Source organism: Vitis riparia, chromosome 5 (genome assembly GCF_004353265.1).
Source record: "Vitis riparia cultivar Riparia Gloire de Montpellier isolate 1030 chromosome 5, EGFV_Vit.rip_1.0, whole genome shotgun sequence".
Taxonomy (NCBI): Eukaryota; Viridiplantae; Streptophyta; class Magnoliopsida; order Vitales; family Vitaceae; genus Vitis; species Vitis riparia.
In genome coordinates this window covers 872,363-944,451 of record NC_048435.1, presented here as the reverse complement: position 1 = coordinate 944,451, position 72,089 = coordinate 872,363, and the positions used below count along the sequence as shown (strand labels likewise).

Here is a 72,089-nt window from a genome sequence, read left to right as displayed (position 1 = left end):
AATGGAAAACAGATATTCCGAGTGAGATGCGTCGTACCAGCCACTAAGTCTCTGTGGTTTTCTCATTCGTTAAAAATACCATTTTATATTTAATTTAAAACCTACTTTTTATTTATTTATAAATTTTCCCAATCCCTTTCAAGTTTGAAAAAAAAAAAAAAAAAGAGACAGTAACCTTTACCTTCTACAAAAGTTTGAACTTTCTTTATCATTTTTCTTTTATTATTATTATTTATTTTTTGGGTGATGAGGTTTGGATTTGGACAGTTCAACTACTAATCATCTTATGAACATGATGGAAAAAATTACCCTAGAGAGTCGATCGGATTCTATTTTGAAGGGCACTATCGGAATGTTACATTAGGAGATAAACAGTGATGATATATAATCGTGTCATTGGTACAAACTACAAACATCCCAAACACTTCAGGTTTGATAGGGTCATTAAAGCTAATAAAAAATTGCTTTGACAATCCAATCAATTAATTTACTTAATAATTTATAATAGCGATACATCTGGTCGGGTTTATAGTCAATTCCATCATATTGGATGTATTTGGTTCTAAACTTGCCTATATTTTCAATCAAATTTTTAACACGGTTTTAAAAAGAAGCTTAGGATTTTAAATAAAAAATGAATTTTATATTTTGAAATACGAGGAATATAATAAGTAGGGGTGGTAATTCAAGTTGACGAGTCATGTTCATACCATGTCAAAGTCTAGATATTTTACTACAAAGCTTAACTCAAACTTAATATGAATAATAATTATGTTAAAAATATAATTCAAATACCACTTATTTATTAAAAGGTAACATGTCAAGTAATCAATTTAGAAATATTTTATTCAAAGTATATTTTAATTGAAGTGTAATTATTAAATATTAACAGTGTGTGACATTTAGAGTGTATTTGTGAATGATTTTAAAAAGTGTTTGTAATATTATTAATATTTGAATGATAAAAAATTTCAAGTATTAAAAATATTAAAAACACTTTTTAAAATCACTATTAAACGAGCTCTTAAAGTACATTTGATAATGATTGTAAAAAGTGTTTTTACCATTTTTAATACTTGAGAATTTTTATTTTTTAAGCATTAGAAATATTATAAAAAAAATTATAAAATCACTATCAAATGCACTTTTAAAGTCTATTTGATAGTAATTATAAGGAGCGTTTTTACTCTTCTAACACTTAAAAGATAAAATGTTAAAAATGTAAGAAAACTTTTATTTAAAGCATTTTTAATTAAAGTGTAATTATTAATCAGTAATAATGTGTGACATTTAGAGTATGTTTTACGGTCATTTTAAAAAGTGTTTTTATTATTTTTAATATTTTAAAATTTTTATTTTTCAAGCATTATAAATATTATAAAACACTTTTTAAAATTACTGTCAAACGTACTTTTAAAGTTTATTTGATAGTGATTATAAAAAACGTTTTTACCTTTCTAACACTTAAAATATATTTTTTCAAGTGTTAAAAATATTAGAAATGCTTTTTTATAATTACTATCAAACGCAATTTTAAAAAGTTTTTATTAAAAGTATTTTTAATTGAAGTGCTTTCTTTATAAATGTTTTTATATAAAAACTATAAAAACATTTATAAATGTTTTTAGAAAGTGCTTTTAACATTTTTAATACTTCAAAATTTGTATAATTCAAGTGTTAAAAATGTTATAAATGTTTTCTAAAATAAGAACCAAACACACTTTAAGAGTATGTTTGATGGTGATTTTAGAAAACATTTATAACACTTGAATGATAAAAAATTTAAAATATTAAAAATGTTAGAAAAGTTTCTTAAAATAATTGTCAAACGAATTTTAAGTAATTTTTCAATACTATAAATAATTTTTTAGCTTTTTAAAAATATTTCATAAATTTTACTAAATACCTCACTTTTTAGACTAAAATGTGTTTTTTAGATTCACTATTAGTCAACACAAATTTGATCCAAACTCATTTATACTTAATTTAAACATATTCGAATAGTGTCGTTTCGTTGGATCATATCAAATTTGGTCGCCCGGATATAAAAGTGGTTATTGTTGCTGTATAGTTGAATTTAATGTTAAAATTTTATATTTTTAAAATTATTTTGTTAAATATAAACATAATGCCTATTTTTTAAAATAGTTTGATTAAATAAAATTACGATTTATACATTATTTTCAAACAAGCTTAAAAAAATATGTTTTACTTTTCAGGTATATTTTCTAACTTTCTAGGCCTGAAATCAACACTTAAAATTTTCAAAATATTTTCAAATCGAGGACTGTAATTTTATGCCGCTTTCCTTATAGTGTAGCCACTAATGACTAGCCACCAAACATGAGGCCATAAAGAAAAAGAGAGTAACAGGAGAAAAGTCTACAATCGAAGAAGGGACTCTCAGCAGAAGTTGAGAGATGACCTTAATTGATGGCTGCTTTTCATACATTATATGTTTTTCCGAAAAGTGACTTGACCCACCACCACCCACCGCCAAAGAATTCGACGGAGGATTGAACATCCGGCCCTCGCAAAAGGCAAAACATTAATTGGTGTTTATTTTTTTAGTTAAATAAAAAAAATTAAAATATATATATATTTTTTTTGTGTGCTAAAAAATAATTTATTAATATCAATTAATATAACTAAATTAAATTTATTAATAACAAGTTATAACTTTTTCTATTTAAATAGTTGTTGAGAAATAATTAGTGTGAGTAAATTTTAAATTTTTTTTTTAATTATTTTTAAAAATAAGATTATATTTAAAATTCCCAACATGAAAAATAATTTTTCTATTTTATTACTCACTAAGTACAATATATTTTCTTTCGATTTTTCAATTGTTATTTAGAACATCCAATAAAAAATAAAGAAAAATGTTTTGTATTTATTCCTAAAATCAATTTATTTTTAGAATAAAATTTGAAAAGTCACGACATTCTATTGTATCAATAGTTTGTCAAACTTATTTTCAAGTTAAAAAAATTGTTTTTGAAAATAAAAAAGTACAACAAATGTTGGGTTATCAAATCTTCTCGAAACATGTTTTTAAATTTCTCCTATGACATATTTTAATTATTTTGAGTTATTTCCACTTATTTTTTTAATAATGAATTTTAAAAATAATAATAAAAAATAAACATTAATTATAAAATTTATTTTTAAAAAATATTTGAAAACATGAAAAATAAGTTGAGAACATTCTAAATTCTTATAGACATTTTTGTGAAAAAGATCATAGCACTATTTTAGAAAATTATTTATAAAAACTGTTATTTGAGAACCACTTTGGATAATATTTTCAAACGAATCCTAAATATTTAATAATATTTTAAAATAGATTTTAAAAATTAACTTCTAAAAATTGATTTTAAAATAGTTGTTATGAAACTATTTGATAACTTTTTTTTTTAAAATAATTATGAAAAAATAGTTTTTATAACAGTTTTTGAAAACCGTTTTATGATTTTTATAAAATAAAAGTTTATTTGGAAACCTAAAACTTTGTTTTTAATATTTTTAAAAATAATTTTTGTATATAATTTTTTATTTTAATTATTCTATATTTTGTATAATTATTTTTTTAAACCGACATAAAAAACAAATAAAAATATATTATTTAAAAACACTTTATTTTTTATTTTTAAAAACATAAAACAAAAAAACAGTTATAAAAGTTGATCAACTCCTAAATAGATCCGATTATTTTTTAGAATAAAAATTATACTTGAAAATCTAAATAAAAGGAATAATTTTCCATTTTCCCTCATGGAAGGTACCCTATATTTATATGATATAACACATTTTCAAAATATTTTTTATTTATTTATAGTTATTACTCAAAACACCATGAAAAAACAACGGGAAAATGCTTCAAATTTATCCTTAACAACCAACTTTCAAAACAAATTATGAAAACTTGTTTTCTATCAAAAGTTTGTCTAACCTATTTTTGAAATTAAAAATTTATTTTCAAGAGTGGTCATGATCAAAATTCCTAATCTCGAACCAGGACGTTGAAAAAGTAGAGAAACATAAGGAGGGAATCTCGTATCTAATTAGGTCCTTATTCAAAGAACAAAAAAAAATCAAATATTAATTATAGACATTTTTAAAAAACAATCTCCTATCCCTATCCAATTCCATCACAATAGCTCTAACCCTCTAACCCATTGTATGAAATAATTTTTTTTCTCCAGGAGAGGGCAATTTCAAATGGCTTTCTGCCAATATTTTTGTTTCGTAGTCGGAACAAAGGCAGTACCAATCCACATGTTTCTTGTTATTTTTTGACTTTGTAGATATGAAAGAAGCCGCCGTGCAGTGTATGTAACCTATATATACATTAACTGAGTAAAAGATAAACCGACCACCTCGGAATCTTCATACCTTTTGATTTAAAATAATTAATTTTTAATTTTTAATTTATTTTTCAATAGAAAAATTACGAGCCAACACAGTTACACAAATTCGGCAAGATATACGAGAAGAAGTGGAGTGGAAAAAGTAATAGCTTTTAGGATTAAATTTACTTCAATCGTGACATATTTAATATTTTACACTTTACTCATTTAAGTTCAAAATTCGACATTTTGCTTCTTACACTGATTAAATATCAAGACTTTACTATTAATTATAATCCTTTCATAAAATTATAAACGAAATTGGTTTTTTCATGCTTTGGTTCGAATACTAATATAAAATCGTTTCAAATGCTTTCAAAATATTATAGTCAATAATTTTGATTTTTTACTTTTAGAGAATTGCTTGTATAACAATTCATGATCTTCAATATAACTATGATTTTTTATTTAATAAACTATTTATTAACGTTTTAATAAGTTAGGGGTAGAATGTATTTTAATAAATTTTTGGGAACAAGGTGTTGAGTTTTGAAAGGTTGAAGGGGTAAAATATATTTTTATGTATTTTTTATGAATATATTATTTTTAATAATCAATATAAAAAAATAAGTTTTATAAGCACTTTTGAAATTGTATAGCTAATTTTAATAAAAAAGCTTCCTCAAGAATAATAAGGTGAGTTTTTTTTGTACCCACTTCTTATCTAATAAAACGAGTTTAAATTTTAAATAAATAAATTTAAGATTTTTTTTAAAGTTATGAATGGATTCGAGTATTATTTTGTTCTATCTTGTACAACCTCCGTTATATATAAGATTAAATTAATTTTTATTTTCTTAATTTTATATATAGATAATAATAATAATAATAAAATACTTATCAATAACATAAATTATAAAAATTATAATATTCTAATTATTTATAAAATATATTTATTTTAATATAATTTAAAAATTAAACCATTATCATTATTTAAATTAAATGGACAAGACGGGGTAGGTGTAACGAATTATCACATCCAACCTACCTTGTTTTGGTTCATTTGATTTATTTTTAATAAAATAAAAATAATATTTATTTCGAATAAAAGGGACGGGTTGAGAGGGACAACGTGCCGCACGGGACGTTGCCATCCCTGCTTTTGGTTCATCGGTTTTTTGGAACATCAGATCACTCCCTTTTTATATTTCATCCCATATCAATCTTTTTAAGTCAAAGAGACGGATAATTGTATAAAAGATTTGGGCGTAAAACAAAGTTGGAAACAAGGGCGGGGGAATCCGAGAGGCGCCATTATTAGTGGGGCAGTTGCATTAAATTGCCAGAGACCACTGTGGGAGAAGTGGGTCCGTCGACGTGTGATCCCATATCGATGGAAACTGCAGATTGAACCTGACCCAGACGTTTGTTGACAACATGTGAACGTAGTACAGCGTGATTCGCAAGGCACCAGCCACCAACAAATGTCGATCAACTGAAGGACATAGCTCGGAGCCTTGGACCATGAAATCCAGGGGTCCATCGACGTGCCCATCTCCCGACCATAGACCCACCGGCATTCAAGGTTCTCCTTTTTCACACGCCTCCTCTATTTAATAACGATAGTATCCACAAAAATTTTCGATAATTTTGGATATCCATAAACTTTATTTTTTATTATGATTTCTATCAAATTTGAATGTAGTTTACTTTGGACGATTTTTTTATTAATGACGTGAAAGAAATCAAAGATTCCGTTTTGTAGATTAATATCAACCAACTTACATTGTTTTGTGTTACACTTGGTCGAAGAAATGTAAGAAAAATAAAATACATACCAAAATAAAATTAAATAAAAATTTAAAATTGATAAAATACTTTTGTATACTTCTTTAAATATGTTATTAATATTATGTTTATTAGATGATGATAAAGTTTGATATAAGATAAAGTCGTTGAAGATAAACTTGAAAACGCAGCTCACTCATTTGACAGAAACGCAACTCATTAACTTGAATTATTTGAACGATCATTATCATGATCGTTATCACTAACATTATTAATATGACTCAAAATCAATATATTTTTTGTAAGTTTGAATTAATATAATTGGGAAAACATATTTAGGTTTGTATAATTAGCTTTGGGTTAAATTCGTGTTAAATAAATAAATAATTTTTTTGGTCAAACTGCATGAATTTGATCCCATTTGATCTATTTAATAATATTAATGATTAATCTAATTATAATTATAAATTATTTAATTTTTATAATTATTTAACTTATTTTTAAATAAATAGGTTAATTGAGTTATAACATATTTTGTTGAATTGGTTGAAATAAACCTGAGGCTCAATTGATTTAATTTAATTTATTATTAAATAAAATGACATAATCATTAAATGAGTTATACGAGGTGTTATGTATTTAATAATTATGTACTATCTAAGTTTATATTTTGTATATGATTATCATTTGTATCGGGTCTAGGTTAATCTACACAGTAAAATATCTAAACTTTGGATAAGGCAACAACATAACTCACCAACTGTCATTCCCAAGGATTGTTTCCAAAATTTTCTAATACAGATATAAAAAACAAAAAAATAGAAAAAGAAATATGATTGGGAAGATAAAAAATAAATTTAAAATTTATAAATTTATTTTACATACTTTTAAAAAACCAACTTTGTTTACTTTTCATATTCTGCATGAAAATCAGTAATTTAAAAATATACAAAAATTATTTTCGGTCTTCATATTTTCATAAGAATGAAGGACCTATTTGATAATTATTTTTAAAAATAATTTTGTTTTTATAACAATTTTTAAAAGCTGTCATCTGATTTGTGTAAAATAAAAATATGTTTGAAATCTAAAATGTTTTAAATTTATTTTTAATATTTTAAAAATAAATTTTATATGTAATGTTTTATTTTTATTATTTTTTATGTTTGTATAATTATTTTTTAAAACGATAAATATAAATATATATATATATATATATAATTAAAAGATTATATTTCTAATTTAAAAAATAAAAATAGTTTTTAATTATTTATTATTATTATTATTATTATTATTTTGACCTGTTGTAAAAAACAGTTCCAAATTGACCCTCACACTTTCATAATTTTATTAGGGAGAATTGTCGAATAGAGTAGGCTGGGTTGAAATAATTACTGAAAAGGGTGGTATCTTCTAATAATTGTTGGGATGACTTTAATAGACTTAAATACCAAAATTGTCCTTTAACTAAAACTTATAAAATTCAAAGCATTTAAAGCATTTTGTCAAGACATATATGGTGCATGGGTCCACATTTATTGTAATTATTGACATTTAAATTTTATACCAAAATTTTAGTTTAAACCTTATTTATATATAATTTGTTATTTAAATTTACTATTTAAAACAAAAACACTTCTAAAAAATATTTTCAAAATATCATTGTAGACCCCATTTTTTTTTTACAAACCAAACGTTTTTAGTTTTTTTTTATTTATTATTTTGTTGGCTTTCATTAAGAAGTTGGGGAGCATTTTTAGTGAGGGTGGGGGGACCTCCCATAGAGCTCCATGCATGGACGTGTGGTGATCCTTTAGCAGTCGGTCCATGACGGTGGTTGAGGATGGAGATTGATGAGGGGTGCACAAGAAAGCAGGTAGAGGGCTGGCAGGAGAAAGATATTTTTTCAAAGGGTAAGAACGAAAGGAAAAGAAGGAGCAAGGGAGTTTTTTACAGAGAGGAACAAAGGAGGAAGGCAACAGGTTGCTAGAGGCCAAGCAAATTTTTGTTTGAAGGGAGTCACTCAGGTTTAACTATTTCACATTTTGGGATCTCCATTTTCGTTGTTACATTACGCTTCTTGCTGGTATTTAGACACTTACTTTGACTATCTAACGAGTTAAGCCTAATTCTGATTTTTTTTTTTTGTTTACTTGGTCCCTGTTTTCCCCTGTATGAGTTGCATGTTCCTTATACTTTGTGTTTGTGTGATTATTATGCTATTCGTTTATGTGACAAGACCATTCGGGCCCTCTCACGCATGCCCATCGAACCCGTTATTCACTTCTCATTCACATGCATGAAGCCCCATGCACAAGGCCGCCTCCATCCCGCTCCATTTTAAACCTTCATACCCATCTTATCCTCTTTCATGCTCATTGTACCCACTGTTGGCTGCCCATTCCACTCATCACGCCCGTTTTCTCCAATAATCATACCCATTGCAAATACCTTCATCTCACCACCTTCTCCTTACCACCGACACCCTGAACAGAGTTGGACGCTTAAAGGATGCGCACTCTTTTCCACATATACTGCTGGTGATGTAACGACAACTAAACAGGTTGGAAAGAAAAATCAAATAAAAGTTGTTTCGGGTGAACATGCCGCTGATATGAAAATCCTCCGCGCTCTTGCTGAGTATTTATGTTCGAAAGACAACCCGGAACTTCGTTTCAGGGTGATTATGGCCTTGGGTTTCTTGGTTGGGGCTAAGGCTCTAAATGTCCAGTTATTGTACTAGTTGGATATGAGATAGCTCGTTCGGAGGCTTCTGTTTTAATGAATTGCGGACCGTTGTGTTCTCTAAGGTGGGCACTGCAACTTGGAGATAAAAGTCTTGGTCTGCACAATAGATCTAATACCAAGTGATGCAGTCTACTAAATGGTGCTATAGAATTAAACTATGGCGACCCAAATGCCCAACCTGCTGGAAGCCCAGTTGCCCAAAAAGTTGGTTGGACCCATGTCCAACCTTGGGCCCATGTCCAAATGTCCCCCATCTTGCATGGCCACCCTTGGCCCACATCCCCAACGACCCATACCCTTTTATTCTTATATTTATTTATTTATTCAAATTATTCATCTTTGATATCAATGTGTAATTTTCCATTTGTTTTAACTTCCAAATTTAACTTTCAAAATCCTCATTTCCAAAGTTTAATTTCTCAATTTTTATTTTTTTTAAAATATGATTTTCAAGGTTTCCATTTTCGAATAATTTTCAAATTCTCAATTTCCAGAGCTAGTTTTCAAAATTCAAAATTTTAATTTAATCTCGAAAGCTCCAATTTTTAGGCTTAATTTCCAAAACTTCATTTATTTATTTATTATTTTTTAAAAAAAATTAATTAATTTTCAAATAATCTCCAAAACTCTAATTTCTGAAATTCCGATTTATTTCAAATTTAATTTCCAAAATTCTAATTCATTTCAAATACAATTTTCAATTCCAATTTTCACATTCATTTATTTAATTATTATTTTCATTATTATTATTATTATTATTATTATTCCATTTATTTATTTTAAAAATTCTAATCTTTGAACAATTTCTCAAAACTCCGTCTTCCAAGTTTAATTTTCAAATCTCAAAAATTCCAATTTTCACATTCATTTGTTTAAACATTATTTTTGTTATTATTATTATTCTTCCATATTTACTTATTTATCTATTTTAAAAACTCCAATCATTAAAGTTCAATTCTTCAAAAATCTGACTTCCAAATTTAATTTTCAATATAAAAATTTATGCTGTTCACTTTCACTCGTTTAAGTATTATTTTTGTTATTATTATTATTATTCCATATTTATTTATTTATCTCTTATAAAAGTTCCAATTATTAAATTTCAATTCTTAAAAAATCCGACTTCCAAATTTAATTTTCAATCTAAAAAATTCCACTATTCACTTTCATTTGTTTAAATATCATTTTGGTCATTATTATTATAATTCCATTTATTTATTTATTCATTTTTTAAAAAAATTTCAATCATTAAAGTTCAACTCTTCAAAAATCTGAATTCCAAATTTAATTTTCAATCTCAAAAATTCATGTCACGCCCCAAGACCCACTCCAAAAGCATGACGATCATTTTACACTTCAAACCTGAAGGCTTACAATGTAACCTGACCCAAAAAATTATCTTATAATCGGAAGTTACCAATTATCAAATACCTGTTCAAAGTAGCGGAACAAAATCTAAAATCCTCAAAATTCAATTCCAAAACTAAAACATCCACTATCCAAAATCCATTGTCCAAATATTTGCAAACTTAAACAATTCAAGTACTAAAACAAATTTCAAAATCTCGAAAACTCAATTTTGAACTAACATAAAATTTAAATGATCGATATCCAAATGGCTTCCAAATACCAAAAGATCCAAATGAATATAACTAACAGTTAAACAAAAACCAACATAAAATCCTAAGTCAAATCCTAATGATGACCATTCCTTAGCCTAGCTATCACTCCTCACCTGAACTAAGGGTACCTGAAAAGTAGTCAACAAATAAGGAATGGGCTCACAACCCAATAAGGAACATTAATGCAGTCCATTAATCATATATTTCAAATTCACTTGCAAAATATGAGACATTGCAATCAATCATTTTCATAAACCTGTGAGTTAATTTTTTTTTTGCCAATACATTCAAAATTTATAACTATATGCCTTTATTTCTAATTCAAACATTTTTATATCAAATTCAGTCAAAACATTCCAATAATTTATTTACTCTGGTCATCAAACATCAAAGGGTACCCAGTTAGGTGAGACTTTTCAAATGGGTGGCTAGCTTCAAATTGTTCCTTTAAGGTAGACAGAACCAAACACTACTAATACTAATAACCTCTAACCAAACCCCTAGAGGCTGGGGTTCAAATCAATTACATTCCCCACCAAGAAATGTAAAGATTAATTATTATATCCCGTTGATAAAGGTCAAAAAGTCAGAAGTTAACTATTATATCCCATTGACAAGGGCCAAACAAACCAGAGTTAAACACTTATTTCAATTATTCGAATTTGCAAAACATAATATCTCCACATTTCCCTGTTGTAAACAAAACATAAAGTTCTAACATACTTTTCATACAAAACATATTTGATCCATGCATAAAACGAATATTAATTCAAAATATTTCCAAAAAATATATATAAAAATTTGTTTATAAAAAAATAATAACTGCATTGATTTCCCTTACCTCAAAAGAAGTCCTCAAAAACTTTGGAGAGAAAATAATCCTAAAAATCTACTCTTCACCTAACAAAATATAAGATGAAATAACTATTACTATTTATCTATAATTTAACTAATCTATTCCTTATTTAAATAAATTAATAAATTCCCAATTTGTTTCTAATGACACAAAGCCCTGCCATTATTAAATAATAATGTACTCAGTACTCAAGTACCCATCAAAGTCTAACAATACGTGAAAATCCACCAACTAGATTTTAACCATGAAATCCTTACAAAACAAAAAAAAAAAAAGTGGATGCACAGTTCCCACACGCATGCAACCAGTGCACACGTGTTTTTCTTTTTAAAAAAAACTTAAGATCTCTCAAATTCCAATAATAAATCAAAATATTAAAATTTCACTATTTGATATTAAAACGAATTAAAAAATAATAATAAACTAACCCTAATCTAGATTTAGGTTTTCCAAAAAAAATATCTAATGTGCTTAAAAATTAACTAATGACTCTAAAATATTAATCTAGGGGTTAGAATCTTACCTATAGAGATTTGTTCTTTAAACCCTGAAATCCGACTCTGCGAACAGGAACGTGATTCAGAAAAGAATAGGAAGAATATAATTCTAATTTATACCTAGGGTATTTATTCGTAAAATTACATTTTTACCCATATTCCTTTTATTAAATTAATTAATTAATTAAATTATTAAATTAATAATTGCCTAAATTACCCCTAAAAATAAAAACTTGGGCGTTATAATTCCACTATTCACATTCATTTGTTTAATGGTTATTTTCGTTATTATTATTATTCCATTCATTTACTTATTCACTTATTCATATATTTAAAATCCCATCTCTAAATAATCATTCGAATTTCCAATCTCTAAATTCAACTTCCAATTTCTAAAAATTATAATTTTCGCAATTATTTATCTAGTCGTTATTATCTTCGTTATTCTATTCATTTATTCATTCACTTGTTCATTTATTTAAAATTCTATTTCTAAATAATTCTTTAAATTTCCAATCCCTAAGTTCAATTTTCAATTTATGAGATCCTAACTTCCGCAATTATTTATCCAATAATTATTATTTCATCATTATTATTATTCCATTCACTTATTCATTTACTTAAAATTGCGTCTTTAAATAATTCTTCAAAATTTTGATTTCCAAATTTAATTATCTGAAATTCCAATTTTCCAATTTCCGAACTTAATTTTCAATTCCTAATATTCTAATTCTCGCATTTATTCTTTTACTTATTATTATCATTATTATTATCATTTTATTCATTTATTTCTAAAAATTCTGTCTCCGAATGATTTCCAAGATTTCCAATTTTTATACTTCAGTTTTCTTAGTTTATACTTCTCAAATAATTTTCAATTATGATTTCTTTCAAAATTTAATTTTCAAAGTCCCAATTTTCGTAATTTAATTTTTTTTTTAAATCCCAAACTCTCAAATAATTTTCAAAATTCTAATTTCCTTCAAATTCAATTTCTAAAATTCACATTTTTACATTTAATTTCTAAAAATCCAAATCTCAAATAATCTCTAAAACTCAAAATTTCAAAATAAATTTCAAAAATTAAGTTTTCCCTCGAACAATTTTAATTTCTGGTTAGTGATGTAAGTGATGTGTTTTGTGCTCCTTATTGTACACTTTATTTTTATAATAGCGCATTGCTCGTTCGTGGCCCAAGTATGCATCCATTCCCATTCTGGTTATTCTCTATGCATGTTTTGATTCTCATATGTGCATGATCGATTTGAGTATCCATTGATTTTCCTATTGATTGCCATGTCAGCTTCATTTTATTAGTAGAGACCCGACTTTAGGGACTTAGAGGGGTGTTACGGTCTTTACCGTACCTTCCTGATAAGTAATCTGACCTCTGAGTCCGACCCGATTTTTCGTAAACCACCTTTTCCGAAATAAGGAGTCACACTTAGGGTTTTCTTTCTTATTTTATTTACCCTTTAAAAATAAAATATAAAAAAGTGGCGACTCCAAGTCATTTTCTAATAAATAAAATCATTTTTCAAACTAAATTCGAGCTCGCCATCGAGTGGGAAACGCATGAGCCGAAATGTGGGATCCACAATCATTTATTGTTTATTTATTTATTTATTTATTTTTACATTTTTTATTTTTATTCTAATTTTTAAGTTTATTAAGAACAAAATAAGTTTTATAATTTTATAATAAAAATGATGATTTTTTCATATATATATATATATATATATATATTAATTTTAAATTGATAAATTATGTTTTTGTATTAAATTTAAGGAAGATAAAATGTTTAATTTTTCATTCAAATTATCTAAAAATAATAAGAAAATAATGGAGAATGTTTAATCATTTTTTTAATTTTTAGAATAAAATAATTTTTACAAATTTTTATGATTTTTTTTTTCTTTGCATAGTATTGTTTTTTTTTTCTCAAAGTGGGTGATGTTAATATATTTGATACGTTGAATATTAATAAGGTATAAAAAGTGATTTTTAAGATTATTACTTTTATTATAAAATATAAGTATAACAAAAATATGTTATAATTATAATATAAATACACTTACATTACAATGAAACTTAATTAGGAAAATTTTGAATTTTTTTTTTATAAAAAATGATAATTTTATATTATCAGACCATATTTCACAACATACCTATATTATAAATAATTTATGAAACCAAATGAAATACTAATTTGAATTAATGAGACTCGTAGTTTTTATTTTATTTTATATATATATAAATTATTAAATAATTTCAATGCACTATATGAATATTATTAATATATTAATATGATGTGTTAATACCAATAGGGTATAAATAAACATTTTTGGAATTATTACTTTTGTAATAAAATATAGGTATGATATAAATACATTATACTTACAATATAAATACACTATCATTACAATATATTACAACATAATTTAATTTATTTTTGTTTAATTTTTTTATGTGCTATATTACTCAAGAATAATTGTAAGTTATTCCATTTAATAGGTGTGTGTTAGTCAATTGAATATTTATATATTATTTGATGAGTGCTTGTAAAAAATAATTATTCATACTATTATGGTAACAAAAATTTTAATTGTATATTTCATATATAAAATGATATAATAACATTAGGATATTGTTTTTATTTATGAGATATTGAAATTTATTTTTTTTACAAGGTTTTTAAAAAATTCTCAATTTTTTTGAAAGAAAAAAAGAAAAGTTAGCAAATTTTTAAACAGTAAATTGATCACTCAAAAGTAAACAAAATTTTTTTCGATTTTGAGAAATATACTGTTGATGACATGTACTTATCATCATATATGGACTCCACATTATCGACAATCTCAAATTTATTTACAAATAATATAAAAAATATATTTAATGATAAAATTATCTTCTAATAATTATTAAGATGAGTGAGCGTTACTAATAATTATTCCTTTTGGTAATTCTCCTTTTTTTTTATATATATATATATATATTTATTATTGCTCCTATTTGGCTTGCTTCTTTGTCAGAAGGGTGGGTGCCGAATTCAAGTCACAAATGTTTTTATTACGTGGCTTGAGGTCGAAGGCCCCTTCAAGTCATTAATGGAACATTTCCAAAACGTACAACTGGCTGCTGGTAGGTCATGGAGAAGAGAAGTCTCTTTTTATTAATCAATAATTTAAGATAAAAACAAAAAAAACAAAAAGAGAAATTTTCTATTGACAAATCACACCTCTAAATAATTGCATATATGAAAATATAGAAAAATAAAATAAAAATCTCAGTTACATTATTCCTTTTTACCGTACACAAAAATATTGACCAATTAAATCAAAGAATAAAAATATTTTAAAGCAGTTAAAATTTTTTATTTCTATTATTTAATTTGAAAGTTTTTTTTAAGTCAAACATGGAGACTAAAAAGGAAATAATTATTGTAAAGTTAAATGTCCAAATCCTAATAAGTCTTATTAACTATATTTAAAAACAATTTAGTAAAATTTGAATTAAAAATAAAATTTTAAGATATTTATTTTATAAATTATTATGAGACATGATTAAAAATATAAATAATATTTTAAGAATTTTAATAATTTATCTCATTCAAATTATAAAAAGGCTATATATTAATGATGGGTCCTTTTATTGGTTTGGCGTTAACACCTCACCCACCAAGCTTTTATTAAGGGAGGCTTGTCTCCTTTAACACGTAAGTAATTCAACTTGTACATGGTCTTTTTCTATTTTTAAATGAAAAAGGTATGTAAAATGATTTATTAATTTTAAATTTATTTTTTTATTTTTCTTCATTTTTTTAATTTTATATTTTTCTTCAAATTTTCCAAAAACCAAACATGACAGCTATGTTTGGTTCTCGGAAAGTACAAAGGAAAGAAAAAAAATGCTAAGGAAAATGATTTTCTCATGTTTGGTTGTCCTATGAAAAATATCAAAGAAAATCAAATATAATTAAAACTAATTAAAAACTTATGTATTTTTAAATTATTTAATTTTTATATTGATGAGTTAAAATAAATAAAACGAGTTTGAAGTAACAAAAAAAATAATTTATCAACTTTTAATCTATTTTTTTATTTTCCTTCACTTTTTCTTTCCTTCTACTTTTCCTTTGTATTTTCTTTCCCTTACATTTTCCCTCAAATTTTTCGGGAACCAAACATAGCCGACATGAAAGTTATAAGAAAAAAAGATAACAAGTAGAAAGAAATGCAAAAAAGAAAAGTATAATGGGAATAAAAGGTTTTGACATTTTTCTTCCTCATGGTAATATTTTTGCTTTCCTTTTTATTAAAATAATATCCAAACACAACCTTTAAGGGGAAAAAAGGGGAGAGAACTAGAATGCTCATTCTGAGCCCAAATATGGAAACTTTATGGGCTGACTGGCAGTATAGTGGGCCCCAGACCAGCCCAATTCACAGCCCAACTTCCAACTCTTTCTTCGCTTGTAATCAAAGAAAGATGAAAAAACAAGCGAAAGCATCACCTCACCTTCCCCACCATCTCTGAAAATGCAATCTCCAAAACTGAAAACTCCTCTTTAAATCACATCCCATCTCCCTCTCCCTCTCCAACACACATTCAAGCTGTGATCTCCTCTTCACTTCCCCAAAAATGGAGGCAGAACGGAGCTTTCTGTTGATAATGGCAGTTGCAGCAATGGTGGTGACAGTGGGCGGACAAGGGTCAGGGACGAAGCCATTGGTGAAGGTGTTGAAGGGTGGACTCAAGGTGTGTGACAAAGGGTGGGAGTGCAAAGGGTGGTCCAAGTATTGCTGTAACCAGACCGTTTCCGATTTCTTCCAGACCTACCAGTTTGAGAACCTCTTCGCAAAGCGTAATACGCCTGTGGCACACGCGGTTGGCTTCTGGGACTACCGCTCTTTCATCACCGCCGCCGCCGTTTACCAGCCTCACGGATTTGGCACCGCCGGCGGGAAGCTCATGCAGATGAAGGAGGTGGCAGCTTTTCTAGGCCACGTCGGCAGCAAGACCACTTGTAAGCCCATTCCTTCCTTTTATTTTTTATTTTCCTTATTTTGATGTTTGGTTGCAGTGAAAATGCGGGAAAGAAGAAAAGATTGAATGGGTTTAGAATGGAATTGAGGATTTTATTCGTATGGGGTTGGGCTGAACTGGATTAGGAGGTGTTTGAGGAGTTAACTAAAGGGTTTGATTCATGAATCGGTTGAAAATCAACCCTGAGAACTTATCCTCATCATCCTATAGGCTTGATTTGTGTTACGGGAATTGATTTAGTGGGTGTTGTTATTTTAATAATTTAACTTAGAATTCAAATTAAATTGGTTTTAAGTTGTATCATTTTTTTTTATTGATTGTTTAGTAAAATTAATTAAAAATTTATTTGAAGTTATTAAATTGATATATTTACTCTCCTTAATTATAATTATAATTATTTTTAAACTAATATTTAATTTCATTAATTTTAAACAATAAATATTTTTATTAAATATCCAAATCTAAAGTATTATAAATATATAAGATAATTTAAAAATATTTATTATAAAAAATAAATCATATATATTATATGAAAAAATAAGACAATAAAATTTAAATTAAGAATAAATAAATTATTTTAATTTAATATTTAAAATTATTTTAAATTTTAAATTATGAGATTAAATTATTTTACCAAACATATTTGATTTACTTAAGTGAAGTAATTAAGTCAAATTAATTTATCAAACAACCGTTTAATCTATTTAGAATGAATTTGTTGATTTTATTTTCATTACAACATCTGCTTGGTTGCTGAGAAAAGGCAGGAAAAGTATATGAGAAAAAAAAAATCTCTGAATCAAATAACCCCAGTCAATAAGGCTAATTCTTCATTTCTATTCAGCATCCGATAAATATATACAACATAAAACATATGAATTAATCTGCTTCTTGGTTATCTTAATCATTGGTTTCTGTCATTCTTTGATTTGTTTGCTCTTTAAGGTAGAAGAGGTAACAATGGCAATGGTGATGATATTTTCAGGTGGCTATGGAGTGGCGACAGGGGGGCCATTGGCCTGGGGACTATGCTACAACAAGGAAATGAGCCCCAGCAAATCTTACTGTGATGACGACTACAAATACACCTATCCCTGTACCCCTGGAGTCGAATACTTTGGCCGAGGCGCCTTGCCGATCTACTGGTATGCTTCTCATCAAATCTTCCTCCCATTTCGTCTTCGGGTTTTCCTCTGGTATCTCTGGTTTTATCTAGGAAAGTGTTTTTGAAAACAGTTTCTACAAACAGCTTTTAAAAATTGTTCTTTGTTTGTGAGAGAACATAAAACTGTTTTAAAAGGAACTACAACTACAAACAGCCTATATGCCCTGAAGTCATCTTCCTTTTCCTTTGATTGTTTTGCTGTTCTTGGTCTTCAAAGGAACTACAACTACGGAGAAGCTGGGGAAGCCCTGAAGGTGGATCTGCTGAACCATCCAGAATACATAGAACAGAACGCCACCCTAGCCTTCCAGGCTGCGATTTGGAGGTGGATGACCCCAGTGAAGAAGCAGCAGCCCTCGGCCCACGACGTCTTTGTAGGGACCTGGAAGCCCACCAAGAACGACACTCTGGCCAAGCGGATTCCTGGGTTCGGCGCCACAATGAACGTTCTGTATGGCGATTCTGTCTGCGGCCAGGGTGACGTCGATTCCATGAACAACATCGTCTCCCACTACCAGTACTACCTTGACCTGATGGGTGTCGGCCGTGAGGAAGCAGGGCCTCATGAGGTTCTCACCTGCGCCGAGCAGGAGGCTTTCAACCCGTCATCTTCTTCATCTTCTTCTTCATCTTCTTGAGCTCGATCTTTGCGATGGTATTATGATAGTAAAAATGCCCGTGTTCTTTGGTATTCTATTTTGTTTGTTATGTACGTGAGAAAGCACATATTCGAGTCCATATGTATGTATAATCTTCTTCTCCGATTTCTCTTCAATGATCAGGATTGCTTTGAGCACTTCACAATTCTAATTCGTTATTTCTTGATGCCATTTTCACGATCATAAATTTATATAAATGTCTCTTAATCCAAAAATTTGAAAGCTTAGATGGGCTTGAGCCCATTTTGGGAGCCCAATTAGTTGTCCAATCTCAAATCACATAGGGGAAGCCTAAAAGTCAACATTTGATTCCTCTGGCATTTGGACTAATGCTCTTCATCTAACAGATGAAGTTAAAAACGTCCATCATATCTGATTTACTTAAAAAATATATTAAAAATGTAACTTCAATTTTGATGGCCTCCATTCTTCCATTTTTAAATCAACTAGAATCTTCTTCTCAAAATGACCATAACACCCTTTCAATTACTTGATTGAGAGTAACCTTAGGCGAAAGTTTTAAGGAAGGGATTTTGTTTTTTTCCCTTAAGAAAACCTTATCATTAAATATAATACACAAATATTCTTCTTTTTTTTATTTTTTATTTTTTTTAGAAAGGTTATATTAAATCACATGCCATTTATTATTATAAAGTAATGTGTAGGTTTGTCCTTTGCTGAATTAGTTATGCATGTCCCGTTGGCAAAAATTTGAATTATTTTTTTTTTCATTTATTTCTTATATTTTCCCTTTTATTTAATTTTTTTATTTCCCATTTTCCCCCAAATTTCTAAAGGAATGCTTGAGACTCGCGGCTTCCAATATATTCTACTTTTTATATATAAATTCATTTATTAAGAATCAAATGCTTCCCAAAGTACTCCGTTTTTTTATCTATATTTTTATCCATATTTTAATTCATTTCTAAATTCTTCTTAAAGCAATATCAATCAAATAGGTTTTTTTTGCTAATTTTTTTTCATAAAAAAATGAAAAAATTTATATAATAAACACATGGATATATCATACTCATCCACTACATAAAATATCATGTAAATGTATATGTGATTGTCATTCTTTTTTAATCAAATTTCAATGTAAATTAGAGTAATTTTTATAATTTATTGTTATTTAATTAGTCTTTTAAAAAATTAAATTAGAAAATTATTCAAAACATATTTAGAATTACTTTAGGCTACATTTGGTCGATTCTTCTTTTGTCCTATATCATGTTATATCGATAATTTAAATATGACCATTTAGGCTATAATTGATTGATGGAATAAGATAAGATAGAAAATGATATATATATATATATATATATATATATATATATATATATATATATATATTAAAATATCATATTTTATTTGATAAAAAATATATATCTAATAATATGATTTTCAATGAGATATGATATATTTTGTATATATATTTTATGGATGTAATATTTTAAGATAACATATTTAATAAAATATATTATGTTATATTATGTTTATATTTAATTTATAAAATAAATAAAAAATAGTATGAAATATATTTCATTTTTAATATTTAAAATAAAATTTATATCATATTCAAATATTTTGTATTTAAAAAAATAAAACATTTCTTATATTTAACAATATTCATGACCAAAATATTTAAACTTTATAAATAAATCTTTTAATGTTATCTTATAATATATAAAAGTAAATTATATATCAAATATAAATATTATTTTATTTTAATTTTTTTTTATTTTTAACCATAAATTTAATCTATAATAATACAAAAATTTATTTTGTAAAATGAATATATAAAAAAATAATAAAAAATAAATTTATGATATGTTAATATGAGATTTTAAAAAAAGAGAGTGAATAATATATTCTAGCACTTCTACATTATATATGATGAGCAATTAAATAATATAATTACAATATAATATCTCTTTTTTATCATATATCATGTAGGTAATCAAATATGGCATAATTAGTAGTTTAATAATATTATTTCCTTTTATATGAAAATAGAAACCTAATCATTTTATAGTCTTTATTGTGTATAAGTATTCTGTATCAGGCTGAAGTCTGGCGATTTCTGGAAAGTTTGTTGTGGAATGTATTTTTATTCTGCCTTCTACGGTAATAATCCAAGCGTCCAAACAGCCGAAATGCACCGCAAAAGCTGTAACCAGAGCTCGTGTGGGTAAGTCCTTTGGTTACAGCCAATCCCCACCGTCGATTCTTGCGGCAGTGGGTCCCATGTGATGTAAAAATTAATCGTGGATTTATTTTATCACAGATTGAGAACATTTTGGTCATTTCTATTTTCAACATGCTCAACACATATATAAAACCAGTGGCGGGTGACCACGTGGCAACCCTCTCCACGTTGATTATAAATACTCGCAATTCACGAGAGTTGCCATAATCACAACTGAGGAGAGGTAGATACTGAGGGTTTAGAGAAGATGGTGGTGGAGCGCGACATAGATGATCTACCGAAGAACGCAGCGAACTACACGGCCTTGACTCCGCTGTGGTTTCTGGAGAGAGCAGCTGTGGTGCATCCCAACAGGAAATCAGTGATCCATGGATCTTTGCAGTACACGTGGCTCCAGACTTATCAGCGGTGCCGCCGATTGGCTTCCGCTCTTTCTAAGTATTCCATCGGCGCCGGCAGTACGGTACTTCGGTTTCTCACATCTCTAAAATTTTCATTCTTCTGCTTGGTAGGATGAGAAAATGAAAGAAAAGATAAGAAAATTTGAAAATCTTTTGTTGGTTGCAGTCTTGAAAGCAGCGTGTTTCTGTCCCTTTCTTAGAAAGGAAGGGTTAGATTCAGAGTTTGGGATTATCTCATCCTTTTAACCAAATATATATAGTTTTTCTTTCCCTCTGAAAATAGGCGGTGAATTTAATTTGATTCGTTTATTTAATTACCACGTCAATTAAATCTTGTGCTGATTGAATATGAATCCAGTTCGTTGGCTTGAATTTAGACCTTTTTTTTGGTTGTAGATCTGATTTTTTATTCTGTTTTTTGAAATATAGAAGTAAAAGTAATTTTTAATCACTTGTGTATTCGTCGAAAATCAACATGATTGTTGTGGTTTTGAATCATTTAGTCTCAGGTGTTATTTATTCAAAAGTTGTGGAAAGTCTTAAAAAAGTTTATTGATATTTTGATTTTGAATTTTCATTATTACTTTTTCCTTTTAAGAGTTGTTTATTCTAGTTTCAGACATGAGGTTATGTTATCATGCTCAATATCATTATTCCTACTATTGTCGCTCTATTTTGGGTTATTTGATTAAAAGGGTTTTTAAAAACCCAAAATTTGAAATTTGACCTGGTAATTTTTTATGCCTCATTTGAACAAAATTGCTCTCATTATTTCTTGTAAAAATATTTTTTTTTTAAAAAAACATCTTTATAAATACTTGAAATGATAAAGAATATTTACTTAAAAAAATGGGTTACTTAAAAAAAATGAAAACAGTTAGATTCACAATTTAGGGATTAATTGATTCCTTTTAACCAAATATTTCTTGTATTTTTAGAAATTGTTTCAATAATCAGGATATACGAAATTTTGGAGCATGAGTTTTGAGTATGTTTATATATTTTCCTTTTTGATTTAAATAATATTTAATTTTTTTAAGGGCATGTTTGCTTAAGGAAATCATTAGGACCATCGTAACTTGATTTTAGGCATCAAAACACAGGATGGGTCCCACAACCCAGTTGATATTTATACTAAAATCTAAATGGCAAATGGAAATCATGGAACAAAATTGAAAAACCTTAAATCGGGTATGTTGGAGTATAAAAAAATTACCCAATCTCGTCCAAATGTTGGAGTTGAGTTTAGATTAGTTCACACTAACCTACCTAAGTTGTAAGGTTAGGAGTTGTTTCTTTTTTCTAATTTTTTGCTAAAAGTGACTTGGTTTTGTTGAACTACCAATTTTCCTAAAAACTGAAGGATTTGGGTATAATCATGGTATAATATATTATTTTGTTATTCCCATTATAAGAAGTTGGATTATTCTTTAATAAGTTTTTCCTCAACTATGAAGAGATTATAATCATTTTTGCTCTCTGCCTGTAAAAATGTTAGTACTTTTACTATTTGCTTATTAAAATAGCCAAAGGGCAATAAGTTGTCTTCATCTCCCTCTATGTCCAAATTCACTGGCAATATTATTACAAGTATAAGAGCAGGAGTAATATGGCTGCATTTTAGAAAAAAATTGCTGAAGATTCTTACCTGGATTGTTTGGATAATTTAGCGGACAGATGGTTCTGCTTGTTTCCCTCCCAAATCCCATATTCTTTTTGGATTTGGCATCATTTAGGGCTTATAATCTATTTCAGTTTCTTGAGTTACTTCCTGAATTAGTTTCCTTTTGGGAAATTATTCTCATTGCTTGGTTGTCTGGACTGCCTGAAACTTCTTGTTCACCTGACTCATGAAATCAAAGAGTAATGCAATTGCCTTTGTCATTGTGTGTGTACTTTGATTTTGGGATTCTCATCCCTGCTCCTTTCATCGTATTCATCATTGTAAAAAGCAAGGAATTTTCTAACATTGTTCCACTGGACCTCATGAGGTTTTATAATGATGGCCAGAATTATGAATCATTGATCATTCTGTTTTCCCTCCATCCTAACTTTGTATCTGATAAATTGCCTCTATGTTGGATTGGAGCTAGTTAGTGGCTGAATCTTAGTGTTCTGATTATACTGCCAGGTAGCAATAATTGCACCAAACATCCCTGCCATGTATGAAGCTCATTTTGGGGTTCCCATGTCTGGAGCGGTGGTGAACTGTGTTAACATTCGTCTAAATGCACCGACAATTGCTTTCCTTCTTGAGCATTCATCAGCAGCAGTTGTAATGGTGGATCAAGAGTTTTTCCCATTAGCAGAGGAAGCTTTGAAAATCTGGTCAGGCAAAAGCAAAAATGATTTTAAGCCTCCACTTCTGATCGTCATAGCTGATGAAAGCTGTGATCCTAAAGGACTAGAATATGCTTTGAGGAAAGGGGTCATTGAATATGAGCAGTTCCTGGAAACAGGAGACCCTGAATTTGCATGGAAACCACCGCAGGATGAGTGGCAGAGTATTGCTTTAGGGTATACTTCTGGAACTACAGCCAGCCCTAAGGGGGTAGTGTTGCATCATAGGGGAGCATATGTCATGGCCCTCAGTGGTGCTCTTGTATGGGGGATGAATGAAGGAGCTGTGTACCTATGGACACTTCCAATGTTTCATTGTAATGGCTGGTGTTTCACTTGGACACTTGCTGCTCTTTGTGGGACTAACATATGCCTTCGTCAGGTACTTCTGAATCCTTTGTTTTTACCTCAATATGTTGGAGAATTCATGCTTATCTTAATAATGTCTTCAATATGTTGAAATACTTTGCCAAACACTACAAGGCAGTTTGAAAACAGTTGCAGGCCGCCAAAAGGGGTTTGCTAATGTGTTCATGCTCCTCTGCTTTGTACATTTTTGTAGGTTGCAACCAAGGCAATTTATCAAGCCATAGCCAACGATGGTGTAACCCACCTCTGTGCTGCACCAGTGGTCCTCAACAGCATAGTCAATGCCCCCAAAAGTGAAACCATCCTTCCCCTTCCACGCGTGGTCCATGTAATGACAGCTGGGGCTGCTCCGCCCCCTTCTGTTCTCTTTGCCATGTCCCAACAAGGCTTTCGTGTCACCCATACCTACGGACTCTCAGAAACCTACGGCCCCTCCACAGTATGTGCATGGAAGCCTGAATGGGATGAACTACCACCTGAAACTCAAGCCCGTCTCAATGCACGCCAAGGCGTCCGATACATCGGCTTGGAGGGCCTAGATGTGGTCAGCACCACAGACATGAAGCCTGTCCCTGCCGATGGAACCACCATTGGTGAGATTGTGATGCGGGGTAATACTGTGATGAAGGGCTACTTAAAGAACCTGAAAGCCAACGAGGAAACTTTTGCAAATGGATGGTTCCATTCAGGTGATCTTGGCGTGAAGCATCCAGATGGGTACATACAACTTAAGGACCGATCAAAAGACATCATCATCTCTGGAGGCGAAAACATAAGCAGTGTGGAGATTGAAAATGCTGTATACCTGCACCCTGCAGTGCTAGAGGCATCAGTGGTGGCAAGGCCAGATGACCGCTGGGGGGAATCGCCTTGTGCTTTCGTGACGTTGAAGCCAGGGGTTGATAGCTCCGATGAAAGACGCCTGGCAGAAGATATTATGAAGTTCTGCCGGTCCAAGTTGCCGGCTTACTGGATTCCAAAATCTGTGGTGTTTGGACCATTGCCCAAGACAGCCACTGGGAAGATACAGAAGCATCTGCTGAGGGCCAGGGCGAAGGAGATGGGAACCCTAAAGAAGAGCAAGCTGTAGTAATCTCTCAGGGTAGTCCATGAATGAATAAAAAGAGGGATCTTCTTGTTGCCGGTTAGTCTCCCTCGTACTCTGTTAATTCATTCAGTTCGGGCTATAGGATTTGTGGTTGGGCTACTAATATGGTTATGTATTTGAAGAAAAATACTTCTCTCATATTCACCTTCCCCAATTGGGACTATCATGTACTGTTACTTATTTAGGAACTCCTTTGGACGACTGAGCCAAAGACCGGGTCAAAAAGCCCACCATTAATGATCAACATTTCAATATTCTATTTAGAAAGTCAATTTCAAAATACATATCGATGTGATATTTACATGTGAATATTCAATTAACGGAAAATTCTGATGAATGTTATCCCTATCACATACAGATCAGGTTGGTCGGGAATCTTGGACCGATTTGATGTGTTGATGGTATGGGCCATGTCGTAGCCCATTGACATCTCTGTCCAAGCCCAGTAGCCAGGCCTTGAGATTTCAAAGGTCAGAATAGAAATGGGCCTTGTGGTGGACCCATCTATGGTAGTTCCTAATGTTATGCTAACCAAAATTTGGTGGAGTGGGATAAGACTTAAGAGCAATGGAGCTCCTTCAATCCATGTCTTCTAGATTCTCTGTTTCATTTGTTCTTCCTTTAAGGCCTGTTTGGTATACAAGAAATAAGAATAAAAATAGGATGAAAACAAGGATGAATCATAATCTAATGTATAATAAAGTAATCAAAATCTTAGTATGAGTGTATTTGGTTTTCATGACAATGATTTTTTATTTTTATTTCTATTTTCATTCCAAAAAAGAAAGAAAGAAAGAAAAAAGAATACATTAATGAATGAGAAATGAAATTAAGAATTTGTTTGAGCATTGTTTTTAAAAAACAAATTTTTTATTTATTTCTATAAATAAAAAATTGTTTTTCAAATTCAAAAACACATTTTAATTATTTTCATTTGTTTTATAAAATAATTCTATAAATATGGAAAATAATTTAAAATAAATTATTACAAGTAAAAACTATTTTTAAAAAGTATAAAATATAGGTTTAAAATATTTTAAGTTTTCAAACAGACTTTTATACTAATAAACATTCAAAAACTGTTTTTTAAAAACTATTTTCAGAAACTGTTTTAAAAATGAAAATTTTTTCCAACAACTTCATTACATGATTTCAAACATCATTTTTATAGCAATAGAAGAATTCATTTGAAGAAGATTCAAATGATGCAATAGGATTACAAACCAAAAAAAAAAATAAAAAATTAGGGACCCGGAAGCCCACCAAGAACGACACTCGAGCCAAGCGGATTCCTGGGTTCGGCGCCACAATGAACGTTCTGTATGGCGATTCTGTCTGCGGCCAGGGCGACGTCGATTCCATGAACAACATCGTCTCCCACTACCAGTACTACCTTGACCTGATGGGTGTCGGCCGTGAGGAAGCAGGGCCTCATGAGGTTCTCACCTGCGCCGAGCAGGAGGCTTTCAACCCGTCATCTTCATCATCTTCTTCTTCATCTTCTTGAGCTCGATCTTTGCGATGGTATTATGATAGTAAAAATGCCCGTGTTCTTTGGTATCCTATTTTGTTTGTTATGTACGTGAGAAAGCACATATTCGAGTCCATATGTATGTATAATCTTCTTCTCTGATTTCTCTTCAATGATCAGGATTGCTTTTGAGGACTTCACAATTCTAATTCGTCATTTCTAGATGCCATTTTCACGACCAGAAATTTATATAAATGTCTCTTAATCCAAAAATTTGCCTTGCACATTGTTTAATATGAAAGCTTAGATGGGCTTGAGCCCATTTTGGGAGCCCAATTAGTTGTCCAATCTCAAATCACATGGGGGAAGCCCGTGAAGACCCCTTCCGCAGCCTCAACTTTCCGTATTCTTTCTAAAAGTCAACATTTGATTCCTCAGCATTGGGATTTGGACTAATCCTCTTGATCTAATAGATAAAGCCAAACCGTCCATCTCTGATTTACTTAAAAAATAAATTAAAAATGTAACTTCAATTTTGATGACCTCCATTCTTCCATTTTTAAATCAACTAGAATCTTCTTCTCAAAATGACCATAACACCCTTTCAATTTTTTGATTGAGACTAACCTTAGGCGAAAGTTTTAAGGAAGGGATTTTGTTTTTTTTCCCTTAAGAAAACTTTATCATTAAATATAATACACAAATATTCTTTTTTTTTGTTTCATTTTTTTAGAAAGGTTATATTAAATCACATGGCATTTATTATTATAAAGTAATGTGTAGGTTTGTCCTTTGCTGAATTAGTTAGGCATGTCCCGTCGGCAAAAATTTTAATTATTTTTTTTCATTTATTTCTTCTATTTTCCTTTTTTTTTTTTTTTTAATTTCCCATTTCCCCCAAAATTTCTAAAGGAATATACCATAAAGGAGTGCTTGAGACTCACGGCTTCCAATATATTCTACTTTTTATAGATAAATTCATTTATTAAAAATCAAATGCTTCCCAATGTACTCCGTTTTTTTATTTCTATTTTTATCCATATTTTAATTCATTCTTAAACAATATCAATCTTGCCTTGATATCAAATAGGTTTTTTTTTTGCTATTTTTTTATATAAAAAAAAATAAAAAAATTTATATAATAAATACATGGATAAATCATACTCATCCAAACATATAACATAAAATATCATGTAAATGTATATGTGATTGTCATTCGATATATTTTTTTTTGTGAATCAAATTCCAATGTAAATTAGAGTAATTTTTATAACTTATTCTTATTTAATTAACCTTTTAAAAAATTAAATTAGAAAAATTATCCAAAACATATTTAAAATTACTTTAGGCTACATTTGGTCGGTTCTCCTTTTGTCCTATATCATGTTATATCGATCATTTAAATATAATAATTTAGGCTATATTTGATTGACGGAATAAGATAAAATAGAATAAGATATATATATCTTAAGATATTGTATCAAATATATATCCAATAACATGATTTTCAATGAGATATGATCTCATTTGTATACATATTTTATGGATATGATATTTTAAGGTAACATATCTAATAAAATATGTTATGTTATGGTAGGTTGCTAACTTGGGAAGAAATGTTAATATTGTTTTCGCAATCTTATTCATATCGATGCTATGTGCTTTATTGGTTATAATTGCATGCATCGTGTTTAATAATAATATCTTGCCAATTGCTAAATTTCTCTTTATGCTATTTATGTTTGATTATATCATTTTGAGCATCCTTAATATACTCATTGAAGTTTCTAAACTTGAATATTTTCTAAATTTAAAGGAGCATATATTGAGGGGGAGCTTGTGAAACCAAAGTTTGGTTAATCTTAGTTTTGATGATAACAAAACAAGGTTTGGAACTAATATTATATTTCAAGGGTGATTAGACAAGAAAATTTCCAAAGTAGCAATCACAAAGACAAAATCAAGCCAAAGAGAAATCAATAAGAAAAAGAAGATCTCAAAGAGAACACCTGCATTTATTTGTCTACCCACTTGTTCTTGCCTTAAAAGCTCTAATTCTTTTCTTGGTGCATTAAATCTTCATTTGCATATCCTTTAGTGCACCTTCGTGATTCATCCTAGCCTTAAGTTGTATTTGAGCTATTGTTGAGCTAGGTTGAGAGATATATTCTTGTTAATTGAGTGTTAAAGCCTTCAAGTGAGTTGAAACTTGAAGAGATTGTGTAAGAGCCCATTGGAGCCGGAATCCAAGTGTAAAGGTGATTAAAAGCTTGGTTGAAGCTTCAAGTTAGTGGAACCCTCACTCGGTTAGGAGCTTGACGAAAGTGGACGCAAACAAGGAAGTGTTGAATCACTATAAAATCTGAGTTTGATTTCTCTAACTTTATTTTTTTATATTTGTTTCTTTTGTGCTTAAATCTGTTGTGTTTAAAAAGAATTTTTTAAAAACCCAATTCACTCCTCTCTTGGGTGTTTTTCTTATATAAGATTAACCTTTATTTTCTCAAAACCATTTCCAAATTAAAAAATCTTACCAACAACTGAGTAGTTGCTGCTGTACTATGATACCTCATATGATCTCTATGGAGAGGGGGTGTGATTAAACATCGTGTAATATGTTGGTACCACTCCATATATGGATCATGGAACTGCATAGCACCCGCCATAGGTGGAGCCATTGCAATACGCTCCGCACGACTAGCCCATAAGGTAATATACTATGCATAGAATGCCCCCCAATCATACTTATGTCATCCTGGCCTATCCACAGAATGAAGGTCTTGCTTTATGGAACAAGATGGAGGTATTCCTTGTTGGAGGCTAAACTATCACAACACTCGCTCTGGTTGATGCCACTCGACAATGTCAAAACAAATAAGAGGTGACATGACATCATCTGCCAAATCTCCTGGTCTACTAGAGATATCACTGGAAGATGGACAACTAAGTCTTCCATGTAAGACTCCCATAAAACCTGTTAAAATCAACATTTGACATTAATAATGTTAATGTTTATATGGTTAACAATAACACATTACATCTTATATGTACTCGGTCATGAGTTTGTGCATCTAATTGGTCTCGATAAAATGTCAACACACGTGATGAGTTTTAAGCCCATGATAAAGGTACTATCCACCTATATCCTAATAGATCAACTAGTAAACCCTCGTCTAACAATGCCTCATCCTGTAATCCCTGGTCTTTATCCAATAATCCATGGTGTAGCCTAATAAGACCCTTACCTGGTAAATCATCGGTTGCATCATGATCTAAATGTTGAGCTGTTGGAGGGGCTGGTGGTCGACCAGAATCGGGTCGACCCACGTGGAGTATTTCCCAAGACCACAACTGGAAAAAATGTAACATTAAAATTTTACTTAAATTATAAACTTGAATCAACTAGAAATTTTAATCTAATGTGAATAATTAATTATACCTGTAATAGTGTGACACATCTAGCAATATCGGTGGCACCATCCAAACTCGCTCGACACAACTCCGTATATAGGTGTGCTAATACTACACTGCCCCAACTATACATAGATGTCTAAGTCAAGTCTCTAAGTAGTGGGAGATAACACATATGGATGTGGATACCCTTCTTGTTTGTAAATAAAGCTGAACCTATGAGTACTAATATGAAAGCTCGTGCATACTGCTCTAATGTGACATCATCTAAATCAATTGGTGGACGAGAGAACTAGTGACAGCCATCGTGTCGATGTCACTGATCCTTTAATATCAAATGTAGGGGGAGTCACACCTAAAAATTCATAACATAGTAGTGACCAATCTATGTCACATGTGCCAGTGATGGGAAGCCCATGAATACGAAGTCCTAATATGATAGCAACATCCTATAAAAGTAATGGTCATCTTCCCAATATGAAGGTGAAATGTGTGTGTCTCAGGATGCCATATCTCAACTAGACTAGTGATCACTCCCCAATCTAGTGTAATGTGTCCAATACGGTATACACCATAAAATCCAGATCGAATAATATAAGGTCGAAGACGAGGATCCATCTCCCACTCCCGCATAAACCTAGATATATGTTGTTGACAAGTCAAGACTGAAGCAAGCTGTAAAAATACAAATAAATCATTTAGATAATAAACTCCAAAATATTTCATTCTTTAAAGAGATATTATGTGCTTTCATATACATACTTGACTAGAATAAACTAAATGAGACTTGTGTCTATTCTGTAGAACCAAAACAGACGTATCTAATGGATCTGGATTAGAATTATGTCCTTTATACTCCATATCTGTAACAAAATTGTAAAGATAAATAAACAATACTTATTGTTTTTAAATAAAAAAATATTTATAATGGAAAAATTTTAAAAATTTATGGAGTTTTCCCTATATATGAATTTGAAAAATTTAAGTAGATCAATTCATTTATGACCAATAAACAAGTCATATTAGTCTAAATTAAAATTAGAGATGCAAATATAATGGAACATTTTGTTAACATTTTTAATAGAAAATTTCAAAATTTTGATAGAGTTTTCCTTATAGTATGGACATTATTCCAAATACAAATAACCTGATTATGCAAATAACATCAATATTTATAATCAAACCAAAGCCAATAACTGCATAAATGTAGTATCATAGTAGCTTACATCACAATATCCAAGAAAATTACATGCATACATCACATGGTCTAGTCAACTCTATTACTGTTTTGACAAGAACGGCGATTGTGGCCACTTTGTTTGCATAACCCACATGTCATAGAAGTCTTGCCCTCTCTAACATCCATTTCATTATGCAAACGACTTGATTTAGGTCGTCCATTTGATGCATGTTTCATCAACTCAGAAGGCATGGTAATCGGACCATCATAAGGAGACTACTCATACATTGAAAATGGGATGGAACAAGGGTGCCCAAGTATTATAGTATGATTGTGTATTGTAGTAGTGTTGAACAAGTGGTCTAAAATCAATTGAACGAAAATGACATGCTGCTAGAATATGGCTACATGGGAATCCATATATGAGTGTTTTACCACACGTACATGCATGCTCATGGAAGTTGACACAATATGTTCGACCACCAGTTGAGCTACTCTTAGTACTCATACTAGTTTTCACATGGAATCATCCTTGGATGTGATCATATAAAACAATCTCATGAGATCCCGCCTTAACCATATTTGCTTTAATCTTAGCATCGACATATGAAGTGTATTCCTCATTTGAAGCAAGTCGATTAACACCTTGTTCCATTCTCACAACAAAGTAAATATTTAGCCTAAAAAATGTCAATTGAACCAAAGCAGTTACAGGTAAGCTACAAGCCCTTTTAACTACACTATTGAACACCTCCAACATGTTTGTAGTCATAATGCCATACCTTCGACCTCCGTCATGAGAGAGCGCCCATTTCTAAAAAGGGATTGCTTCCAACCATTGTTGTGCGGCTGCATTAATCCTCTCAATTGTGTTCATATGTTTATTGAAATTTTCAATCTTGGTTGCTAAGGCTGCTCTGCACATTAGATTTTTCAACATTTTATCCTTGAATCAAGTCATAAAATTGCTGGCAAGATGACATATACAAACCCTATGATATGCATATGGTTTAAACGAACCAAGATGAACATCGCTCATTGTAGCCATAATGCCCGAATGTCGATCTGATATAACATAGAGTCCCCTCCTATGAGTTACTTTAGTTCTAATACATGCCAAAAACCATCCTCAACTATCAATATTCTCACCCTCTATTAGGGCAAAAGCCAATGGGAATAACTGATTATTTCCATCACAACCCTGAGTAATCATTAAAGTGTCTTTATACTTCCCATACAAATGTGTACCATCAATATTGAGTACGAGCCGACAATGCTTGAATCCTTCAATAGATGGATGAAATATCTAAAAAACTCGCTGAAATATCTTTGCATTCTCCATAATACCGTGAAATGTTTTTGAAATTACAACACATCCTGGATTTGCTTGCTCTAAGGCAATGAAAAAATGTGGCAGCTCTACATATGACTTATATAAAAATCATTAAATAAGTTTACAAGTGCTTTAAGCTTTGCTTTAGATGTCTTCTTGTATGATATTTGGTGTTCGAATTTCTCCACAATACTTGCTTAAATAGCAACTACTAACAATGTGAATTGTGCCTTAATCATTCATTGGATATGAACAACAATCAAATTGAAATCTAATTGTTGATGGTCCTAATTCAAACATGGATTTACACATTTGTGTGGACCATTGTATTTATTGATTGCAAATAAAGTTATACCTTATACAACCATAACACGGAGTTTCCATGGACATTGAGATTGCTCAACTTTCTTGCATATTAAGACTAACAACTTTTTAGTTGACGAAACAACAACATACTTTTGTTGTGCACTAATAGAGTACAACTTCACAGCATGTTGTAAATATGCTTTTGAATTAAAAACTTGGCTAACCATGAACTCTCCACCTGAGTTTCCAATATTAGTGTTCCTTCATGGGGTCCAGTCACTTGAAACGACATTACCAATGTTTTCTACATTTTCAAACTGTAATGATGGTGCTGAGTGATACTGAACAGGGGAAAACTCCATTGGGTCCTCAAGATCTAGGTTGTTTGACATATCACAACCTTCTCCATCCACGGAGACATATCTCCCTTGTTCGCTTTCCATTGCTTCGTGAAGAGTTAAGAAAAATGAAACAACATTAATATTATTGTTTTCCTCATCAATAAATTCGAATACCCCATGACCATCATGTTGAACATCTTTTGCTCTCTCATTTTGATCATTACCTTCTTGGGATTCACATTTTTCTTCATCTTCATCTGCTCTACACTCATAAGTCATTGCAATTGGGGTACTACTAGGTCCACAACCATACTCAAATTCCTCAACATTATCATTTTTTCCGAGTAATAAATGTGTGAAGTTACCTAATAATTGCCCTTTGACTCATGGTTGTATTGACATTTGTTCAATATACAATTCAATTTCGTCCATTCCAAATGTGTTAACCAATTTCAACATTTGGGACAAACTATTATCATCCTATATTGGACAAGGTTGGAACCTATTTTCTATTTTTAAAGGATACCTACAGTTGAAGACTAATTGAAATTGTTTTTTGTCAATGCCAGTTCTTGAGTATATTATAGATAACAAGTGTTCATAGGTTGAACTAACAGGCACATCCAAAGGCATAATTACAACTTGATCCCCAATATACTTTACATTTGTTTTTGTCATCAACATTTTTCCTTTACAAAAGCAAATCACAAGAACAATAGATTCAGACATGATTTACCTACAAAAAATACAATATCAAATGATTTAATAATCAATGAAAATAATAACAAGTCTTTGTGTTTTGAACTTAACATACATGTGTATTAAAATAATTACAAAAACACACATACAAGAATGTTCAAGAGAAATTGCATATAATCTTTTAACACGTGAATACACAATTATATAATGAAACACCTTCTTACATATTAGGAGGAAAAATATAAATCACTTCATAATAATAATAATTTTTTTTATTTAAATAGTTATCAATGATACAAATATATTCATAGATAAATGTTTGATAAAATTTTAATTTAAAACTTAGATGGTGGGTTATAAATCAATAAATGTTTAGTTAAATCTAAAAGGCTAAATAATTACAAGAATCTCAAAATTAAATAAAAAATAATCCACCAATATTTTTTTTTGATAAAATATCATATATTAAAATAAAATTAAATGTTATCAACCATTAAATAATTATGTTGTTATTCATAAATCACTTGATATTTGATTAAACCTAAAAATCCAAAAAAATTTTAAATCTCAAAATCAAATAAAAGATAACTCACCACAGAAAAATATATTAATAAAATATCAAATACACAATTATAGAAAAAAAATTATTTATATATATATAAATATTATTTGAATATTAAAAATGAAAACAAATAAACATTTTATAAACCTATTTAATATTAATTTTAATTATCCAAAAAAAATCATTTATAAATTAATTTTAATTTATAAATCAATTGAATATTAATTTTAATTTTAATAAAATTGATGCCAACATGATGACCCTTCTCAAATAATCCACCAATAAATTTTTTTTTTGGATAAAATATCATATATTAAAATAAAATTAAATGTTATCAACCATTAAATAATATATAATTTAAATAATTATGTTGTTATTCATAAATCACTTGACATTTGATTATACCTAAAAGTCCAAAAAAATTTTAAATCTCAAAATAAAATAAAAGATAACTCACTGTAGAAAAATATATTAATAAAATATCAAATACACAATTATAGAAAAAAAAAATCATTTATATATATATATATATATAAACATTATTTGAATATTAAAAATGAAAGCAAATAAACATTTTGTAAATCTATTTAATATTAATTTTAATTATAGAAAAAAATCATTTATAAATTAATTTTAATTTAAATTTAAATTTATAAATCTATTGAATTTTAATTTTAATTTTATTTTAGTCTTCAATCTTCTCTTCTTGTTTAGTTTTGCTTTCTTGTAGGGAACCATTGCTGATAGAAAAGTATAGAAAGAGTGACTGCTGTTATGTAGAGAAGTATGAGGATAATGGGGGGCTAATTTGAGTATAATCTAGTTTTTATTTTTATTTTTGTGATTTTTGCAGCATTACATTGTTTATATGGGGGATCACTCGTACCAGGATTCGAAATCTGTGGTTGCAACTAACCATGAGATGCTAGCTTCAATTACTGGAAGGTAAGAGACTATGGTCCCTAAAAAGAATAGACTACTGGTTTTCTGTATCTTGACCTGATTTTGACTGTGTGGATTGTAACATTTGATCCGTTTTTCTATGATTCTAAATGTTGTGGTGGATTGTTTTTAGTGTTGATAGGGCACAGGTAGTGGTACTTCACCATTACAGTAAAAACTTTAAAGGGTTCTTAGCCATGCTTACACCAGAGCACGATTAAAAACTTGCAGGTGTGCATTTTTTCGTATTATAAAACATTGTACATCATTCAAAACATTCTGACTTACTGAATTCCTTTTGATTTTCTTGTGTTGTAGAGAGCGATTCAGTAATTTTTGTGTTCAGGAGCAGGATGAACCCAGTCCATACAACTCATTCTTGGGATTTTTTGGGAATAGACTCTATTGTCCAATATAACCAACTGCCAATGACCTTGTCTTCTCATAGTTTTGCTCAGTATTTTATTTTAACTTCAATTTTTTTGTTTATTTGTCCATGCATCCGTGATTTTTTTTTGGAATTTATAGGACATCAAAGGCGAAGTTAACTTGGGTGCTTCTAAAAAATCTTTGCCTATGGATCTATCAATTTATGGGCCAACAATTTTGGAATCAAAATCAGGACTAGGTGGTGCAGGTAACATTGCCTCACTTTGCATAAAAACTAGGAGATATTTTTATATGGACATATTTTTTGTGTTACTATGAGCAGAATAATGTTTGATGTTATTTCCTCTTTTGTAAAGACCATATGGGTCAACAGTGGTGTTAGTGGAATAACATAGAATAAATTGGGCTCCTTCTATTTTTGGTTGAGACAAATGGCAACAACTAAAAGTTAATATAAGAGGTGGGCTAATGACCCTGATCTAAGACTTGAAAATCTCGTATGACAGTTTCAAGATTGTTGATGGCTTTTTCTTTGGAGGTTTTCTAGTCACTTAGATGTGTTTAATGGCCTTAATACAGTCTCATAGTTGCTTTTATCTTCTAAATCTTGCCAATTTTCATAAGTTCCACCCATGAATGTCGCTAACTTATTATGAGCCTAACAAAGAATTAAAGATAAGGTTTCCAACTTATGGTTACAGCAAATCAAATCCCAAGAATAGCCAAGCAGAGTCTAAATCAAGTAGAGTTGAAGTATTGAAAATTTTAAAACTATTTAGTTTGAGACTCCTTAAAGGATGTAAATAATGTCTTAAATCTTTGGACTAGAACTAGCCCATGATGACTTTGTTTTAACCCTTATAACTTCCCATTTTCTAGCTCTATCTCCTACCACTGGATCATATTCCTGAATTTTAAGGTCAACCAAACAACAGGGAATTTGAAACCCACCAAGTAAGAAAAAGATCATATTACTCAGGATCACTAATGAAACCCACCAGCTTTATTTTATTATAGAGGAATGAGTCCATGGAGTGACTCACATTGTAGAGGAAATTCTGATATCATTTTCTAGAGTTCTACCCCACCCAAATGACAAGTCAAACATGCATGCTTTAACATTACTTTCCTCTATTTTCTGGGCAACCAAACATTCCCAAAATTTGGAGAATAATGTAGAAACCGAAAACAACCCCACACCTTAATCTCCTAACTTAAGATAAAACCCTATTCATTGGCCCTTGAAAAGTGGAGTACTCCGATTTTTTCTGTTCCTATAACAAAAATTAGAGCTTGTCCCTTTCATTTTTGGAGTTCTTAAGAGTGGTCCTCTTCATTTTTGGAGTTTTTAACAGTGGTCCCCTCCATTTTTGGAGTTCTTAACAGTGGTCCCCTCTATTTTTGGTATCTTTAACAAAAAAATTCACGGTGGCTCTCCATTCCATATCTGTTCTCTTTACCAAAACAAAACCTTTTTCTTTTTGCCAAGCTCACAATGAAAAAAAAAAAAAACCGAACACATCTTTACTAAGCTCAATATGAAAATAAAATCAGAAACCAAACACATCTACAACAATAAACTAAAATACGTGAAAACTAAACAGATTTACAAAAAAATATTTAAATTTACGTAAACTAAAAAACTCATAAATCTTATTTGATCAATGATGGAATAAGATGAAAATTTGGAAAATATTGAATTTGAGCCAAGGATGAACCAAAGACAACCAGATGCAACAGGAGACAACATGAAGGACAAATAAAAAGACAAAACCCTAAAGGTAAAAAACCTAACCGAAAAGTGAGAGGAACTCAAAAGGATTCAAAACCGTAGTTGGTAAATACGGTTTTGATTGATTTTTAAAAAAACTCAAAACCGTAATTGGTGACTATGGTTTTTTGACCTGGACTCCTATGTGATAAAGACGCACTAAATTGGGCATTATTTTGGAAATCAGTTTACTTTTTGAATTATTTTTTTTAAATATCCTATTTTGGGTCAAAACTCAATAATCCAAGCGTCCAAATAGTCGAAATGCACCATAAAAGCTATAACCAAAGCTTGTGTGGTTACAGTCAATCCCTACCGTCGATTCTTGCAGCAGTGGGTCCCATGTGATGTAAAAATTAATCGTGGTTTGTCTTTTGGACCCAATTGGGCCCAAAAATTAAACTTTGGTCCATATAAGTTGCATAATTGATCAGGAGGATATTAAATATGAAAAGACCAATATACCCTTTAAAACTATTTTCTACCACAATATTTGACAAACTTTTTTATCTTAATTTTTTTTAATCATTATTCTGAAAATTTATTATTTTTAGAAAACTAATTTTTTTAAAAAATATGTCATTTAAAAAAATAAATTTGACATATTTTTAGTTATTTTTATATACACAATTTTAAAAATATATATTTTTCAAGATTTTTGATTTTTAAATAATAATAATAATAATAATAATAATTTTTTTTTTTTTTTGAAAAATGGTGTATTTTTTTCCAAATCACTAAATTATATTAAATTTTATTGAAGTTTCAAAAAGGAATAAAATTTAAATTAATGTTTTTCTACTCTTTTTTTTTTTTCATAGTGAGCAAAGGTCATTTATGAAAAGATAAGAAAATCATATCATTTTTCTCAATTTTCACATTTTCTCTGGGTTTTGAGCTTAAATGATGAACTTATATAGATAAAAACTTAATATTTGGGCATATTTGGGCCCAACTAGTCCAAAACACCTTTGTCCCTTTATTTTATCACAGATTGAGGACATTTTGGTCATTTCTATATTCAACATGCTCAACATATATATAAAACTATGGCAACTCTCTCCACGTTGATTATACAATACTCGCATCGTAACGAGAGTTGCCATAATCACAACTGAGGAGGTAGATAGTGAGGGTACAGAGAAGATGGTGGTGGAGCGCGACATAGATGATCTCCCGAAGAACGCAGCGAACTACACGGCCTTGACTCCGCTGTGGTTGCTGGAGAGAGCGGCTGTGGTGCATCCCAACAGGAAATCAGTGATCCATGGATCTTTGCAGTACACGTGGCTCGAGACTTATCAGCGGTGCCGCCGATTGGCTTCCGCTCTTTCTAAGTATTCCATAGGCGCCGGCAGTACGGTACTTCGGTTTCTCACATCTCTAAAATTTTCATTCTTCTGCTTGGTAGATGAGAAAATGAAAGAAAAGATAAGAAAATTTGAAAATCTTTTGTTGGTTGCAGTCTTGAAAGCAGCGTGTTTTTGTCCCTTCCTTTTTTTCTTTCCCTCTGAAAATAGGCGGTGAATTTAATTTGATTCGTTTATTTAATTACCACGTTAATTAAATCTTGTGCTGATTGAATATGAATCAAGTTCGTTGGCATGAATTTAGACTTTTGTTTTTTTTCTTTTTGCGTTGTAGATCTGATTTTTTATTCTGTTTTTTTGAAATATAGAAGTAAAAGTAATTTTTAATCACTTGTGTATTCGTTGAAAATCAACATGATTGTTGTGGTTTTGAATCATTTAGTCTCAGGTGTTATTTATTCAAAAGTTGTGCAAAGTCTTAAAAAAATTTATTGATATTTTGATTTTGAATTTTCATTATTACTTTTTCCTTTTAAGAGTTGTTTATTCTAGTTTTTATGTTAATTATCATGCTCAACATCATTATTCCTACTATTGTTGCTCTATTTTGGGTTATTTGATTAAAAGGGTTTCTAAAAATCCAAAATTTGAAATCTGACTGGTATTTTTTTTGGCCTCATTCGGATAAAAATGCCCTCATTATTTTCTTGTAAAAATATATATTCTTTTTAAAACATCTTTATAGATACTTGAAATGATAAAGAATATCTACATAAAAAAATGGATTACTTAAAAAAAAACATGAAAATAGTTAAATTCACAATTTAGGGATTAATTGATCCCTTTTAACTAAATATTTCTTATATTTTTAGAAATTGTTTCAATAATTTGGATATACGAAAAGTTTGGAGCATGAGTTTTGAGTATGTTTATATATTTCCTTTTCGATTTAAATAATATTTATTTTTTTTTAAGGGCATGTTTGCTTAAGGAAATCATTAGGACCATCTTAACTTTATTTTAGGCATCAAAACACAAGATGGGTCCCACTACCCAATTGATATTTATACTAAAATCTTAATGACAAATGGAAATTATGAAACAAAATTTTAAGATAATAACAAAAAAATTTAAAATATATTTATATATCTATCAAAGAAAATAAAAGAAATACAAGATATAATTATAATTTAATTTTGGGTTAGTTTATGTTGTCTTGCTAGGTTTCCTTTTAGATTGAAAAACCATAAATTTGAGTATGTTGAGTATAAAAAAGATTAACGAATCTCGTCCAAATGTTGGGGTTGAGTTCGGATTGGTTCACACTAACCTACCTAAGTTGTAAGGTTAGGTGTTGTTTGTTTGTTTGTTTGTTTGTTTTTTTTTTTTTTTTTTTTTTTTTTTTTTTTAACTTTTCATTAAAAGTAATTTGGTTTTATTGAACTACCAATTTTCCTAAAAAGCTGAAGGATTTAGATCCAATATGCATATCATACTCCTTAACACCTTTTCTTTGTGTAGCCTATACCCACATGTGGAGAGACATAGAGAGAAAGGGGGAGAGAGACCAACAATTGCAAATAACCCTTTTTGGGTTTTCGAACATGTAAATGGGGAAACAAACATACAAATTGTGAAGAAGCAATTTGAATGCATGACCTCTCGTAAAACCAAGTTCTGATATCATGTTGAATAATTAATTTTTTTAAAAGGCTAAAATATTTTGTTTTTTTTTTTTAGTTATTTCTTAAATTTTAGATTGATAGAAAAAACCAAAATATTTAATTTTCTTTTTAATGCAAAAACTAAAGTATTAGTTTTTCTCTACTTGTTAATACTTAATAGAAATTAAATATCGAAAAAACAAATAACTTAATATTTAATACTATTAAACACTATTTTATCTTAAGTTCGATTTAGAATTAAATAAGAAAACAATTACCACCTTAGTTTAATCCACTTATCATACAATTATTCTGAAATATTTAATACTTTATCTACTTATTTTTATTTTTTCAATGGAAAAACCAATAAATATATTAATTATAAATACACAAAATAAATAATACATATGTTTATTTTTTTATGAAAGGGAAAACTAATAAATTAGTAAATCCAACCACGGTGATGGAGATAATCTTTATATATATGAATAATAACTATTTTATACAAATAATAGTTATTAATAAGCTTTGTGTTATGGTTATAATAATTTTGTTATTCTTGACAAATTATATTACAAAAAAATAGTTATAATCGTGGTATAATATATTATTTTGTTATTCCCATTATAATTAGTTGGATTATTTTTTAATAAGTTTTTCCTCAACTATGAAAAGATTATTAATAAGCTTTTACTATTTGCTTATTAAAATAGCCAAAGGGCAATAAGTTGTCTTCATCTCGCTCTATGTCCAATTTCACTGGAAATATTATTACAAGCATAAGAGCAGGAATAATATGGCTGCATTTTAGAAAAAACTTGCTGAAGATTTTTACCTGGCTTGTTTGGATACAAATACCATATTCTTTTTGGATTTGGCATCATTTAGGGCTTATAGTCCATTTCAGTTTCTTGAGTTACTTCCTGAATTAGTTTCCTTTTGGGAAATTATTCTCATTGCTTGGTTGTCTGGGCTGCTTGAAACTTCTTGTTCACCTGACTCGTGAAATCAAAGAGTAATGCAATTGCCTTTGTCATTGTGTGTGTACTTTGATTTTGGGATTCTCATCCCTGCTCCTTTCATCGTATTCATCATTGTAAAAAGCATGGAATTTTCTAACAGTGTTCCACTGGACCTCACGAGGTTTTATAATGATGGCCAGAATTATGAATCGTTGATCATTCTGGTTTCCCTCCATCCTAACTTTGTATCTGATAAATTGCCTCTATGTTGGATTGGAGCTAGTTGGTGGCTGAATCTTAGTGTTCTGATTATACTGCTAGGTAGCCATAATTGCACCAAACATCCCTGCCATGTATGAAGCTCATTTCGGGGTTCCCATGTCTGGAGCGGTGGTGAACTGTGTTAACATTCGTCTAAATGCACCGATAATTGCTTTCCTTCTTGAGCATTCATCGGCAGCAGTTGTAATGGTGGATCAAGAGTTTTTCCCATTGGCAGAGGAAGCTTTGAAAATCTGGTCAGACAAAAGCAAAAATGATTTTAAGCCTCCACTTCTAATCGTCATAGCTGATGAAAGCTGCGATCCTAAAGGACTAGAATATGCTTTGAGGAAAGGGGTCATTGAATATGAGCAGTTCCTGGAAACAGGAGACCCTGAATTTGCATGGAAACCACCACAGGATGAGTGGCAGAGTATTGCTTTGGGGTATACTTCTGGAACAACAGCCAGCCCTAAGGGGGTAGTGTTGCACCATAGGGGAGCATATATCATGGCCCTCACTGGTGCTCTTGTATGGGGGATGAATGAAGGAGCTGTGTACCTATGGACACTTCCAATGTTTCATTGTAATGGCTGGTGTTTCACTTGGACACTTGCTGCTCTTTGTGGGACCAACATATGCCTTCGGCAGGTACTTCTGAATCCTTTGTTTTTACCTCAATATGTTGGAGAATTCATGCTTATCTTAAAAATGTCTTCAATATGTTGAAATGCTTTGCCAAACACTACAAGGCAGTTTGAAAACAGTTGCAGGCCGCCAAAAGGGGTTTGCTAATGTGTTCATGCTCCTCTGCTTTGTACATTTTTGTAGGTTGCAACCAAGGCAATTTATCAAGCCATAGCCAACGATGGTGTAACCCACCTCTGTGCTGCACCAGTGGTCCTCAACAGCATAGTCAATGCCCCCAAAAGTGAAACCATCCTTCCCCTTCCACGCGTGGTCCATGTAATGACAGCTGGGGCTGCTCCGCCCCCTTCTGTTCTCTTTGCCATGTCCCAACAAGGCTTTCGAGTCACCCATACCTACGGACTCTCAGAAACCTACGGCCCCTCCACAGTATGTGCATGGAAACCTGAATGGGATGAACTACCACCTGAAACTCAAGCCCGTCTCAATGCACGCCAAGGCATCCAATACATCGGCTTGGAGGGCCTAGATGTGGTCAGCACCACAGACATGAAGCCTGTCCCTGCCGATGGAACCACCATTGGTGAGATTGTGATGCGGGGTAATACTGTGATGAAGGGCTACTTAAAGAACCCGAAAGCCAACGAGGAAACTTTTGCAAATGGATGGTTTCATTCAGGTGATCTTGGGGTGAAGCATCCAGATGGGTACATACAACTTAAGGACCGATCAAAAGACATCATCATCTCTGGAGGCGAAAACATAAGCAGCGTGGAGGTTGAAAATGCTGTATACTTGCACCCTGCAGTGCTAGAGGCATCAGTGGTGGCAAGGCCAGATGACCGCTGGGGGGAATCGCCTTGTGCTTTCGTGACGTTGAAGCCAGGGGTTGATAGCTCCGATGAAAGACGCCTGGCAGAAGATATTATGAAGTTCTGCCGATCCAAGTTGCCGGCTTACTGGATTCCAAAATCTGTGGTGTTTGGACCATTGCCCAAGACAGCCACTGGGAAGATACAGAAGCATCTGCTGAGGGCCAGGACGAAGGAGATGGGACCTCTTAAGAAGAGCAAGCTGTAGTAATCTCTCAGGGTAGTCCATGAATGAATAAAAAGATGGATCTTCTTGTTGCCGGTTAGTCTCCCTCGTACTCTGTTAATTCGTTCAGTTCGGGCTATAGGATTTGTGGTTGGGCTACTAATACGGTTAAACATTTGAAGAAAAATGCTTCTCTCATATTCACCTTCCCCAATTGGGACTATCATGTACTGTTACTTATTTAGGAACTCGTTTGGACGACTGAGTCAAAGACCGGGTCAAAAAGCCCACCATGAATAATCAACATTTGAATATTCTATTTATAAAGTCAATTTCAAAATACATATCGATGTGATATTTACATGTATTCTGATGTATGTTATCCCTATCACATACAGATCAGGTTGGTCTGGAATCTTGGACCGATTTGATGTGTTGATGGTATGGGCCATGTTGTAGCCCATTGACAGGCCAGGCCTTGAGATTTCAAAGGTCAGGATAGAAATGGGCCTTGTGGTGGACCCATCTATGGTAGTTCCTAATGTTTTGCTAACCAAAATTTGGTGGGGTGGGATAAGAGCAATGGAGCTCCTTCAATCCATGTCTTTTATATTCTCTGTTTCATTTGTTGTTCCTTTAAGGCCTGTTTGGTATACAAGAAATAAGAATAAAAATAGGATGAAAACAAGGATGAATCATAATCCAATGTATAATAATCAAAATCTTAGTACGAGTGTATTTGGTTTTCATGACAATTATTTTTTTTTAATTTTAAATTATTTTTTATTTCTATTTTCATTCCAAAAAAAGAAAAAAGAAAAAAGAATACATTAATAAATGAGAGATGAAATTAAGAGTTTGTTTGAGCATTGTTGTAACGACCTGCACCCAACCATGTAGATATTGTCCGCTTTGGGCCCAAGGGGGCCCTCACGGCTTTAAAACGCGTCTACTTGGTTAAGAGGAGCCTCTACATATATAGCACCAGGAACATTCTCCCCTATCCGATGTGGGACATCACAAACACCCCCCCATGCAGACACAACGTCCTCGTTGTGTCCCATGAGATTGCGGGGCCAAACAGACAAAGCCAAACAAACCCCCACACCGGGGTTGGGGGATCGGCTCTGATACCATTTGTAATGACCCGCACCCAACCATGTAGATATTGTCCGCTTTGGGCCCAAGGGGGCCCTCACGGCTTTAAAACGCGTCTACTTGGTTAAGAGGAGTCTCTACATATATAGCGCCAGGAACTTGCTCCCCTATCCGATGTGGGACATCACAATTTGTAACGACCCGCACCCAACCATGTAGATATTGTCCGCTTTGGGCCCAAGGGGGCCCTTACGGCTTTAAAACGCGTCTACTTAGTTAAGAGGAGCCTCTACATATATAGCGCCAGGAACATTCTCCCCTATCCGATGTGGGACATCACAAACAACCCCCCATGCAGACACAATGTCCTCGTTGTGTCCCATGAGATTGCGGGGCCAAACAGACAAAGCCAAACAAACCCCCACACCGGGGTTGGGGATCGACTCTGATACCATTTGTAACGACCCGCACCCAACCATGTAGATATTGTCCGCTTTGGGCCCAAAGGGGCCCTCACGGCTTTAAAACGCGTCTACTTGATTAAGAGGAGCCTCTACATATATAGCACCAGGAACATTCTCCCCTATCCGATGTGGGACATCACAATTGTTTTTAAAAAACAATTTTTTTTTTATTTCTATAAATAAAAAATTGTTTTTCAAATTTAAAAACATATTTGATATTTTTTTGAGAAGATATTTTAATTATTTTCATTTGTTTTCTAAAATTGTTTTAAAAATAATTCTATAAATATAGAAAATGATTTAAAATAAAGTATTACAAGTAAAAACCATTTTTAAAAAACATTTACAAACACAAAATATAGTTTCAAAACATGTCAAGTTCTCAAATAGACTTTTATGTTAGTAAACATCAAAAAACTGTTTTTTAAAAACTATTTTTAGAAACTATTTTGAAAACGTTTCCAACAAGTCAAAGATTTTCATTCTCATTCTTCATTACATGATTTCAAACGTCATTTTTCTAGCAATAGAAGACTCCATTTGAAGAACTTTCAAATGATGCAATAGGATTACAAACCAAAAACAAAAAAAAAAACAAAAAAAAAAAGGTCAAGCAAACGTTGATGCTATCATTATTGGCCAGGCTTTACAGAGAAAGTGGTATTCCAAATGAGGAGGAAAGCTTTAAGGATAAGGAGAAAGCTGAATTCAGAATGGTTTGTTGGCAGATATATCTTCAGTTGCGTCACTGAGATGGTATTTTAAAGGATAAGAATCTTATATATTATATTATGCATCCATCCATCCATCCATAATCTTGGGCATGCTACAATGCTCCTTCAATCCACCCTCCATAAAGTTAGGTCCCAATCCATGCAAGGTGGGATGGTTCATATTTCTTCATGCTCATCCAACTTGTAGCATCAATGGACCCATCCCCTTTCATCCAGTTAGGCCTCTTTCTTCTCCAACTCGTCTACCTACCAATCATTACTTCAATTTCACGTTAATGCTGAATAAGACATCCTATATTTATTTTTCAACTAACCCTACTATGTAGGTTGTTTGAAACTTCTAAGAAATAAGTTGGACAATTTTTTACTACAAATTTTCTTTCCAAGAAGCAAGAGAAAATATTGATATTTCAATTTTACAAATATACATATCATTCAAATGGATTGAGTTGCAAAGTAGTTGTTCAATGGGGATCCAATAATGAAAATATCACTGGTTTGATTTTACAAAAATATGGATATGGATATTGATAATAATTTTCTTAAATTAAATATATCATAAAATCATAAAAATAACTAAAAATATGAATATTTTTAGATACAAAAATATCAATGTTGATAGAAATTTTCTTAAAATTGAAAATATCATAAAAAATGACTAAAAAATGTGAAAATTTTTAGATAAAACTTTGATAAATAAGAAAATAATTAATAGTACGAATATTAAATTGGGTTTTTAAGAGAATAATGTACAATAGTATCAAATAATAAAAAAATATGTATTGATATTGATGTGTATTACCAAACAATTAGTGTTTATCATGAATAAAAAAATTATTTGAATCTGTCTTTATATTACATATAAAATTTTATATGACCTTAGTAGACTATGTTTTAGTTTTGAAATTTCGTTGAAAATTTGAAAACATAGATGACTTAGGTATACCAAGATATTTTCATCATTTTTTATGGATAAAGATAATTAAATATTTAATGAAAATATGGGAAATATCATAAATACTGTCATCCTCATATTGTTGACCATAACAATGACACTTAATGAAGAAAAACTTGGGACATTAAGGTTATGTTTGTTCCCCAAAAATACTAAGAAAAGAAAAAAATGAAAAGGAAAATGATTTTTTTATATTTGGTTGTCCTATGAAAAATATCAAAGAAAATCAAATATGATTAAAACTACTTAAAAACTTATGTATTTTTAAATTATTTAATCTTTATATTGATGAGTTAAAATAAATAAAATGAGTTTGAAGTAACAAAAAAAATAATTTATCAACTTTTAATCTATTTTTTTATTTTCCTTCACTTTTTCTTTCCCTCTGTTTTTCCTTTATATTTTCTTTCCCTTGCATTTTCCTTCAAATTTTCTGGGAATCAAACATAGCCTAAAGGTTTTTAGTTGGGAAGCAAAACTGGGGACATTAAAGGTTTTAGTTGGGAAGCGTTTTTGAAAATGTTTTTTAAAAATTATTTTATAATGTTTTGTACAACAAAATTATGTTTCTAATTTGGTTATTTATTTATTTATTTATAATTTTTAAATATTTTTTAAAAACAAAATTTATAAGTAGTGTTTTATTTTTAATCATTTTTTATAATGATTTTTAAAAAATCTTGTATATATTTTTTTTCTTTTCGAAAATAGCTACCAAAAAGCTTAAATCTAATCTCAACCTTAAAGCTAGTCTCAAAATATTAAGGTGGTGTTTATTTTTTTGGTTTTTTGCTGAAAACAATTTGTTTTAAAAATTTATGTCGTTTATTTTTTTTATTTTTTTATGACTTATTATAAACTTTTTACTAAATAGAAAAAAAATTAAAATATGTAGTTTTTTTCTAAATAAAAAAGTAATTTTTTTACTTTTAATATTTAATAAAAATAAATATTATAAAAATAAATAATTTAAGATTTAACACTATTAAGCATTCGGATTCTATTTAGTAAAAAATAATCCTCAGCTAAGTTCTAAATAAGATGATGAGGATAAGGTTCATCGTTAAGAGGAAAGCAAGCCTTATCACCATTTAACACCCTAAATCAACACTCAACTTTTTGTCTTGATCAATAAATGAAAAATACTTTTAGGGTTGATCAACAAATGAAACAAGGACTTAGATTCTATCGGCGAGTCGAGGTCAAATTCAAATTGGGATGTAGAGACGAGGAGACAGAAGAGGATGGAAGGAGAGGCGATTGGGCAGCATAGTGACATCAATCCAGAAGAGTGTGCTCCGACAAAACAACCCCACAAAAGCTCTCATGGGAACATCAGCCTCAGACACATATAACGGAAATAATGATGGTGGGTTGGCCAAACACTCCCTTAAGACTTGAGATGTTTGGTATTCGAAGGTCCTTGTCTCAAGCTGCAGATGTGAAGGTTGTTAAATAAATAAAACCGATTTTCTTTTTCTTTTTCCCCTTGCCTTTGTAAAACGAAGCGTTCCAGCTTTTTTGTTATCCAAGGAATGATGCAACATTCAAGTTGTCTCGAACCTTCTTAACCAATTTTCAGCTAGTTGAACTGCCTTTACTTTTTCTTTTCTTTTTCCTTAAAGAAAAAAAAAAAAAACCCCTTCTATGTATATATATAAATTATGACATTTTGCCATGAGTTAATGAAGAAAAAAAAAATTTCTTTTTCATGACAATGATTTTTTTTTTAATTATTAATTTTTTTTTATTTCTATTTTCATTCTAAAAAATAAAAGAATGAATGAGAAATGAAATTAAGAGTTTGTTTGAGCATTGTTTTTAAAAAACATTTTTTTATTTGTATAAATAAAAAATTGTTTTTCAAATTCAAAAACATATTTGATATTTTTTGATAAAAAATAGTTTTTTGAGAAGATATTTTAATTATTTTCATTTGTTTTCTAAGGTTGTTTTAAAAAATAATTCTATAAATATAGAAAATGATTTAAAATAAAGTATTACAAGTAAAAACCATTTTTAAAAACATTTACAAACACAAAATATAGGTGCGGACCCCGCATTTCGGCTCATGCGTTTCTCATTCGATGGCGAGCTCGATTTTATTTGAAAAATTGATTTTAATTGATTAAGAAAATGACTTGGAGTCGCCACCTATTTAGTGTTTTATTTTTAAGAGGGTAAACAAAATAAGAAAGAAAACCCTAGGTGTGACTCTTTGTTTTGGAAAAAATTGGTCTACAACAAACCGGATCGGGTTCGGGGGTCAGGTTACTTATCGGGAAGGTATGGTAAGGACCGTAGCACCCTTCTAAGTCTCTAAAGTCGGGTCTCTACTAATAAAATAAAGCAATCATGACAATTGATGATGGAATCAATGAATACTCAGAGTGATCATGCACATGTGAGAATCTAAACATGCATACATAAAATACCAGAATGGGAATAGATACGTACCTGGGTGACGAGCCACAATGCGCTTATCAAAAAGTGAGGTTAGTGCACAATTAAAGAATAATTTCAAGCATGTCATAGGGCAGAATAGAAGCAATCATGCATGGCAACTAAATCAATTAATTATAAAGTCACATATGTCGGGCTCCCACCAAAACCCATTTATTTTGTATGAATTAATATCACAGATTCCATTATTCCGGAATTATGAAAAAAAAAATAACAATCATGCCTATTAAAATCAAGAGGAGCAGAAGATTGCGGGCGGAAATGGATCCGGCGAATCGCGAGTGTCTAATGAGCCAAGCTATCCGGAAAATCTGAAGTGTCGGCTGGACAGAATTCCGGATGTGAGACATCCGGAGAAGGTGGGGCGTCGGTCGGACAGAATTCCAGATGTGAGACATCCGGAGAAGGTGGGGCGTCGGCGAACAGAATTCCGGATGTGAGACATCCGGAGAAGGTGGGGCGTCGGCCGAACAGAATTCCGGATGTAAGACATCCGGAGAAGGTGGGATGTCGGCGGACAGAATTTCGGATATGAGACATCCGAAGAAGGTGGGGGTGTCGGTCGGACAGAATTCCGGATGTGAGACATCCGAAGAAGGTGGAACGTCAGCCGGACAGAATTCTTCCCCGGGTGGAATGATAAATAAATAAATGAATAAAAAGAAATGTAGGCACGACCCCACAAATCAAAAGCATGTGATGAATCTTCTCTCAAAATTTTCCAGAATAGAGAGAATGAGTAAGTATACTCCAGGCATCGAGGATAAGCCGCTAACAAATCAAGAAACAGAGGAGAGCAGTTTAAAATAGTCGGTGTAAACAAGTTGAGAGCCAAGTTAGAAATCAAGCACAACATGGAGGCAAACGAACTCAGATTCCATAAGAACATAATAAAATCTCCAATGCCCGCACCCAAACACCAAAATAGAATCTTATCGATATCCAAAAACAAAATAGAGAAGGTAATGAACAAGATCCATGCCTGAAAAGCTTCCTCGCAGATGGAAGCTCACCTGACTTCGAGCCCCTGTTTTTATGACCCTTCTGGAAGATGCCTAGATCCGCACCTCCTTTCCAAAGGCTACTCTTCGAACTCTCCTCTCCTCCCCTCGTTCTCCCTCTCAGCCGTTCTTCTTTTTCGTTTTTCTCTAATGTTGTCTCCCTTTTTTTTTTTTTTTTTTCTTCCCTTTTTCTTGCAAGCCACTCTTCTGCCCTCCTATTCACCGGTCAGCCAACATGGCTTTCGCAACCACCCCCTTCAGCTGCACGCCTCATGCAGACGACCTCTTGTTCTTAGCTGGGGGTCCCCTACCTCTACAGTCTGCAGCTTTCCAAATCCCCTTTACAGGTGTCGAATTCTGATAGCTCCTCAAAACACTAATCTGATTCTCTGTTAGCCTCTCCAAAGACGCCACGTGGTCTCCCGGGATCGTGCCACCTGACCAAATAACCTGCATGAAAGGTGAGAACGAAAGTGCCCCAAAATGGGGGTCTATAATAGGTTTAAAACATTTCAAGTTCTTAAACAGACTTTTATAAAACTGTTTTTTAAAAACTATTAATGTGTTTGTTAAGTTGTTAATTAATGATACTATTTCATATTGTATCCATGTTTCTTTTTGCTATATACGGTCTATTCATTTGTTACAATTTTCATACTTTTAACCTAATTAATAATTTAGACGGTGCTACTCAATCTCATCTACTTATCTATAAATGCATTCAATTCGACGATGAATGACTCCAGCCTTCCCCTATTTCCTTTCTTCCTTCTACTCCTTTATTACTTTTAATATTCCATTTATTTTAAGTTTCATGTGAATCCAAATGGAAAAAGTAGTTGTCATAGCATTATTAACACTTAGCTGAAAATGGACTACAAATTTACAAGTACCCAAAATTTGATTAGATTTCTTTAAGGTGCTATGAAGTGGACATATAGAAATAGAGAAAATGTAATACCTTGGAAGTAACAAAGAACTCTTTTTCCTTTCTTGTGAAATAATACAAGGTGTACTTCATACGCATCACAATGTGATATCATCTTTCTTGGTAGTTTCTAAAGCTTTAAAATTCAGAATTATTTATTAACTTAGGTTTGAAACCTATCTTGAAAATAGTTTCTATTTTAAAAGGACAAAATAAAAATGAATTTTACTTTTATTTTTTTAAAAATATTAAATAAATAATAATTTTTATATAAGATACAAAAAATTTTAGAGTCTACAATGGTTTTAAATAATCGAGTTATAAAAAAAAATATTATTTCAAAATTTCAAGTTTTTTTAAATGATTTTTAAAGGAATAAATGTTTAAATTTATATATATATTTTATAAGATATTCAATTTTTATACACAAGTTTCTAATTTTTAAAATAAAAAATAAGAAGTACATCCAAATTGATATTTAAAAAAATATTTTTTTTGAGAATTTGTTTAGAAAATAAGTTATCTTTAGAATAAATTTTAATTATTTTAATTATTTTTTGTATAGTACATGATACTTTTGTGAAGAATAAATCAAAAAAATTGTTTTACATATTTAAGTTTCCAAATTAATTTTTTTTCTTAAAAATATTTAAAAATCCTTGTTTCAAGAATTTTTTTTTTTAAATTATTTTTGAACATGTTACAAAAAAAAAAAATCTATAAAATTTTAAGTTAAATGTGAAATGATAAGTTCAAAGATTACACTAACTTTTTAAAAGTTAAATGATAAATGTTTTTTTTGGATTGATTTATTTTAGCATTTCTTTATTTATTCAATCTAAAAAAAGAGGCTTAGATTTTGAATTAATTAATTTTTTGCTTTAATTTAAACAACCCAAACAGGCCTAAACTTTTATTCCTTCAATTTATAAGCACAAAGAGGGTGGAACATGACTTTGAAATTAACCTATAGTCATGAAACTTTATCTTAAGATTTTTAATTCCTTTAATTGATACAATACAAAGAAGATTGCATTTGTAAAATAATTTAAAGAAAAAAAAATACCATACAACAAAATAAATTATATGCATTGAAAAAGAAAAAGGTAAGATCCTCCCTTAGATATTTTTTTATTTTTATTTTTAAAAATAAAAATAGAAGTGAATTATATTTAGAAACATAGGAACTTTTATGATAAGTTTTAAAAAATATTTAAAAAATTAAGAACTTGTTTAACCGTATTTTTTAAACTTGTTTTTAACAATAATTTTTAAACCGGTCAAGTAAAACTAATTCCTACTTGTTTTCTATTTCACTTTGACGATTAAATAGTCTTAGAAATGTTTAAAAATAATTTTATATTTTTAAAAATAGAAAATCGTTGTTAAATCATATAGATATATTCTAATTATTACCTCTAATTTTAAAAAATAAAAGGTATTTTATGTTAATGATTTTAAATTTTATACACAAATTATTTATATCTTTTTTAAAAGTATGTGGAGATTTTTTTTAAAATAAAAACAAAATCAATAAATACCATGATGTTAAAATCTCTTTAAAAAAATCTCTTAAAAATACGGTAGCTTAAAAATCTCTTTAAAAAAGAAAATCCAACAAAGTGGGGCCAACCATGGCTGCCAACTGATGATTAGCCAGAGGAGAGATTCCCTAGTCCGTGACCCCATTTTCCGTCTATCCAAACAGGGGCATTACAGCCATTTTCCCTTTACTCTACGTGATTGCCTAATATGCGTGTTACACTCACTCATCACTCTCCATCTCCACACCCCCATCGACGTGTAAACCCAATCATCTACACATCATTCTCTTCTCTCTATAGTCTATATATACCCACACCCCCTCCCCCCTTTTCTCACACAAGAACAACTAAAAAAGATGTCTTACACCCAATTCTCAGTTCTTCTTCTCCTAGCAGCTCTTCTCTGCTCATTCGCAGAAGCTCGAGAGCCTTTCGCATGCGACCCACGAAATGGGGTCACCAGAAACTTGCCTTTCTGTAGAGCATCTCTGCCAATCCAAGAGAGAGCCAGAGACCTAGTTGGAAGGTTGACATTGCAGGAGAAGATAAGGCTGCTGGTGAACAATGCCATAGACGTGCCCAGGCTGGGGATTAAGGGATACGAGTGGTGGTCGGAGGCTCTTCATGGGGTCTCCAACGTGGGTCCCGGCACCAAGTTCGGCGGCAGCTTCCCCGGCGCCACCAGCTTCCCTCAGGTCATCACCACCGCCGCTTCCTTCAACGCTTCTCTCTGGGAAGAGATCGGACGGGTATGGCTTCTTTGTTTTCTCTTCATTTTTTTGCCATTTTCCGTGTTCATTAATTTCATCATTTTATTATTATTATTTTAAGATTTTCGATTCTTTAGCATAGGAAATTCCTTGGTGGTTTCCACTGTCTCTCTGGGATTGAGCCTTGAGGACCACATAAGAGGCCAAAATTTTCAAGATAGAGACCCGTGATTAGAAAAAAGAGTGGTATGATGGAGAAAATGGACTTAAAGACTAAGAAAATAATTTCAACCCGGAAAATATTCTTAATTTTAAAGTCTATCCATAATTCTCGTGACTACTTTTCTTTTCCTCTCTCAAAAATGTTTTAATTAATTTATTGTTTGGCGCACATTTAAGTTTAATACATCCAACCTAAAATAACTAGGATTTTGAATATTATTTTCTACAATTTTTTTTTTTAAATTTTAATATAAGAACATGCCATGAAGGCTGATTTTATTCAATAACGAACAAGAAATCCAAGGCCAAAATTGTATTTCACCCACACTATTATTTTGGTGGTCCATTGTCATCTTAAATGGGCATGCCTCTATCAGAAAAGTACAGGTATGTCTACATGAGCAAGTTGGAGAGGAAGGAGCCCATGCTTACGTTTGTTATTCCACAAATATATATATATATATATATATATATATATATATATATATATATATATATATATATATATATATATATATTTTATACAAACAATAATAATAATAGTTGACGGCTTGTAGGTGAAGCAATGAGACAGGCCTTGTGTATTTTTTGTAATGGAGAGTTTGGTAGGTAGAAGTGGACGTGTAGGGCAGGCCTCATCTAGTCATGTGTACATATTTTTAGTCATAAATGTTAGGAAGAATATGCAGAGATTGTTGAGTCATGGCTTATCCAAAACCTTTCATGTAGTTTTCACTTCTCTCACATAATTGATAATTCCTTTCACTTAAATAAATAAATAAATAAGTGCCCTTTTGGCTTTAGATAAAAATTAATAATTCAATTCGATATTATTATTATTATTATTATTATTATTTTAAATTATAAACTTTTTAAAGCAAAATTCGGAAATGATATAAATGTTTTTGTTGAGTCTATGATTACAGTTGAGAGAAGACTTATGATGGAGTTTGAAGATGTTGATTTTTGAGCTCTGGGCCCATGCCAAATTCAAATTGCTTGAAACCTATACTATATGGTATTTAATTCACTCTGAAGATGCTGGTTTCATAATTGTTCACTAGAAAAAAACAAAGAAAAGTTCTATGTGATGCGCCTTTCTCTTGCCTTCTTCCACTTTTGATCCGCATGGTATTATTAATTTATTATGTGTACCGTCATCTAATAATTTAAATTTGGTTGTGGACTTCTAATGAGCTGGATTGTATATTCTACTGTTGCGGATTCAATATCCTATAATTTTCCTAAAATAATTATTGCAAGTTGTACTTTCCCATCATGGCGGGGACAACCAAACTCAGCCCCACAATGTGTTGGTTGCAAGCTGCAACGTCCAAGTCAGAGTAGTTGATTCCTGGGACTTTAATCAGGAATAGAATTAATCTGACCTTTTCATGACGCAATTCCAAAGTGTTGACGAAAACTGCCTTCCATTTTTATGGGAGTTGAACATTTTTAGTGTGTGTGTCCAGGTGGTGTCCGATGAAGCAAGAGCAATGTACAATGGTGGAATGGCTGGTCTTACGTATTGGAGCCCGAACGTGAACATATTCAGAGACCCCAGATGGGGCCGAGGGCAGGAGACTCCAGGCGAAGACCCCGCCGTGGCCGCAAAGTATGCAGCGGCGTACGTAAGAGGCCTCCAAGGCAATGCCCGAGACAGATTGAAGGTAGCCGCATGTTGTAAGCACTACACCGCCTACGACCTTGATCACTGGGGCGGCATCGATCGATTCCATTTCAACGCCAGAGTAAGCAACAACTTAATTCCCAATGATAAAATCATAAAACCCGAAAATTAATCGAAACCATGCATTCCTGGTATGATTTTCCCAAAATTCCATGGCGGTGTAGGTTAGCAAGCAGGACTTGGAGGACACGTATGATGTTCCGTTCAAGGCGTGCGTGGTGGAGGGGAATGTTGCCAGTGTGATGTGCTCGTACAATCAGGTGAACGGGAAGCCCACATGCGCTGATCCTCATCTCCTCCGCGACACCATCCGCGGCGACTGGAAACTCAATGGGTGAGTCACTGACTCGGTGGCCATCACATCTCAAAGTCTAGGGATTTAACTTATGAATTTCGGAACGTAACTCTCTTCTTTTATGTGGGACAGATACATAGTCTCGGACTGTGACTCGGTCGGGGTCTTCTACGATGAACAACACTACACTGCAACACCTGAGGAAGCTGCTGCTGTTGCCATTAAAGCTGGTTAGTAATCTTGATTGGAAACTGTTTTTAAAAATAGTTACCGTGAAAATGGTTTCAAACATGATAAAGCGAGAAAATTGTTTTTATATTTGAATTACCAAAAATAATTTTATTTTTTAGATAGACCAATTCTCTCAACTCCGTAGAATCTAATTACTTTGTATTTGTGATTTTCTGTAGGTTTGGATTTGGACTGTGGGCCGTTTCTTGCGATCCACACAGAGGCGGCCATAAGGGGAGGGAAGCTGACCGAGGCCGATGTAAATGGGGCCTTAATAAATACAATTTCGGTCCAGATGAGATTGGGAATGTTTGATGGGGAGCCTTCGGCCCAGCCCTACGGGAATCTTGGCCCAAGGGATGTTTGCACTCCGGCCCACCAGCAGTTGGCCCTTGAGGCGGCCCGACAAGGCATTGTTCTGCTTCAGAATCGTGGGCCAGCCCTGCCACTGTCCACGAGCCGTCACCGGACTATTGCTGTTATTGGGCCCAATTCTGATGTTACCGAAACCATGATTGGGAACTATGCCGGTAAGTCGATTACATTGGGTTAATCTTTGCCCCGGAACCTTAATTTTATCTATCTCTACATTTATATACAAAATCAAGAGCATTTCTAAAGAAGCAACTGGATGAATCCATTAGAAAAAAATCATAGTATTTATTAGGTTAATTCTAGTATGACTCATTATTGACACTATGTGCAGGTGTTGCATGTGGTTACACAACTCCCCTGCAGGGAATTGGGAGATATGCAAGGACAATTCACCAGGCAGGTTGCTCGGGCGTTGCCTGTAGAGATGACCAGCTATTCGGAGCGGCGGTGGCTGCTGCTCGGCAGGCTGATGCGACAGTCCTAGTGATGGGGTTGGACCAATCCATTGAAGCAGAATTCAGAGACAGGGTGGACATCCTCTTGCCTGGCCGCCAACAGGAGCTCGTATCAAAGGTAGCCATGGCCTCCAGAGGCCCAACCGTGCTGGTCTTGATGTCTGGTGGCCCTATTGATGTGTCGTTCGCTAAGAACGATCCCCGCATTGCAGCAATCATCTGGGTGGGTTATCCTGGCCAAGCCGGAGGAACTGCCATTGCTGATGTTTTGTTTGGAAGAACCAATCCAGGTAGACTTTTTCTTCTTTCACAGGAATGTGATCATACTCAAACATATATATTTTTATATATACCGGTTGATTGTATGTATTGGGTTTTTGAATATCAGGAGGGAAGCTGCCTGTAACATGGTACCCGCAGAGCTACCTACGAAAGGTGCCAATGACGAACATGGCGATGAGGGCAATCCCTTCAAGAGGGTACCCTGGGAGGACCTACCGTTTCTACAATGGCCCAGTGGTGTTCCCCTTTGGACATGGCTTGAGTTACTCCACTTTTGCCCACTCTTTAGCCCAAGCTCCGACCACCGTTTCAGTCTCCCTCGCCAGCCTTCAAACCATCAAGAACTCAACCATAGTGAGCAGCGCAGCAGTCAGGGTCAGCCACGCCAACTGCAACACACAGCCACTGGGCTTGCACATTGATGTGAAGAACACTGGGACCATGGATGGGTCTCACACACTTCTCCTCTTCTCCACTCCACCCCCTGGAACATGGTCTCCAAACAAGCGGTTACTGGCTTTTGAGAAAGTTCATGTGGCGGCAGGGTCTCAGGAGAGGGTGAGATTTGATGTTCATGTCTGCAAACACCTCTCTGTAGTAGACCACTTTGGAATTCATAGAATTCCAATGGGTGAACACCATTTTCACATTGGAGACCTCAAGCATTCCATCTCCCTCCAAGCAACTTTGGAGGAGATCAAATCCAAGTAAATACCAGGAACTGATCATCACCATACCAATTAAAAAAAAATAAAGGAAAATTAAGGAGAAGAAGCCATAATGGCATATCTCTATATATCAGTAGGAGATGAAAAAGACTCAAAAGAGTCCCACTACAAATGTAAAAATGACGAGATCAAGTTCTCAGGCACTAAAACCAAAGCCAAAAGACAATTAATACAATAGGGATTGAGTGGAATTTAGACAAAATTAGTGAGTGAAAGCAATAAATTATGCTAGAAACTAGCTTAAACCCAGTCTTTTTCTCTTGTACCTTGCCTCCCAAATGTCCAGTATCCTTGTGTATTGCTCCAAAATGGGCTGTAAAATAAACTCTTGATTACAGTTTCTATGCAGATTTGTTGATCCTCTTATGGGCTCCCTACTAAGTTAAATATTTTAATTATGTCATTTTTTTTTTCCTTCTAGAATGAATCTTTCACTCTTTGCCTTTCAATGAATCCTTAAGTCTATCCCTGGGATAAGTATCAATGGGAAAAGGACCATCTTGGTGGGTAGATGGTATCAAACCCAGTAATCCCTGTGGGCAAGCAGATGTCAGATTCTAAATGCCAAGGGCCAATGGTCTGGATGCTCATGCTGTTTTTAAAAATATTTCCAAAAACAGTTTTTAAGATCTAATATCTTTTGGTAACTTGAAATTTTCTTAATTTGCTTTTTATATTTTTAAAAATAATTTTTATATGTTGTGTTTTATTTTAAATTAACTTTTAAATTTATATAATATTTTTAATATATTCGGGTTTTGATAAAATATAGTTAGTTATTGTAAATTTAAAATTTTATTAAATACTTTTTTTATTTTGAATCAAAATAAATAAGAATAAAATTATGGATGGAAAAGAATAGGAAACATATGTGACGAAATTTTAAATTTAGGGTAATTGTATGTATTTAAGTCAAATTTCAGGGAGTAGAATGAAATTAATCGAACTCTTCTAAGAATAGCTAGTGAAGTTGGAGCGGGGCTTCTTTAACATGAGTGACGCCATGCGTGAGGTTGGAGCAAGGCTTCTTTAACACGAGTGACGTCATGCGTGAGGCTGGAGCAAGACTTCTTTAACATGAGTGACGTCATGCGTATGACTCTTTCTTTTAAGGACCATTGTGTTTTGGGTCCACGGATTCAAAAATTAACATTTAATTCATATAACTTACGTAATTAATAGAAAAAATATAAGATGTTAAGAGATCAATATACCATTCAAATTTTTATATTAACTTTTAAGATATAAAATAGTAATAAACTAACATACTCAATAACCTTTCACATAAGCCTTTTTAAAATTTGGATTTTAACAATTTGGATTTTAACAAATTTCACACCAATATTCACGCAACTATAATAATTCTATTTTAATAATTTGAATTTTTTATTGTTTTTGATTTTTTTTTAATAAATAATTGAAAACCAGAATTATTTTATATTTTAAATTATAAATAAAGAAAAATTATGTTCAAAAACTATTTAAAAAAATACTTTCTAAAAAAATGGTAATATGATTTATATTTTTACATTTTCTTTTTGAAAAAACATTTAATTAAAAAGTGAAAACAATTTTTAAAAATAAAATTTGAAAACCTTGTTTAGTACTAATTTTTTTATATGAAAATAATAAAAAGAATTAAATTTTATTCATTGATTATCCATTTTTTTTTCATTAGTTATTTTAATAATATATATATATATATATATATATATATATATATATATATATATATATATATATATATGGTATGTTTACAATTAAACAAAGGAATTGATCAATTATGTGTTTTTTGTGTGACTATCTTTTACATGAAAAATAATTAAATAACTAAATTATATATATTTATTACTCTTTTTAATTTTATTTTCTTTATTTATTTTTTATCTAATAGAAAATTTTAATATATCCAAAATTAACAAAGTAATAGATTAATTGTGCACATTTTGATCTATTAAAATAAATTACTTTCTAATTTAAATAAATAAAATGAAATAAGTAAATAAATTTGGGGTTATTTCTATTTTTGAACATATCTTATATTAATATTTTTTATGGTTGAATAAAATTTTTATTATTTTTTTCTTTAATTCCAAAAATAAAATAAAATAAATAAATAAATTTGGTATTTTCTAACTGATCTTATATTCATATTTCTTATGGTTAAATAAATTATTTATTTATTTTTCTTTATTTCCAAAAATAAAAGGAAATAAATAAATAAATAAACTTTGCTTAAATAATAGTTTTTAAGTAATTTCTTTGTCTTATTTTTAATTACATTTTGCATTGAAAATAAAATAAAATAATGTTTTATTTGTTTTAATTATTTTAAATGTCAAACTATTGGGAACATAGTTTACACACTTATGTGGATATAATTTATGCATATATATATATATATATATATACATGAAATTTATACCATTATATAAGGTTATTACACTAATTGCACAAGGGGTGTACAAGATTGTACATTTTGACTAACTTTTTTTTTTTTCTTGTCATCTAAGGATTATACGCTCTCCTACCACAAATTCTTTTATTTCATGTACTTTATTTAACTCGCATATAACAATTCAAATACTTACCTTAATAATTATGTTTAGGGAAAAATTTTGTTTTTATGTTTTATATCATGGTAAATGTTTAATTGGACAAGACAAATGTTCTAACTATACAAGGGGTATACAAGGCTATCATTTGTGAAAGATTTCAATCAATTTTGGGCAATTTTTTTTTTTTTTTATCTTGTCATCTAAGGATTACACACTCTCAAGGTACACATTCCTCTATCACACACTCATCTTATACATTTTATTTAACTCGCATATGACAATTCGAATACTTATCACATTAATGATGTTTGAGAGAACATTTTGTTTTTCCATCTTCCACTATTTTTTTAACTAAACCAATGAAAATATGGTTAATCTACCTATGGTTACACATTGAGTAGGGGGTATATGGAATTTGAGTCATTGTACAAGGTATTTACACTAAGTGTACATGATAAATAAACTGTATAAGGGTGTATAAGACTATTATTTGTGAAAGATTTTAAGTGATTCTGAAAAACTTGTTTGTTTATTTCCTCTAACCAATGATAGATGACATTTATTACACATATTGGTTAAATATACATTCATCTCATGCACTTTATCTAACTTGTATATGGTCATTTAAATAGGTATCTCACTTATGATGATTGTAAAACAAAATTATATAACAATTTTTCTTCTTTTTTAAAACAAAACCAATGCAAACATGGTTAACCAACTTATTGTCGGATATTTATGAGATGATGTATGAAATTTGAGTTATTGTACAAGGGTATTATACTAACTGTACAAGACAAATTTACTAATTATACAAGGGTGTATAAGATTACTTTTTGTTAAGGATTTCAAGTGATTTTGAAAAACTTTCCCATTTTTTTCCACTTAAGGATTTTTCCGCACTCAAATTCTCTCACTCAAGAATTGTTTCGAATTTTATTTTTAAATTTCATCAACAAAATTTTGTAATTACATATTTTTTTTTTTGTAGTTTTAGCAATGTTCTTTCTTTCCACTATTTTTTTTTTGTGAAATTTTATCCAAATGAATCTATATTTAAAATTATAATCATATTTATCAAATTTATTACTAAAATTATCTTTAATTCTTTTAATATATTTATACTCATTTATTTAAAAAAATGAAAAACTAATTTTTTTTTGTAAACATGTTCTATTACCTTTCAAGTAAAAAATTAGATAAGTTTGAAAGTCAATAAAAAAATGTAAATACCACATTCAATAATTTTTAGATAAAATTTTATATAATATATTTTATTTGAAATTTAATTTCTAAAGTTTCATTAAAAAATTGAATTGACAATTTTCTTGTTGTGAGTGAAAATACTTTGCATTAGTCTATCTAGATAAGAAACATTATTAATATAATATTAGAACTTCATATCTTAGTTATTTTTTTCAATAAATTTATCTTTTAAAAATTAAAAAAAATTAAAAATTTAAAAACTAAAAGGATATATATATATATATATATATATATATATATATATATATATAATAATAGTGAAGTGATAGTCAATTTAATTTTTTTTAAATATGGTTAATGTAGAAAATATAAAAAATAATTAAAAATAAGAGAAAAGTATAAATGAAAGGGTAATATAAATTTAAAATAAAAAATGAAAATTAAACTAAAAGATAAATACAATTTAAAAAAATATTTGGATGAAAAATCCCAACATTTTTATCCTTACTTATAAGAATAAAAAGATTCAATATCTTTAAAAATGAAAAAAAAAAATATTATTGCTTTTTATTTGACATAAAATAGAAATATAGATTGAAAGAAAAAGAAAAAAGAAGTTAGAAATGAGTAATACTTAATAGGAAATAGAAAAGGGAAAAAAAAATATAAAAAAATTGAAATTCACATTCACTGTGTGCCCATGTAAGAGTTAAGGGTATTTTAGGGATTAATGAAGGACAATATCCTTCTTCTCAATTTTCAGACTTTCTTTGAGTGTTGGGCTTATATATGGACTAGAAGTTTTTTTTTTTGACCCAAAACACAATTTTCTCTTTCTTTTAAAAGCATGATAGTGGTATGTCATGCCATTATGGTTGGTGAGGTGTCAAGGGCTTGTTTGTTTCTTTCACGATTCCTTTTAAAATTTAGACAATTTTACTGTTGGTTGCTTTTTAGCTTATCATTTTTAACGATATTAATAAAAAAATAAAAATAAACATGTGAAATCATTTTTTCTTATATAACGAAATACAAGAATTAATTTTATAAATATTTTTAACAAGTAGAATCAACATTAAATAAAAATTTAATACTGAATGATTTTTAGATATTTATAAATCAGAAATAGCTGAAATATTTAATTACATTTAATCTGATCTGGATTTAAGTTAAAATTAATTTTTAATATGAATATTTAGATATTCTTATTAAAAATTTGTGCCGGCTAGTTATTATTATTTTTTAAATAAAAATTTTGCTTAAAATAAGCTGATTTGGACATCCTCAAGGCAACCTATTGTGCTTTTGAATGGAGCTGACTTTGCTAAAAATATGATAAAATTAAATTGACTTAATCAGAAGTCAACCATATTGGGCTCACACATGTACAGGTGAGCTCAGCCCAAATTTTAGATTTGAAATAATAATAATAATAATAATAATAATAATAATTAAAATATGATCTTGTTATGGTTCAAAGCCCAAGGAGGTGAGACAGAAATTGAACCGTTGGGAACATTAATAGATTTATTGTGAAGTTTGATGAGTGGATAAATCAGTGTGACATGGACACTCTGATATTTATCATCCTCGTCATAAAAATGTGTGCTTTATTTTCCATACGGGTTTTAAATAATGTAATTTCCTACAAATAAATAAAAATAATAAATTAGTAATATAAATGCTAATATTTTCTCCTCAATAGCATACGTGGACAAAATAGAAATAAACATAAATAGAATATAAAAACGATTTTTTTCTTAAAATTTTATGCTTTATTTTTCATATGGGTTTTAAATAAGGTAATTTCCTACAAGTAAAAAGAAATAATAAAGAAAAAAAATTAGCAATTAGGTAGTAATATAAATATTAATATTTTCTCCTTAAAAACATAATTGTACAAAATAGAATTAAACAAAAATAGAATATACAAAATCATTTTTGTTTTTAAAAATTCTTTTATAATTTATTTTTATTTTTGTTTTTAATTTGATAAATTTTAATGGTACTTTTTTTTAAAAAAATTTTGTTATACCTGAATGATCATAATCTCAATATATATATAGTTGTTGTTTGACAAATAAAGTTAAAGTGACTTAGCATTTTTCATCATTATGATTAATGATTAATTAATGTACAATTTGTTTCATTTTTTATTTTTTTTTTGGAATTCTGTTAGTGTCGGTAAGGAGGGGTGAGGGGCACGTGAGGAAGAGAAGGGCGTGGGGTGTTTGGGGGAAATGGGGCCCTCCTGATAGAGAAATACTAACAGCTTTAAACGGAACTTCTCTACCGCCCTTCACTCCCTCTCTCCTCCACCCCTTGTGCTTTGCTTCTTAGTTTTACTTCTAAATTCTCTTCCCATAATTCCCATATATCTCCTAGTATCCTTATCTAACCCCCGCACTCCACCCCCCTCTTCTCTCTCTTCTCTTTTCTTTTTCTCTTTCCCCTTTCTCTCCCCCCCCTCTCTTTCCTCACTTGTCCTTTATCTCTTCTTCAAGGTATTCTCAGATTCCCTCTCCCTTGTTTTCTTCTTCTTGTCCGCTATTTATTTGCGGAATTGCGTTGCGTTCCTGGTGTTCTAGTTGCAACTTTCCTTTCACTTCCTGCTCCGGAAGAAATTGTAATTGCGGAATTGTTTTTGTTCTTAGTGTTTCTTGTGGTTTTCAGTTTTATTCGGAGGATTTGGGTTTGGGTATGAAGTTTCTGTTGGTTTGATTCACAGGAGGGTTTTCATGGCGGATTGCAACAGGGGAGACGGCTTCTTTCCTTCTTCCCAAGATCACGAGGTACCCCGCAATTCAACTCTTTTTTCTTGTTTTCTTTACAGGGAAATTTTTTTTTTTCTGATTTGTTTCTGAATTTGGTGAATTATGTTATCGAATTTCCCGGAAAACTAATTCCTGAAAATATGTAAATGCCATGTGATGAGGAGGGGACGAGTTTAGTGGGCTTCACCGTATGGGCTGGCCCATTTCTGTGAGCGGCGCGGCCTATGATGTAATGTGGGTCACATTTAACCCGTGATCAGAGATTTAAGTGTGGTGGTTGCATGTCAAGGGAGACGTGTCTATGGCGTATGATACACATGGCAAACATGCGATCATTATTTTTTATTTGTTTGTTTTTTAAAAAAAATTTAAATTTTTGTTAATTTACTTATTACTTGCATTTTTTGTGGTGACTTCTGTATATGGGCCGAAACGGTGGAGATATTTTGAGGATGGGTCAGGCCCAAAGAGGCGGTTGTCCGGATCTTAAGATCTGGGTGGGATCCGTTGGGATGGGGAAATCACGTGTGGAGGGCTCCAGGGTAGTACTGTAGGTGGTCCCAAAAGTCACGGCTGTGAAGCCTGTGATACGTACACATCAGATACATTCTTGAAAAATGTCGGCAGCAGTGTACGGTACAACAGTATCACAGAGTACACGAACAAGGATGGCTGTTTGTCAGCTGGTTCACGTGGACCTTGTCTTGTGAATGAAATCACATATTTGCCCCTGAACTGAGCAACACCTCATGTGAGCTTTAGACAGACCCCCTTTGCTGCAATGGAGATTAATTTTGGGGATCTGAACTCTTTTCTTCTTCTTCTTCTTCTTCCGGTTTTTTATTTTATTTTATTATTTTTTATTATTTTTAAAGCATATAATAGTCATTATTATTATTTTTTATTTTGAAAAGGATATTTAGTCAAGAGGATAAAGATAGTTCCTAATTAGAAAGTTATAGTGATATATATGGCTTACTCTATAGCCAACAAGATATGATAATGGATATTGGGAAGAACAGAGAAAAGATGGGAGCATTGGAAGGAAAAAAATAAATGGATGATAGTTTTATTCAAATGGGATTTAATTTTCTTTTGTGTTTTAAGGACTATTTTATCCTTTTTAATTAAATATCCTTTTTATCTCATGCTATAATTACAATCATTTTCTGATTAAGACACATAAATTTCTTGCCTTGATAGTCAATTTTATGTACCTAATGTTCCCATGTGAACCTATGTGCTTACAATATGTGTTGTAATGTGAAATTTTGGATTTAAGGGAGAAGGTCACCTTGTTTACACAAAGGAGGGGAGAGGGTTAACCCCTTACAGCCTCCATATGCTTTATGCCCCTCGTGTATTTAATATATATTCGACCTCCCTTGTAGGGATGACATTGACTTGACTCACATAGCATAGGGGTGACATTGAGCCAACCCTCTTGACAAGAGTGTTGTTGAGTCGAGCCCTTGTGTAGCATATACTCGACCTCCCTTGTAGGGATGAAATTGACTCGACTCACATCACTTAGGGATGGCGTTGATCGAACCCCCTTGACAAGAGTGTTGTTGAGCCGAACCCCCTTGTATGAGTGGCATTGAGTCAACACTCCCCATGAGGGTGATGTTGACTTGCCCCACCCCTTGTAGGTTGATGTTGATCCTTCTTGCAGATGGTAACAACACACAACCCCTGGCTCTTGAGGCTTGGCTTACATGGTAAAGGGATGCAGAGGGTTTATGAGAGGTTTCAGGTTCAAGTGCCAAAGGGGACAAAAATTTACCTATAAAAAAAAACAAAAAAAACTCCTCATTCCATGATGGCATTTGCCCCTACTTTATATTGCTCCATTATCTCTTCACTTAGTGTCCACAGTCTTTCAAAGACTCTCACTAAAGATGTGATTCGTATATAGACTTCGTATATTTGATGGTGGGGGTTTGCCTTTTTGGTGGATGGAACCGGACACTTGTAAAGCTGGGATAAGCCGTTTTACTTGCTTTAGGCAAATTGAGAGAATGGAGAATGTCGCCATTAAGGGACTTACTACCATTGATTGCCATGCCTCACAGTGAGCATCGAAATGCCGGTTGAAGGGCACATTGATACAAGCTTATGGAGGCCTCCAATTGGCCTCGTTGACCAATAGGGTTGAACCTTGGCCTGTTATATAGAAGGCCCTAGAGTCCAGTTATAAAGAGAGAACAAGATTAAGATCACTTTAAACTTAGGCTTCTGAAGAGTTCTTTAGTCCATCTCTAAGGGTCTTCCCTTATGTGCTCCTTAGTACTCCATTCTCACTCTAGGACCATTCCTCTTAGTTTGTTTTGCTCTTCCCTCAAGCCTCGAGACCTATTTATTTAACAATAGCAATTGATTTTAAAACATTCACATGACTAAGAAGAAGGTATCAGACTAATGGGTATTGTATAATCTTGCTACTAAATATACTAATGGAAAGTGCCATCCTATGATATCAAAGTCCCCATTTTTAGCTTGAATGGGATGTGTAAAGATATGAACAGTTTGAGGATTTTTTTTTTTCAGTTTTGTTCATTCATGATTGAGATTGAGTAGGGATATGATTCTACTTTATCACCATGGAATAATCCAATGAAAATATCTTCTTTCTTCTCCTTCTTTGGCAGCTAACATGTTCCCATTTGGGCCTTTCCGGGATCTTATTTGTGTGCTCCTCATTTGTCTGGGTTTCACACTGTGTCTTAGTCATTTCCTAATATAATTTTTCTACATTTTCTTTTTATGATAGCTGAAGTTTCCATCAAAATTTCCAAGGCCATTTTCCCCATTTGAATTTATAACTACAACATAAACATTAACAACTCTCATATCATTGAGTCTGCTACTTGTGTTGACATGGTGTATGATCATGATGTTTGGTGAATAAGCTTTCCATGGACTTTTTTTTCCTACCTTTTTCAACCTGTTACACACCATGTATTGTCATATGCTATATATAAATTTATAATCCTTCTATATAATGTGCAAATTATAGGCAACGTCCGAGGTGAAGAAATATGGAGGACTTGCGCCAAAGAAGAAGCCTCTGATTTCGAAGGCAAGCAAAACTTTTCCCTCACCCCTCTTTGGATTTCAGTCTCTTTTGTATGCTTCATTTGAACACCTGAAAGTAGAATCAAACCCGTACAAATTCATAAATATGTTGCAGGATAATGAACGTGCCTTCTTTGATTCAGCAGACTGGGCATTATGCAAGGTATTTGCCCCAAAAAACTTAAAATAGATTCTTCTTTTTTGATTTGGATAGACATCAATCTTCATATAATTCAGAGCAAAGTTCTCCTTTACCACAAAAGGTTTGCCAGTGATTATCGTAAACTTGAATCTAGGACTGAATATAATAAACATAGGGATAGATAGTTGCCCATTTCTTGAACTTGATCTCAAATACCTTTTCTCCCCTTCCCCTGAACAGCAAGGTGCAGGAATGAACCAAAAATCAACAGTGGCCGTAGAGACATTGCGCCCAAAGTTACAGGTATTAAATGGAACACCAATACAATCCCAACCTATCTCGATCTGTTCTATAGTTTATGATGAGTTGATTGTTTATGTAATCAAATCAAACCGACAATCTGCAGAGAACGCCACACCAACGGCTCCCCCCTCGAAGACCTGCTTGTACTTCTGGCCGTGATAGCCTCGTGAGTTGTCACTTCTCAAAATCAGACCTCATGCATAGCTTAAAAAGACATGACAATCATATCGACAAAGACATTTAAGTTGAATGGATGGTTTTGCAGGTGGAGTAGAATCCGGGCAAGGTCTCAACCGAGTGGTTTAATGTGATAGAATGGCAGCCCCACACGTTGTACATTCATGACATTGCGCACATTCCATTTGGCTGATTGAATGCTTTGAACGTTGAGTTTCTGTTAATAAAATAAGTCTTCCAACATGAGAAATGAGTAGCAGTAGCTTAAACACGTTGGGCATACCATTATCCATTGTTAGTTTATAGTACTCCATGGACCATAATGGATTTCCTTCCTGAGCTCCTGATAAAGAAAATCATAGGAGCCCATGGGCTTCAATTCTGGAGACACCCAGAACAATTTTGCAGCACGGGGGCACAGGGAAGTTGAAGTGGAGTGTAATTATGTGGGTTTTTTACAGGGAATTGTCAGCATTTGGATATGAACATACAAGGAAAAAAAATTTGTCTCCTAAGCTCCTGATATAAAATGGAAACAGAGGCATTAGTTAACCAAATAAAAGGCGAATCAAGCCATGTTTTGGTCAGGTTATGTTCATCAACCTCATTTTTTCCACCCACATCCCAATGCTTCTGAGCAACACTCAAACCACCCAAATTGGCGGCTCTTGTTTATGCTACACACTTGTTCAAACTCCTGATGCAACACTCTGTTGAGTGAAGAAACAGAAGTGATCTCCTCCAATTCCGTTTCATACAGTCCACGTTTCTTCACAATTCTCTCCCAAACTTTCCCTTTCTCACTCATTATCCCCACAAAATCGAACTTCTGGACTCCTCAAATCCCACAAACTCAACGTGCAACACCTCACACAATACTTTCCACATGCTCTTCCAAGTAAAAAAGTCGCCGTTCACGCAATTAGATGCTTGGTTCTTAGCCTTATCCGAAACAGCCGCCCATATTTTCTGATCGCCGGTGCACGTGCGTCCGACCATGTCGCAGAAATGCTCCCACGTGTATCGAGCTCCCGGGAACCGAAATGGCAGGCCTGCGTGGTTACATATGGTTGCGTATACGGCAAGGGTGAGCAGCAAGTTTGTGACTTGACTTCTGTGTCCCTTCCAAACTCTACCATGCATGAAGTAATTTTCCATTAAATGGACTTATCTTGTCTTCTGGTTTTCCTGTTTAGTTGCCTCGAAAAAGTAGGATAGGGAGAAAAGTTGTTGAATTTTCAACCTTTCATTTTTCATTCGTAACAATCCTGTCAAATTGTTGTCAAAACGTAAGGAGAGAAAATAGAACAAAAAACCCAAGGATGGACGAGGTGACACGGGAACAAAGGGAGTGAAGTACATTTTAATCTTCTAATTTAGATATATTTTTTCTCTCTTCGGATTGTCAATTATTTCTCATATCAATTATAGCTTTAGTAATTGATATATATATTTTTAAAAAAAATCAAATTTAATTAGAAACTTATATATATTTAAATTATTTAATTTTTAAATAAAAGAAGAAAAATAAATCAAATAAGTTAAGAGACATATACAAAAAGTAAATCTATTTATTTTTTATTTTTTTAAGAACCACATGCAGGGCTAAAATTTGTTATCCCAAAATGTATTTTTGATGCATTACTTGAATATGATTTATTTTAGACTTTTTGTGATATGGAATATTATTCCTTTAATTCGTCATCCCTTGAAAAAAAAACACCCAAGTTCTCACAGAAGAAATAACCGCATAATCCCATTCATGAAGTATATAATCAACAGAGGAACTAACAAGACAAGACCCAAGAACTAAACCACAAAGATCTTCCTTAGGTGCTAGTCATAAAATGTAAACAGTAGAGGAGCTTACAAGTTACAAGTTACAACACAAGATCCAAGACCCAAGCCACAGCCACCAACAAAGATCTTCCTTAGGGTATTATTTTCATCACTCTCAATCTCTCCACCCATATGCCTATGCTCTGCAGCGTATCCACATGGCCAAACCACCCGCAACTGCGACTTTTGTTCATGCTGCATACATGCTGAAATTCGAAATGCAGAACTGCTTTCAGCGCTGCAAAACAAGTGATCTCCTCTAATTTGCTCTCGTACAGTCCATGTTTTTTCACAATGCTCTCCCAAACTTTTCCTTTCTCACTCATCATCCCCACAAAATCAAACTCCTGGGACTCATCAAATTCCACAAACTCAACCTCAAACACCTCGCACACTACCTTCCACATGCTCTTCCAAGTAAAAATGTCGCTGTTTACGCAGTTGAACGCTTGGTTCTTAGCCTTTTCCGAAACCGCCGCCCATATCTGCTGCTCCGCCAGCACACGCGCGTCCGACATGTCGCAGAAATGATCCCAAGTGTATCGGGAGCCTGGATACCGAAACGGCAAGCCTTCGTGTTTACATATGGCTGCATAAACTGCGAGTGTGAGCAGCGCGTTATACGTGCTCCTTGAAGACGCGCCGATGATGATTGATGATCGGTGAACGGAGTAGGTGAAGGAGGGTGTGTACGAAGCTAGTAGGTCTTCGAGCGCGTAGTAGAAGTTCGGGAATGGAAGTCGAGGGAAATCCTCCCGAAATGGAATCTCCGGTGCGGTGAGCTGTTTCGAATTTTCCGGGTCGAATATCGGGCCCATGTAATGTTTGGTACCGGTCTGAAGAGTCACGTGTTGGAGGCGCGATGACGGCGCCGATTTGAAAACGTCGAGTACGTTGGACAGCATGGCGGCGTTGACGGTGATGTTGAGTTCCTCCGTTTCGCGGACTTGGATGGCCACCCAGAATACGTGCGTGACTTCGTTCGAAATCGGAGAGAGCTTGGCCCGCGTGTCGTCGGAACAAACGGCGTCGAATGTTATGTAGTGGTCGACGATGGAGATGGGGAACCAGGTGGGCTGGGGGCGGCGGGCGGCGCCGTAGACTTTCCAGGGGCCGCCTGAGGCACTAGGCTTCTTGAGGGCTTCGGCCAAGCTCAAGCCGGCCATGCCGGTGACGCCGACGATCAGCGCGACTGATGCGTGAGGAATCTGATCTAGCTCCATAATCCAACGGAGATCCAAGAGTGGTGACTCAAAGGATGAAGGATATCTTTGCATGTGGCTGGTTTCGTGGTTCACATGCAAAAGATTCTGATCAATATGGTCGGTCAAATTTAAAACGTAAAGATTCAAATATGGAAGTATAAAAAATGTTCAAAATGATTTTTTTTATATTTGTTTTTATTGTAAAAATATAAATTAAATTAAATTTAACTAAAATTAATTAAGAATTTATATATTTTAAAATTATTTAATTTTTATATAACAAAAGAAAATAAGTGAAATAATTTTTTTTTTAAAAAAAAACATTATTTCCTTTATTTATTTATTTTAAATTTTGTCCTATTTTCTTTTCCTCACGTTTTGACAACAAGATACAAGAACAAACATTTAAAACTACTAACAAATGAAATTGAAATACTAATAATAACACTTAAAAAATGTATCGTGCAAAGAAGTAGAAATGTAGCTAAACCCATAAATGTAGCAGCTACCCAAAAACCCTTAGCCCAAAGGGTCATATCTAACCTACTCATTTTGTCAATGCATTTTGAAGCCACCTAAAAATTGGGTCCACCTAAAACACTAACCAAATGTAGCTAAACCCTTAAATGTAGCTCCCCAAAACCCTTAGCCCAAAGGGTCTATGGACCCCGCATTTCGGCTCATGCGCTTCCACTCGGTGGCAAGCTCAAGCCGGCCATGCCGGTGACGCCGACGATCAACGTGATTGATGTGTGAGGAATCTGATCTAGCTCCATAATCCAACGGAGATCCAAGAGTGGTGACTCAAAGGATGAAGGATATCTTTGGGATGTGGCTGGTTTTTGTGGTTCACATGCAAAAGATTCTGATCAATATGTTCGGTCAAATATAAACAGTAAAGATTCAAATATGGAAGTATAAAAAATGTTCGAAATGATTTTTTTATATTTATTTTTATTGTAAAAAATATAAATGAAATTAAATATAACTAAAATTAATTAAGAATTTATATATTTTAAAATTATTTAATTTTTATATAACAAAAGAAAATATGTGAAATAATTTTTTTTAAAAAAACATTTTTTCTTTTATTTTTTTTAAAATTTTGTTCTATTTTCTTTTCCACACGTTTTGACAAAAAGATACAAGAACAAACATTTAAAACTACTAACAAATGAAATTGGAA

General features: G+C 31.7%; 6 protein-coding genes across 9 annotated transcripts; 5 read left to right on the top strand and 1 right to left on the bottom strand.

Annotated features, from left to right (window-relative positions):
- Positions 1-16,442: 16,442 nt before the first annotated feature.
- LOC117913943 (chitinase-like protein 2) lies at positions 16,443-18,901 on the top strand. Its single transcript, XM_034829077.1, has 3 exons — positions 16,443-16,886; positions 17,892-18,051; positions 18,289-18,901. The coding sequence occupies exons 1-3, from the start codon at positions 16,502-16,504 to the stop codon at positions 18,707-18,709; spliced, it is 966 nt and encodes a 321-aa protein (XP_034684968.1). The 5' UTR covers positions 16,443-16,501; the 3' UTR covers positions 18,710-18,901.
- A 2,242-nt stretch (positions 18,902-21,143) lies between these two features.
- Positions 21,144-25,439, top strand: LOC117914672 (acetate/butyrate--CoA ligase AAE7, peroxisomal). Its single transcript, XM_034830101.1, has 3 exons — positions 21,144-21,402; positions 23,472-24,062; positions 24,243-25,439. The coding sequence occupies exons 1-3, from the start codon at positions 21,187-21,189 to the stop codon at positions 25,137-25,139; spliced, it is 1,704 nt and encodes a 567-aa protein (XP_034685992.1). The 5' UTR covers positions 21,144-21,186; the 3' UTR covers positions 25,140-25,439.
- Positions 25,440-38,650: 13,211 nt separating this feature from the next.
- LOC117913811 (acetate/butyrate--CoA ligase AAE7, peroxisomal-like) lies at positions 38,651-43,788 on the top strand. The gene is made up of 3 exons (XM_034828859.1): positions 38,651-38,925; positions 41,821-42,411; positions 42,592-43,788. Exons 1-3 carry the CDS (start codon positions 38,710-38,712, stop codon positions 43,486-43,488), a joined length of 1,704 nt encoding a protein of 567 aa, XP_034684750.1. The 5' UTR covers positions 38,651-38,709; the 3' UTR covers positions 43,489-43,788.
- A 9,169-nt stretch (positions 43,789-52,957) lies between these two features.
- LOC117914943 (putative beta-D-xylosidase) lies at positions 52,958-58,002 on the top strand. Its single transcript, XM_034830467.1, has 7 exons — positions 52,958-53,382; positions 55,038-55,316; positions 55,420-55,589; positions 55,683-55,780; positions 55,961-56,311; positions 56,488-56,901; positions 57,000-58,002. The coding sequence occupies exons 1-7, from the start codon at positions 52,990-52,992 to the stop codon at positions 57,602-57,604; spliced, it is 2,310 nt and encodes a 769-aa protein (XP_034686358.1). The 5' UTR covers positions 52,958-52,989; the 3' UTR covers positions 57,605-58,002.
- A 5,736-nt stretch (positions 58,003-63,738) lies between these two features.
- Positions 63,739-68,102, top strand: LOC117915404. Of its 4 annotated transcripts, none has more exons than XM_034830986.1 (7): positions 63,747-63,889; positions 64,059-64,177; positions 67,179-67,241; positions 67,353-67,400; positions 67,620-67,682; positions 67,786-67,848; positions 67,948-68,102. In XM_034830986.1, exons 2-7 carry the CDS (start codon positions 64,124-64,126, stop codon positions 67,954-67,956), a joined length of 300 nt encoding a protein of 99 aa, XP_034686877.1. In that variant the 5' UTR covers positions 63,747-63,889; positions 64,059-64,123; the 3' UTR covers positions 67,957-68,102. The 4 variants fall into 4 exon arrangements, with proteins under 4 accessions (XP_034686878.1, XP_034686877.1, XP_034686875.1 ...); XM_034830984.1 differs by having other exon boundaries at positions 63,748-63,889; positions 64,114-64,177; XM_034830985.1 differs by lacking the exon at positions 63,747-63,889 and adding an exon at positions 63,900-64,011 and having other exon boundaries at positions 64,114-64,177.
- A 1,489-nt stretch (positions 68,103-69,591) lies between these two features.
- LOC117914188 (3-oxo-Delta(4,5)-steroid 5-beta-reductase-like) lies at positions 69,592-70,996 on the bottom strand. Its single transcript, XM_034829414.1, has one exon. The coding sequence runs from the start codon at positions 70,973-70,975 to the stop codon at positions 69,791-69,793; it is 1,185 nt and encodes a 394-aa protein (XP_034685305.1). The 5' UTR covers positions 70,976-70,996; the 3' UTR covers positions 69,592-69,790.
- Positions 70,997-72,089: the final 1,093 nt, after the last annotated feature.

Bases quoted from the DNA above. Each gene is read 5' to 3' on its own strand.
- LOC117913943 (XM_034829077.1), top strand. From the start codon at position 16,502: ATGGAGGCAGAACGGAGCTTTCTGTTGATAATGGCAGTTGCAGCAATG. The intron at 16,887-17,891 runs GTAAGCCCATTC...TGATATTTTCAG, and splicing joins CGTCGGCAGCAAGACCACTT to GTGGCTATGGAGTGGCGACA. The intron at 18,052-18,288 runs GTATGCTTCTCA...TGGTCTTCAAAG, and splicing joins GGCGCCTTGCCGATCTACTG to GAACTACAACTACGGAGAAG.
- LOC117914672 (XM_034830101.1), top strand. From the start codon at position 21,187: ATGGTGGTGGAGCGCGACATAGATGATCTACCGAAGAACGCAGCGAAC. The intron at 21,403-23,471 runs GTACTTCGGTTT...TTATACTGCCAG, and splicing joins CCATCGGCGCCGGCAGTACG to GTAGCAATAATTGCACCAAA. The intron at 24,063-24,242 runs GTACTTCTGAAT...ACATTTTTGTAG, and splicing joins CTAACATATGCCTTCGTCAG to GTTGCAACCAAGGCAATTTA.
- LOC117913811 (XM_034828859.1), top strand. From the start codon at position 38,710: ATGGTGGTGGAGCGCGACATAGATGATCTCCCGAAGAACGCAGCGAAC. The intron at 38,926-41,820 runs GTACTTCGGTTT...TTATACTGCTAG, and splicing joins CCATAGGCGCCGGCAGTACG to GTAGCCATAATTGCACCAAA. The intron at 42,412-42,591 runs GTACTTCTGAAT...ACATTTTTGTAG, and splicing joins CCAACATATGCCTTCGGCAG to GTTGCAACCAAGGCAATTTA.
- LOC117914943 (XM_034830467.1), top strand. From the start codon at position 52,990: ATGTCTTACACCCAATTCTCAGTTCTTCTTCTCCTAGCAGCTCTTCTC. The intron at 56,312-56,487 runs GTAAGTCGATTA...CACTATGTGCAG, and splicing joins CATGATTGGGAACTATGCCG to GTGTTGCATGTGGTTACACA. The intron at 56,902-56,999 runs GTAGACTTTTTC...TTTGAATATCAG, and splicing joins GTTTGGAAGAACCAATCCAG to GAGGGAAGCTGCCTGTAACA.
- LOC117915404 (XM_034830986.1), top strand. From the start codon at position 64,124: ATGGCGGATTGCAACAGGGGAGACGGCTTCTTTCCTTCTTCCCAAGAT. The intron at 64,178-67,178 runs GTACCCCGCAAT...TGCAAATTATAG, and splicing joins CTTCTTCCCAAGATCACGAG to GCAACGTCCGAGGTGAAGAA. The intron at 67,683-67,785 runs GTATTAAATGGA...GACAATCTGCAG, and splicing joins CATTGCGCCCAAAGTTACAG to AGAACGCCACACCAACGGCT.
- LOC117914188 (XM_034829414.1), bottom strand. From the start codon at position 70,975: ATGCAAAGATATCCTTCATCCTTTGAGTCACCACTCTTGGATCTCCGT.